Source organism: Melospiza georgiana, chromosome 3 (genome assembly GCF_028018845.1).
Source record: "Melospiza georgiana isolate bMelGeo1 chromosome 3, bMelGeo1.pri, whole genome shotgun sequence".
NCBI lineage: Eukaryota > Metazoa > Chordata > Aves > Passeriformes > Passerellidae > Melospiza > Melospiza georgiana.
The window spans coordinates 38,322,659-38,394,747 of NC_080432.1; the positions used below are offsets into that span (position 1 = coordinate 38,322,659).

At 39.9% G+C, this 72,089-nt stretch overlaps 1 protein-coding gene across 1 annotated transcript; it reads left to right on the forward strand.

Annotated features, from left to right (window-relative positions):
- The first annotated feature begins 15,703 nt into the window (after nucleotides 1-15,703).
- LOC131081053 (proline-rich protein HaeIII subfamily 1-like) lies at nucleotides 15,704-54,482 on the forward strand. The gene is made up of 3 exons (XM_058019913.1): nucleotides 15,704-15,781; nucleotides 16,410-16,452; nucleotides 53,995-54,482. Exons 1-3 carry the CDS (start codon nucleotides 15,704-15,706, stop codon nucleotides 54,480-54,482), a joined length of 609 nt encoding a protein of 202 aa, XP_057875896.1.
- Nucleotides 54,483-72,089: the final 17,607 nt, after the last annotated feature.

Genomic DNA, 72,089 nt, shown 5'->3' on the forward strand with positions numbered 1-72,089 from the left:
AAGAACACAGTCAAAATTAAGTGCAGTTAATGAATGCTTAGTTAATTCTTAGAAAGCTCTTCTTCATGCCCTTTACAGCACAGTGAAATGCAAGTTTTTTAGACAGATACACAGAGAGAGACAAGCTTATACACACATACATGCCCCACACATAGGTAACCTATATACACATAAACACATTTAGATAAATTCCAAATAGGCAAGCTCTAGGAAGCTTTGTAAGAGAAACAAGAAAAAAAATTACCTACTGGTCTCTATAACACCAAGTCTCTGGAAAAACTTCAGAATTGCCTGTTCAAATATTTTCTAAGATTATGTTAGCAATCATTTTCACCAAAATGTTTTTCTGACCCAAAAAAAAGATGACTTGACAGAACCTAAAAATTGTTAACAGTGGAAAATGCCTGCTTCAAGTTTCTTGTAAGAAAACAAATACTGAAATTAGCAACTTCTGTGCAGTTTTAGCTCCGAAGAAATTATGACAGGCTTTTGCTTTTCCCACTTTTCTCACTTATCTCAGGGCAGCCCATCAGATTAAGAAGAAGAAATAAAAAAGTACTAAAACTTAGTGAGTTACTGGAATCTTCTGGAACTGAAAACTATACAGATGGTCTGCAACATATTTGTATAGAAGATGCTCAATTGTTGACGGGTTCCCAACTATTATAGTGGCATGGTAAGGAGGCAGATACTGGGCACTGAGCACTGAGCAACTGTTGTCACTGAGCCTTCCCCTCTTGGCTGCATCCCCACTGGCCCAATGAGCAGTTTTGGTCTCCCAGAGCAGAGACAAAGGTTGCTTTGGAGAAGCTGGGAAGCCTAAGAACACCATGTAGATTTAGGACTGGATAGGAGGTATTGTGCGGAGGCCATGCCCATTACTCATCCGCTGGCAACGGGCTCTCTTCCTTTTGTCTGGAGAGACGGTAAACTTTCAATGCCATCTGAAAACAGAAGGCCTTTCACAGAGTGCAAGAACTCTGCCATCTCAATCATGTGAAAATATTGTAAACACTTTCCCAGCCCCCATTCAGCTGTCCAAAAAGCAGAGTTAGAAAACACCAAACAAAACAGGAAGGAAAGAAAAGGGTGTGCATTGCGTACTTTGGTTTAATTTATATTTTTTACTCTGAATAGGAATTTTTCTTGGAATTTTCCTTTCTTTTCCTTAATGTTAGTGAGCAGGTTAAGTAGCTATTATGGAGAAAAGGCAGCTAAAAGCCTATTCTGTGTTTTATTTAGAGGAGAAAAAAGGGTCCAGTGCCCAGCAGTTTCTCTCCAGCATAGCAGCTCTCATATTTCCTTACAGCCCTGCAAGAATAGATTTCAAATGTGCTACAGGACTTGAATTTCTCTTTCAGTACTTAGGTTGACCCACTCCTGTGAACTTTTTCCAGGAGGGTCTTCTCCCCAAACATTTAAACATCACAAGTGTTGTATTTCTGATATACCACAACATGTACAGAGTGGGAAGGGGTTCACATTCACAAAGAAGAATACGTTCAGAATGTGTGTACATGTATTTGTTTACATGTATATCAAACATACAACATAAGCAAAAATATACCTGTCATTTGCACAACAAAACTTCTGGTTTGCCTTTGCCTGATGACACCTTTTATGTACATTGTGCTCTTGCACTGTACCCTTAACTCTGGACAGTTTTTTTCACAGATGCTTTTTAGTTATGTGAAAGTGATGTAGTTCCTTGCTCAAAAAAGGTTGTGTTAATTCTGCTAAAGCCAGGGACTACTTCAAATTTCACAGTAACTTTGAACCATGGTAACACATTAGCACCACAATTCTTCACTATTTGAAGTATGAGGCTTTCATTTAGATTGGTCAACTTAACACCAGAGGGGCAAAGAAAAACAGCTCTGCTGGTGGGAAATACACTTTGTTCCTTTTTGTTCAGTTTGGTCCTGAGTCAAATCTGAACAGAGCACAAGTAGGTGAGCCTGGATGTATTCCTGCTCCCTCAAAGGCAAACGCTCTGCTCCTAACCTAGGAAAGGGTCAGCTGTCATCCAGGACTTCCAGAGGGATATATCACTCCTATCTTATTTCTTATGAGTATTTAGCAAATAGTGCACACTGATGGAAATGAGTCCCCAACAGGACAGTGAGAACTGACAGCTGTAGGAGCACATCATGTACTGGGCAGGCTCTTTTACCTGATTTCCCTTCACTCTCTGCAAATGCAGACAGTTTGCATAACTAAGAAAGAAGGCTTTCTTGCTTAAATAGACTGATATGAAATGTCTTACACCCACACCATGAGAACACAGGCTCATAGGCTGGGGAGTTAGGAAAAGTAGTTGCCAATAACTGAAGCAGGGGTTGATAAACTGCTACACATTATAAATTCTCAAATGCATTCCTTGGGACTGCCTTGCACATGCTATCTCAATACTCCCCTCCTCCCCTCTGCATTTTATAAAAAGAAGCTGCAATAAATTAGAATTTTATGAGACTCCAAATAAAAAGCTTCACTAAAATTGAAAACAAGACATGGATGTAGAAGCATATGGAAGGTTTATGAAAGCAGAGGAGAAAAAAAATTATCCCAAGGCAATAAAAAACTTGTCTGACTCTTGGTGTTCACAAACCAAGAATTACTAGAGACAGATGAAGAAGTTTTGAACAATACAGTACTGGTACATCTTCCAGAAAGAGACATTCTAGTTTTTATTTATTCTTCTGATGCAAGGCAGCCTGGTAAGAACTACTCTAAGGCACATTTTCTGAAATTCTTTATAAAACACTTCAAAGTTATACATGGAAATGAGATACCTTTCTGCTTTGATCCTTGGTATAAGGCTAACCAAGCAGAAGTGGCTTCCTGGCCTTTCATACAGTTTTTTTGGGAACTAAACACTGCACACTCTGAATTCTTGCACTAGGATTCTAAGTATTTTATGGATTAAAGGCAGTTTTGTTTAATTTATATTTTCATCTTTGTTCCAAACCTCAGAGTGATTCATTCTGGCCACTGTATATACAGTTTTACTCCTAATGCTTTTTCTTTCCACTACTTCTCCCATCCTCACTACTCCCTGCTCCCAGAATGGTGTGGGTATGGGATGTTGTTTTAACTAAATTATAGAGTGGCTATTAAGGATTGCTTTGCTTTATTTTTAAATACAATATTCCACATTCCAGACATTTCTACCAAACACAGTGGTTTGAAAATGAATAATTGTGCAAGCAATGAAATTTGGATCTGGTTCTAAATTGACAAAAATACTCTTAAGAATTTTTAGATTTTTCTTCTCTAAAATGACTGAAAGCTAGGGGCTAAGTTATAGGGATATGGTTCAGCATCTTATGTTGAAAGTGAAAATCCTGTAGTACACTTTGTTCTTTGAAAATAAATGTAGGTTGGACTCAGTACCCAAATAAAGCCTCTGAATTTCTAATTTTCATTTATACAGGATGCAAATGATACTGACCCATAACAAATGATATTATATTGTCTTAGAAGTATAGTGATTTTATACTCCTGCTAAACTGATCAGTTGTAAAGTGGTTAAAAGTTATAGCCAATAAATTATCTTTGTTTCTCATACCCAGTTAAAAATTAATTCAAAGTGTGCTCAAGTGTGTGCAATGGATGGCAAGGATTGCTCATCATGTCACATCCATCATCTGCCAAAGGCAAATAAGTTCTGGAAAGTAGATGAGAAAACAAAGTCGAGGACATCCCATATCAGAGTGGGAGAAGTGTTTTTACAGCACAGACAAGCCCATGGTCTGGGGAGGTGGTGTTTCTACAGAGAAACTGTAGAAGCTGCCCAGGGCTCTGTGCTCAGAAGATTCACTCTCTCTTGGAAACAAGAATGTACCTAAGCATCATAGAAACAAATATCTGAGGCCACCTGGGGTTTTGCACCTTCCTTTCGATACAATCTTACTGAAACTCAGGAATCCTTTCCTCAGTGCTATGACTTAAGCAAACACCATTGAAATATCATTCTCTCAAAAGAAAACCAAACAATACTGTGACAAACAATTATTAAGAGCCTTTGTTTGCATGATACCTCACAGAAGTTGAGAATTAAGAATCTTTGGTCTTCTACATTAGTCAGGAGAGGCGATGGGAGGAGAGATGAGATATTCAGAACTTGAATAGGATTGTCCTGATTTCTATTTTATTCATTTTGAATACCCTTCTTTTTTTTTTATTTCAGCCCAGTCCCTGGTTTCCTGTGTGCAATCCCACTAACTCATTCAAGACATTGTCCTGTGGTATCTGTAGAGATGGCAGAATACCACAATTTTCAGATATTGAACAAGATATCCATAATTATTCAAAGATGGGCCTATAAACTCAGCTACTGAATAAAACCAAACTATACACTTGTCTTTATGCTGTAGAGGATGAACTTACACAATTCTACAAGAACTGATGTTAGTGATTCGAGCCTAATGACAAAGTTTGTTTCCTTTTAATTTATTACAATAGCTGTAACAACTTCTGACTTTTTCTTTTTTTAGAGACCGTTCCTAATAATGACTCTTTCCCTCTAATTATTTTGCCACACAAAATACTCATACCTAAACACTGCAAAAATTAAGAGCACTACAAGGAAAATCAAGCAGTCCTGTGAGTCTTGCGGATGCCAATCCCAAGCAAAGGCAGGGACCCCTCTGAAGCATGGTGCCTAGCTGGAGCTCACACCTTTCAGCAATGGTGACAAGTGGCCATGAGTCCCTCCCTGAGGCACACAGCTCTGGGAGGGACAGCACAAGGGAGCAGCACCCCCTTCACCTCTAAGGAGTCTCCCAAAAGGAGGGTGGCCTGAAGTTCATCACTCTGGATCAATTCCACAGTTTCCCAAGGCAAATCTTGACTCTGTTCCCTCCACAAAGTTCACGTTGCCTGCTGCCCCAAACATCTCTATTTCCCCATCTCTCTAAGAGAAGTCTAAACACAGCTGTCAAGTTCTAAAATCAGCATCAAAGCTCAGTAAAAGTGGGAGGGGAAAACAATATGCTTTGTTAAACAATCCTGCCTCAGATCTCAAAGGGTTATACAATGAAAGTAATACCCACTTGGAGTTCTGTCTGTGGCAAGCATTACCTAACATCCTCAGTCAGAACCCCACTGTTTATGAGGTGATGAGAAAAGAATACAGCTCCCTCTTGTCAGTAGGACATCTCCAATGCCCTGCAGGACATTTTCTTGCTATATTTCACATGTATTGGATCTTCTAGAGATTAGCAAAGTAAAACATGCACTGTGCACTCTGGAGCCATCACCTCTCTTGGTCAGTTCATAGGTTTGGCAAGGTCACAGCAAACACTCTTTTACATCATATGTCTTACCTTTAGGCTGTTTTACTCCTCCCCAGGAACTCAAAAGGATTAAAACAGGTTTAACAAACCAGAAATAGAAATATTTATGTTTGGTAACATTGGAATTTCTAAACATTTCTCATTTCTTCCCTTTCCCACTGATACCGATTCCCAGTCTTTGAGCCATGTGAAGTGGCTTAAAAGTTACTTCTCAGAGAAAAAAAAAAAAAAGGTTTGTTTGCTAAATCACCCCACATACATAATTAAGGCTTTCTGTTGCACTAAAGGTATTACAATTACACTGTGTATGTCTATATATAAGATACATTTATGTATGTGTGTGTTACATATTCATTTTGTCCTATACAAGTCAGCTTTCCTCTTTTGTAGTTTTATAGACATCCATTTTTATGCTTAGTATGAATCCTTATGGTGGTCTAACAGGAACATGTGCTTAATAATAATAATAATAATATACTGATCTCAGTATATTCCTTTAAACTCCAGTAAAGATGCAGTAACTCACCTGAACAGCTTTATTGGCAAAATCCATTTTTCCTCTCAGCTGAGCAGGGAGAGAAGCTTAGAGCTGATATCAGAGACATTCAGTGCCTGCTTTTCAGGAATCTGAGGTGATCATGGTCCTCTCCACAGCCTCCCCAGTGTTTTTCTGGAAGGGTCCTGAGCCACTGTGTTGGCTCAGAGGAAACAAGTTCAAGAAGAAAAAATAAGTATATTGAATGGCACAAGAGTTTTCTAACACCCAAAGGAACAGGTGAGTTGCACAATCTTTGGCCTAAAGGGTCTCTCAGTGGGCAAATCAACCTCAATACTTGCCTGTGCAGCAGGATGGAGGTAGCCACGGGAGGAGTGAGAGACATTTTAGGGTCCAGACAGGAGAATGTTAGGATTTTAGCTGGTCTGCAACAAAACAAAAGTGGATGAATGAGGGGAAAGGGATCACTTTTCTCTTGGTACAAAATAGCTACTGCAAGGTGCCACATTTCAAAGTCTACCCTAAATGAGCATCCCAGGCCATCACCCAAATAAATATGTGATTTGTGTATTCCTGAAATACATACACTTTCACCAAAATAATTCTTTCCATTCCTTCCATTTCCAGTTTCTTCACCAGAGAAGGGTTGTGAAACAACGAGCTCCCTGGGGCTATTTACCCATCTGTGACATCATATACAAAGCACCTTATCTCTGCAAAATGCCTGGGGGTCTGCAGGAGAAAAAAGCAAACACACACCCCACCTCATCTCCTCCTCCCAGGGCTCAGGCAGGCCTCTAGCTCTCAGCCTGGTCTTTGCTGTTATGCCCAGTTTGAGCCCAAGGAAATTCCAATGCACTCCTCTTCCTGAGGCTCTCGTTTATTTAAACAGGTGGGGACCAGGATCTCTGTGCTTCCCAAAGTGCTGCTGCAGCTGAACCAGCAGCCACAGGCATCAATTAAGAATGTGCACTGGGACAGGAGAAACACAGCAGCCCTTTCTAGAGCTTAAGTGCTGGCAAAGTCAAAAACATTGCTCAGATACTCTGTAGCTTTCTTAACTCAGAAAACCATTAGCTGGCATTGTTGCATAAACTCAATACAATCATTTCTTTAAGGCTGTCCCACCACTCTATTATCTGTCATTAATTTTCCATATGTTCCCCTCACCACTGCTCTTAGGCTGGGTTTGGTTTACAGGGTTGGATCAGATTTCTTTACAAGCCAGGACATTTGCTGGCTTGCTTACTAGCTTGAGGCCAGTTATGTTTGAGTGAGGCCCAAGCAAAACAAGTGAGATTTGGTGATGTTCCAGTGAGTAGGCACCAAATCCACATGATCCAAAGTTGTTGTTTTTTAAAAGTTTTAAATTTTTAAATTAGAAGCTTTACCATTATTTCAGGAGTTTTTAAATTATTTTTTGTTTTTAGGGGTTTTTTTGTCAGCTCCTAGCTGATACTTGCTCAAATGTTGCAGTATCCCTCTTCTTATAATAAAGCAGAACTTTATGTTCTGTTTTCTTTGCACTAACCATAAGGCAAAAGTTTATCAGTTATCTGTACTTTCAATCACAGATGGGCAAATGCATCAATATATTTGGAAAAGAGTAGCTGATGAGATGAAGATGAATAAACCATTTTGTTTCTAGTCTTTCTGCAGGATAATGAAGTCTAGTGTTTGCAACTCTTTCTTTCAAAAACAGTCAGAGTTCATGTGAAACCCTCTAATTCAAATCTGATTTCTAGAAACATTCCTTATGCTCTCACAATGTAAGTCAATAAAAAATAATTAAAAGTGAATTGTCCTTCCATCCAAGCCTTAAAAATAAATTAAACTGTACCCATATAATCACTGATATGCTAACTATATCCTGGATTATTTCATTCCTTTTTTCTCCCTTCTTCCAGATTTATTATTCTCAGCACATCTGAAATGTATTTTAAATGCTTTGGGACAAGGACTATTATAAACTGCCAAGAATACTTGAGGCCCTATGGAAGAGCTGAAGTAGAATTCCAAAAGTAATTTTACACTGAAGAACCCTCAGACCTTTGAAAATCCCCAATTTCATGTTCCCCACTGCATAGGCACAGAAATTTACGGTAGCAGAACCAGAGTACACTCCAAACATGAGACAAAATGAAAATGCCAGTATTATATACTGTGTTTCAGGCTGAGTCAAACACAAGGTATCACACTACGCAGCAGCAGTTCAAAAGTATCCTGAATGCAAAGGGGTTCTTTCAAAAGTATATGTCTTGTCTGCTCCTAGCTGGTGCAAAGACATTCCCCATGGTTTTGCTCCATGAATTCCAGCATGGTGTTATGGATGTTGCAACAGATGTTATATGAATGCTGCACATAAATGTCACAATGCCCCATATTGTTATTTTTAGCAGCACTTATCAAGGTAAGCAAGCACAGCCCGTGTAAAGCTAAGCATTTACATAAATACAGACAAATATTTTGTTCTGGACACAAGCAATGTTTAGGCCCTGCATGGCTGAAAACCACAGCTCCTGACTTCCAGGAGTGTGCTTGCATGCTGGGATCCAGAGGTTTGGGAAGCAGAGAATTCAGACATCTCAAACAAAGACTGAGCAGGAGCTGCTCAAATTAGGAAATGCAGAAGGCATTAGAATTAGCTTAAACCTCTCTGGAATTTGGTCACCTATCTCAAGGCAGGGATTACCATCCTTCTCCACTGCTAGCCAGACTTCCTCCACCAAAAGAGGAGGTTTTGCCAGATTTGCTTTCAGCAATTGAGTTACAACCAGAGCACTCCCTCAGACTGCAGGAGAGCTGGGCTCCCTTCCCTCCAGCCATCTGAATCTGTATTTTCCCCACCTGTGCTGAAAACTGTCATGCTATAGGCTATCCTGCTCTAGAGAGTTCCACCTTTTCCTTCTCTTTTGGTATGCTTAGAAAATGAACCCATGCAAAACTGAACATCAATCAAACCTTTTTTGTTTTTCTCCTTCACATTTAATATTCTTAGAGGGACACTTTATTAACTATCTGAGGTTATTTACAAAATAACAGCAAGTACTTCTTTAAATACCAATATCCCACAAAGCAAATTACCGTTTGATGAAGGAAAGGTTAAATAAATAATCCAGCATAGAAATGAGAGAGTAACTACCACTGTCAGCCTTCTCAGGGACTGGAAATGTTCTGCCCAGCCCAGTAGCTTGTCCCACCACACCACAGAGACATCCCCTTTTTTTTATGTTTACTTTATGACTTTTACATATAAAAATGTATACACACATGTTACATGGGGAAGAAGGGAAGGAGACTGGAAGAAAAGAGCCTCAGTGATGAAATAAAACAGATCATCTAGGAAAAGGCAAGTATGCAAGTCACTGGCAAAAGTGCAGTTTTTTGGTTATTATAGAGAGAATAAAGGGAGGAGAGATGAGTCCACACACTGATGTCACTGAAATCCTTGCAGAGATCAGGACTACTGTGGAACCACCAAAAACACCATCCACAATTAAACATGGAGTTGAACAAGAAAAGAGAAAATTAGAGGAGATAGCTGGGAAAGAACAGTCACAGAAGCCAAGAAAGGGCAAAAATTCAAGGAGCTGGTAGGGTGAACAGAGAGAGCAAGTGATAGGTAAAGAAAGATGAGGTTGCAGAATAGACCTGTGACTGGATCAGGAAAATCCCAGTGGGGGATTAACTACACACTAGGGGTTTCTGTGCTTAGGTACAAAAAGCTTTACAAGCCAGATTTTTGGCAAAACCTCATGAGTTCCACACTGGAATAATTAAAATAAAAGCTGTTCACTGAAGTTATTTTTGGTGGGCATGTTTGGATCAGAGAGTGGAGTTGTTGAGCACAGTATAATACATGCCAAAAGCCCTATTATGTGCCTGCCACTGAACCCTGCCATACTTGGAAATGTGTTCAAAAACTGTGGTAGAGAGTCCTTATTGGCTTCACACTTGAAGGACAAACCAGTGCTGCACATTTAGTTGGAGGTCGGGGCACGGGTCCCGGGACATTTCTGCTGGATGTGGGGCCCTCTCGGGGTTGAGTCTGAGCAGGGAGACATTTGCTGTGCAGCAGACCTCAGACAGGGCAAGAGAGTAATCTAAATTGGCTATTCCTACTTAAAATTCATATACATATATATATATTCTAGAGTGACAGGGGCATAGAAGTCAATGAAAGGATATACATACCATGTGTTTTTATACCATGTGGTGACCCTCCAAGGTGATGAAATGGGTGCTCATGCCAAACATCCTTTCACAGCTGAAATAGGCAGGCAAACCAGATGGTAAAGCATTAAGAACCATCAGAAAAATATCACTCCATTCAGGTATAACATTTTTGTTTTCTTGCAGTGGAGTTCCTCAAAGGATCCCCACAGAGAAGCTTGGTGCTCTTCTGAGTGTTCCTTCACCATAGGCTTTTTTCCTTGAAAAACCACATAATACTGAAGTTCCTGTCACTGGAGACCAACAGGACACAAAATAATTCCCGAGAAAACAGCCATGAACCAGAAATTTCAGAGGAGTTCACAGAAGGCACCTTTGGATTAGGGATGTACCTGGCCCAGAACCTAACCATTGTCTGTAGGGAAAAGTTGTAGACTTTTAAGCAAATTCAAACTTCTTTAAACCCACACACCAGGTATAGGGCTTGAAGTGGCTAGAGCAACCTGAAACATTGCAACAAACTGTCACTATTAATCCACTAGGGAGCACAGGCTCCTGAGAACACACAAACAAGGCATATACCCAATTTCCTAGTGGAACCATACCCACAGTACAGTACTGCTTCTCCTCATGCCAGAAACTTTTTCCTCAAGAATGTCTCCTTCCTTCAGCACCCAGCTCCTGATGACTCACAAGAGCAAACTGCCTTCCTTTTCTGTGAAGGATTTTTTTCCCTCTACACTGGACAATGCAGGTTGACACTACTTGCTTTATGCAAACACAGCGTCCAGACAATAACTTTCCAAATCAGGCTATTACTGAAAAAGAAATAATCTGAGAAGTTTCTTAAAAAAACAAAAGAGAAGAGTAACATATATTTATCTCTTCAGTTTGGGGGGTGGTGTATGGTAGTGGTTGCAATTTACCAAATTCTTATTTAAGCGACTCAGAGTCTCCCAGCATTTAATGCAGCCATGAATGTGTTAACTAGCATGTGTGAGGCCTGAGTTCTTGTGAACTGTTGTATTTCTGTCATCTGAAAGCTAAACACTGCATTAAGAAAGTCCAAATGGTGGCTTCACCCTTAAAATGACAGCAGAAAGAAAAATGTTTGCACTTTTCCCCTGCTAAGGAGAGGATTGGAAGGGAGAAGTTCTCTCTAGACACTCCTTTATTCTTGTGATAGCAAGAGCTGTGCTGCTGAGACTGCCTCCAGTCACATGTTACTAATACACCAGCTTCTCCTGTCTGGAGCCCACGCTGCAAATATTGTTGTTCCCAGAAATCACAATGTTCATTGGCTTTATTTTATGAACACCAGACTCCCTCTGCTCCATACCCCAGAAAAATCTCAGGTTGCTCTGTTCAAAGCTCAGAAGCTGTACAGCAAAGTTGTCAAAGCTGGGATTTGTCAAGAGTCTGCAAACCAGAGCCAAAGTCTTCCTCCAGCTGCACCATATAGCTCTGATACACCCTCCGTCGTCATGGAGGTTATTTTGTGGATCAGAAAAAACAATCATCTCAAGCACTGATCTTTTTTTCTGTCCAACAACTGAATCTGAGGCTTCTGGGGGCAATTACGCCTTCCTAAAAATGCAGTCTGGATTCAGACAAACTGTTTCCTCTGACACTGTTTCTCACTAGCTTTAAAAAGTAGAAAAACATCAATACAAATAAACTTATTGCTCTCTTTCAAACCTTGCCTTGAAATACTCATTTTCTGTAACAATCACTTGAAATGTTAACTGCTGGCTTAGGCTGTGCTGATCCACAGTGCTCTGTTGGTACTCCTGCCTCTTGTCTGTGTTCATCTCCTGACTCCTTTTGCACTGTGAATTCTTTAGCACAGAGATTGCTTTTACCTTTTTTCTCACTTTGGACAGGAACTGCCACCATCAAACTGAACTCTAAGCTGATATAAAGGATGAAGAGGGCAGACAGTTTTGCTTTGTTTATGAATGGCTGCTCTCTTCATCACATATTGAAGTTCATTGTGCACAGAAGAATATTATTTGTACAATAGCCATTAAACATCAATCTCAGTTTTAATCTCCAATGTTCAAAATTAGAAATTAGTGTGAATTATTTGACCTCTTGCTAAAATTCGGGACACCTAAAGAAAAATCTTCTTTAAATGCTTTGGCATAGGGCAAGTCATAAATACCACTTCCAAATAGATCTTTTCAATTTCTCTCTTTTCAGTTTCTCCTGTCTGGAAAGAAGTATTGATTTTAAAAGACTCAGAGGCCTCAGACTCTGGCCAGATTCTGTTCTCTTTGGCAGGCCTGTAAACCCATAGCAAGTCCACTGACCAAAGCTGAGCCCCAGGAGGAGAAAACAGCATTTAAAGCTTCTGCTGGTCTCATGCTTTGCCATATTGTCACCTCTCCCCATAAGCTCTTGAAAACACAGCCCCAGAGTACCTGGCAGTGTCTGCTGTCCTGAGCACTGTGAACAGCAGGTGCTTCCATCAGCTCCCTGGCACTTCCAAGGGGCTGTCAGCAGGAATGGCACAGCAGCTCCGACACTGGGCCTCTCTGATTTGGCAAAGTCACCACAGATAGACTCCCTGCTGCCTTACTTATTTTCATGGTGCAGGAATATGGTTACTGTGGTAAAACTTTCCACTGAGTGGGAGACTCCCAAGCTGGGTCTTAATAGGTTTTCATTTCTTGCTATCCAGACCTGGGTGCAGTTTACACAGACTGGCTGATGGGCTCCAACACTGAAACCAGCCAGCCAGTTTGCACAAGTCTCTCCTCCTAAAATATGTGTAATTTATTTGAGCTGATAGAGAGGATAAGAATCAACTGTCTGTTTCCCAGTTAATAAAAAACATACAATGAGAGCAGAACTCTGCCAGCATATCTTGTTTACCCAAAAATGTTTGGCATTAAATGTGAAATCGGAAATGAACTCATTATCTGATTATTTTCATTTTGAAGAATTAACTGCTTTGGGGGAAAGGCTTGTCTTAAACAAGTCCCCTTGTATGGATGACTAATTGCAAATACATATCTCTGAAGAACACAGCAAATGCTCATGACTCCCAGGGCAGGACACAGCACTATCAATTTGGCCAACAACATTAGGAGTATCCTCTCATGTGGCTTATTTCAAAACAGAAGGAAATACATTTAAGCTAGCAGCATCATGCCCAAGCAGGTGAGAAGAGTTTCAAAAGAGGCCGTGCTCTGGAATTCTCATCCAGGAAATACAGATAAGAAGTGCTTAACAATTACTTGCAGTGGATTTGCCCTTTCCCTGCCAAAAATAAAATTACGCAGCAGTATGGATAGTTATAACTTCTGAGAGGTAAAATTGTGTTGAAAACAAGTTCTCTCAGTAATACAAATGAACATACATCAGTAAAAATTGAGAAAATGGAATCAAACACCCATTCAGGGCTAATAATGTTTTGGGAAAACTTCCCATTCTAGGATAAAATCCAGGTCACTATGGATTAAGAGAGAACTGAGTTCAAGGCAGTGCATTGGGCTACATCCCCTTGTTTGTCTCCTGCTGTTTCTTTGATTCATTCTCATTTGTTTGATCTCAGTATTAAGTGTTTTTTGGTTTGCCCTCTCTGTAGCTGGTTCAACAGCTGCTGCTCCTTCTAGAGTTGCTGAGTGCCTCCTCTGTACTCAAAATCTGTACTTTTCTTACTGAGGACTGGAGTGAATTTTAGAAAGGGTACTGTGGAGCCCTCCACTGTGTGTCAGCACAGTGCAAGTTAAACAAGCATGTGTTCCCCATTGAACATTTGTCTCTTCTTTTCTTATTCCAACTGAAATATTCCCATCCTCACATGCCCTGTGAACCTATCTGCAATAACACCATGTGAACATCTTAAACTTCCCATTCTTCTTAGCTACATCTGTTTGATTTTTGGGTTGTTTGTTTGATTTTTTTCTTTTTCTTTTTTTGTTTGTTTTTTTCTTTTTTTTTTTTTTTTTTTTTTGCCAGCCCAGCTATCCAGAGGCAAAACTAGAGGAAAGCAACAGAAGTCCCAAGATGATTCTGGGCTGCCCAGCAAGCCAACACATCCCTTCACAGGCTTCATGCAGCCCATGCACTGTGTGTAGTGCTGGCAGGGACAGCTCTGGTGCCTTCCCTTCAGCTCAGCCAGTACAAAAAGCAGGGATCCAACAATTAGACAGTGAAATCACTACACACTTGGTTCCTATCACTCAGGTCAGATCTCTTTACTGATCAGGTTCAGTTAGGAATGAGAAGTTACCCTATCTGGGTGACTAAAATGCTACAAATCCCATTTGTGATTTTTTCTTAGTCTGTGTTCTTCACTAGTTGAAGTGGAAAGGGAGAAACCATCTCTCCAGAGCACATCTTTAAACTTCTTAAGGAATTTTGAAGGACAGATCCCACCAACCACAATACTCACTCTCTGTGATCACATGACACAGGAAAATGCACAAATATGGGTAGACTTCTAAAGGAGAAATAATGTATCATTGCAGATATAGACTATAAAACAACATTATGGAAAAAAATTAACTCTGGAAACATTGCATTCCAGCAAAGACACACATCCATAGCCTAACGCTGATCTGACAATTTTCATGTACTCTTGCTCCTTTTTCATGTGGCAGTCCGCACTCCAGTACCTGCCTCCTCCTCTCCAGCTGGTCTAAGGCAGCAAAGGGTCACCAGCACTGTTACCTTTCAGTTCCTGGAGGCTCCCTGCTGTGGCAAAATGCCACACTTCCTGAGCAACTCTGTCTTTCCCCAGAAGCTGAAGAAATATTCCCTAGTTGAACTGTTAAACTTTCATTTCCTATTTGATGTTGTATCAGCATGAGCAGCACTTTAAAGTCTATTTTGGTGTTTGCTCTTTTTTTTCTTTAAATCTCTGAAAGATCCTACTTTGGATTGAAAGCTAGAAGTGATCATGAATTTGATGAGTTCTTTGGTATAGCAAATATAAGCTTTTTAAAACAAAGAATTTGAGATTTTCTTTCCATTAAACTGTAGGAGATAATGAGCAGGGAAGTGCAAACAGTTAGCAAATGTGAACAGAACAGAAAAGGCTGCTTGACTCTCTTTTATTCCAAATGAAATGGAACAGAGGAAGAGTAATAACTATCTTAAAAGAATTTGTCACATGTTGTTTGCACTTATCTTTCCATCTTGTTCTTTCACAGCCTATTAGATGCTGGAAGAAAAGCTGCCTTCTTCAACTTCCTGGAGTAGTTCAGACCCAATCATGTCACCCAGAGCTGTAGTTTTATCTCCTTGAATACTGAAGTTTTCACTGGTTTGGCTGTTTTGGAGTTTTTTAACTGTTTTTAGTATGAGTTCTAAAACAATTTCTAAAAAGTTGAAAGTCATATCTGCTCCCCACATTACCAGAAAATATACAATGGGACTGGTTTCCTTCACTCTTGATGTTGCTGTTACTGACACCTTTCATCACCTCTAATTGTCTAAGGACTTGTCTCATTGAAGAAATGCAATCAGAATATAATGGCAATCACCACTGCTGGTTAAAAAAAGCAGCCTATTGATCAATATTCATGGACAGAGAAGAGCAAATGTACCCTACATTTCCCTGGACACAGTGCCACCGGTAGTGTTTTCCTGGAGTTTTTGAATTTTCAATTGTTTGATCTCTCAAACTAATTTGCTTTAATCCAATTTTGTATTGAGACTGCTACACTGAGGTGGCCCTGTCACCTGCTCCTTCCACCCATGGAGAACCTGCAGCTGAAGACCCAGCATGGCTTTGGTCGGCGTTGCTCAGAGGCCCTTGGTAACTTCAGTGCTCGGCAAAGCCATTGATTTATTCCTGACACACGTACTGGGTCACGTAGGCACACGCAGTGCGAGACCATTTCCTTCCCCTGCCTAACCCTGGAGCTGAATGGGTGGGGATGTAAACAGCAGGTGGGAGGAGGCTGTGGTCTCCCTGAGGAGTAGCTGCTTGGTTGGTCCTGCAGCAGCTGCCATAAAAGACAGACACACAGCCAGCCACGGGGAACTGGGGACTCACTCACTGATGGTTTCAGCTATAATGAAAAAACTGAGTTTGACAAGTTGAATGACTCAAAACCAAACTGGTCTGTCTACAGGAGGTGTATATTTTCATCTGTAAGTTTTGTACGTCTCTGCAAGGGCTTTGGCTTTTCCTAAGTGGTAATGCCAACAATATATTCTATTTCACACAAGCTGGAGTCATTGAGAAAACTTACCTTCCTGTGCTGCTTCATTGTTAAAAGTTGTGAATCACAATGCTTCTATGTGAACACAGTTTCCCCCTTACCAAAAGTTGGGTCTTCAGAAATACAGACACCTATATAACAAAACAAAACAAAAAATCCATTGAAGGCAGTAGGAATTCAACTTTTAGCATGAAAGAGCTTTGACTTGGGTGCTTTGGGCTGCATCCCAACCTCATTTTCACAGTGTTCTCCCTTCTTATACAGGTCACAAGTGGCATGGTGGACATACATCTCCAGGTGGATCCTGGTCAGTAATAACTGGAACTGTTGGCATCACAGCCTGAATAAAAAAGCAGATCTAGCAAGTCACTAAGTTGCACATCTACTGCTGCTCCTGTCTTTCTTCAAGGAGTCATGAAGAGGAGGGTTAGAAGTTGTCAATCCTCTTTGTTAAAGGGCTGATCTATTCTTTTGCCCCACAGTGTTGTTTTTCATGAAGCTTTGTTCTCAAATATTTGATTTTGCTCTCCTGATAAAAATATCAATGCCATGGTCAATGGCATTGTCTGTTAGCACCTGGCATAGTCAGTGGTTTTGTTTGTCAAATTTTTGGGCTAGGGAGAATTGTATGAATCAGCTTTTCCATCAATATAATTTGCCATATCTTCTGGAACCACTTAGTGAGTGTGGGTACATGGGCTGATTTCCACATTGCTGCTATTGTTTTTCAGGTTTTCTCTGATTCTTTACTTGTAACTGAATGCCACATGCCTAGAGAACAGGGAGGAGACATTGATCCAAAGATCAGGCACACAAACCATCTCTCATAAGATTTTTCAGTTTTTTTCTTCTGATTTTTCCCTCTCTAGTCCAAAGTATACCATAAATTTTTTTTTTTTTTTTTTTTTTTTTGCACATAGAGTATTCTCTGGTCTTAGTTAACCAGATCCTTAGGGAGCCAGTTTTATACAAAATACAAAGCAGACACTACTATGACAGCCAAATATATTGTCTCAGAGAAGTAGCAAATAAATAGATCCCATTTGTCTTAAGGTTAATTTGGAAGATGAGGATATGTAGCAGAAGACACATCAAGTCCTATTGCAGGCTCTTGGGAAAGTTATATTATATTAACCCAACTCCATCTGCAGCTCTGGAGCTTGAGAGCAGCAGCAGAAATGGCCAAGCAGCTTCCAGCTGAGTAAGCACACATTTTATATAGCAGCTTGTTTTAATAAAGCATTGTTCTCTCTTATGCTGAGGGTCCTAGGGCTGTAAGCAGCACAAAATCAAAAAAGCCTGTGGAAAGTTTAAGACTCAAGCAGAATAATCATATTTATTACTGTTAGAATTTACCAACAATGTTTGCAAAGACACTTAAAATGGAAATCTGCCTGTCTCATGCTGAAGCATCACAAATTAAGCAAAATACCAAGCAACTTTTCAGTCTGACTAGGACATCTGCTCATTCTACCTCCCAGTCCATCTCTGAGGATAGCATTAAATCGTGAATGAGTTGAACTTTAGTCTGCTGCTGAGGTGCATGGTTAAGGACATATGAAAAAGATTTAAGTATTATTAAGAGAAAAGACCATACACATATTTTTTTTGTATTTCCACAAGAAACATAAATGAAAAGTTTAAAAACAACTTCTGGAAATATCCACATGCAAGGAATATTGAAACCATATGAGATGTGGGCATTGCCATAAGTCAAGGACACCTCTGAACACATGTAATGGCTATTCTCTTTAGCCTTGATGAGATTAATTGCATCAGAGAAGTTAACGAAAGCAAGCCCTATCAGTGGCATTTTTGTAGCACAGGTGACATCTGTCATAAACAGTTCAGGTCTGTGAAAGTCTTCTTTTATGGACCTTTAGTATTAGACCAAATTACAAGAGGTTCCAGCCTAGGTGGCTGTGGTGACTCAGGCACATTTACAACATTGGCCTGGTCTGTACTTCATGTGTTCATTTTTCCATTCTCCATATCCTTGTGCTACAGGACATAAGAGGTTGAAACTCTCAGCTCCTTCCAGTCCCATCCAGTCTGAATTTAGAGCTGCAGTAGAGCAATCTGGTTGGCTTCTTGTTCCCAAGATACACCATCTTCTTTTTCTATCTGTACTTTTTTAAATAGAAAAGATTCTCCCCGCGCTTTGAGCGGATTTTTGTACATTGGTAATTCTTAACATTTTTAAGCCTATCTGCCAGCTTTTTTCCCCCCAAGTGAACTCCTGAAATGACAGCACGACTATTCTGCAGAGAAGCCACAGGGAGCTGCACCATGCTGCTTGCAGGAGCCCTCCCACCCAAGGCCTGTCTCTGGCAGAGCAGAGCAGCCCGCGCTGTCTCGCAATGACTGTTCTCTCACCGCTGCCTGCCATGGAAATCAATAACCAGCATTGCTCCTGCAGGGCAGATGCAACGCTAGAACTGCCTGAAGAGCACCTCACAGCCAACCCAGCCCAATGTGGGGCCTCCCACCAGATTTTATGAACAGAAGAGGGTTGGGTCTGGCTGATAATTTGGGAAAAAGATGAGAGGGGAAACCCCCAGCACAGCAGGAACTGATGTTAGTGAAACAATAGCTGGAACTCTGACTCATTGCTGAAGCAATGTCCAAACATGAGCATCAGAGGACACACTGTTCTGTAGAAAAAGCCAGCTTCTGTATAAGCTGCACACCAGGAGACCTAAAAAAATCTTAATTTTGAAAAAGTTAAAAATCCCTCTTCACATTTTTAAAGAGTGAGATCATTATTCCCCCAGTGGTTTTAGATTTGATAAATACATTTTGCCAGACTCCAGAAATTTTAACTGGATTTTAGCCTGTTCCTTGCTTTTCTGTTTTCTACAGTGGTAGAATACTTCTCCATAAGCAATATTAACAAGTCTCTGTATTCACTTACCATACAGTAAATTAGTGATTTAAAAGTATTTCCTGACTTAAGCTATTTGATCATGCAGAAAGTTTGAAAAGTCTGCTGAGTTCAAGAGCTCTTAGATTTGTTGAAATGCCATAAAGGAATGCTCTGTTTGGGGCAGGCAGACAGTCTGATCATGTGTGCAGTATGATCACAAAGCCAGGGGGAAAACAGAACAAACTGAGCTCACCTGCCTGCCTAAGGCCAATATTTTTGTTTCTTAATCCAGCTCTTGCTCTCACTACCTGAATGAAATCATACTTGGAGAAAGCTTGTCCTTTAGGTCAGAGGTGCAATCACAAGACTGCCTTTTCTCCACGGGTTTTGCACTTCAGGAGTTGATGAAATAATTTCTGCCTAAGGTAAACAGGACTCAGTTCAGCTGAATAGAGGAGATTTATCCAAGATTTCAAGTGAACACTAAGAAATGCAAAGCAGTTTAGGCAACAAGCTCAGTTTCAGAGGAAGATATTCACTGCAGAGTCCTAAAAATGAAAACACTGAGTCAAACGATTTCAAAGCCGGAATATTTTATATATGATCAGCTTAATAAATGGAAAAATGTGTAAATCTGCTCCTTCTGGAGCATTATAAAATGGCATTACATAGGAGATTGATTTCCAGAGCTCCCAGGAGTATGCACTCCTTTCCCGATTCACATGTCTAAGCACCATTAACACAGTTACCAGGGGGACAATATACATGTCAGTATAAAGTACATGATCAGAACCTTCTGAATTACAACTCCCTAATTAGTGTCCCTGTGTCAATTATCCCATTCAGGATGTCAAATATTTCATGAGGATTAAATTTCAAAACACACAGTCTCTCTGATATATAAAATCCCAAAAGGCTGCTCAAACATATATCAATGTTATTATATCACATACAGCAGGTGAAAGATTAAACAGCCTGCCACATAGATCTACAATTTTAAAGCTACCATACTTTTGATACTGTCTAATTTGGCTCTGCAGTTGCATCCACAGACTTTAACTTGTGGAGATACACACTGTGCCAAACAGGAGGGAAAAAAAAAAGATTCAGGTTTTCAGTCAACATTTTCTTTTCCAAAATAGTGCCAGCATTGCGAATTCAATACCTAAACTGAACCTCTCTGACCCCTCAATGCAAAAAAGAAAGGACAGAGGAGAGAAGGAGAGGAAGAAGAAAGGGGCTCCACAATGCCAACGTCTGAGAAATCTTTGCTTCATCGCATTCTCTTCACTGCCAGGAATGTGTGCAGCTAGGATGTGGGCATATCCAATTAGAAGCATTTAGGCTTTCAGATTAAATCAAACTTCCTCGAAGAAATATGGTAACACATTAACATTCAAGTTTTAAAACAAATTTGGCTTCCATCTGTTAGAGGAAGTAGATCTCCAGGTGAGCAGAATAACACTGGGCTGATTCTGCAGGGCAGAGGAACACATCTAAATTAAAATCTCCCTGTAGTTCCCAAACTGAAGTGTTTCCAGAATGAAGATGAACTGCTGAATTAAGACCTAAAATATTTCACACCAAGGACCTCAAAATCTGACATTTTTTAAAGTTTAGTGCTTGGTTTAACTTAACCTTTCCCTGTCACTTTTCCACAGATGTCTCAATCAAAAAGTGGTTACATAAAAACGCTCTAATGAGCAAATTTACTGACTGAAACCAGAACAAAGAATCCTAATTGACTATTCAAGCAAATGCACAGAAAGCAACTTTTGAGGTTATAATTGTAAATATTGTGTCAGAAACTCAGCCCTTACAATGACACTCATCTATTTGAGAGAGAAGCAAGTATCAGCAAGCCTAATCTGCTCATTGTCATTAGAGCACACAATATGGACAAGCAACAACCCAAATATTAGTTCCAGAAAAAACTAAGGAAATCATCTAAAATATCAAAGGAAAGACAATCGTGTTTGGCTACAAAGAAGCAAAATATAGCAAATAAGTTGTCTATTACAAATAAATACCCAGTCAAGGGTTTCTTGCACTCCATTTGTGCTGTAGTACCATATTGAGATATGTTAAAATAAGAGATTAGAAAGAGCCAAATGTGAAAATTCAATGTTCTAAACTGTAGCATCTTTTAAGATCACTGGTCAGACTTTAGAAGAGGAGAAATTAAAAAAAAAAAAAAAAAAAAAAGTAAATGAAACCAGAATGCCTCAAAATGCCTAGAAGAGCTTTATGCATCCATGAGCTACATTTTACCAAGCAATTTCAAGGATATTTCAAAGCCCTGAAGTAAAGCTCCTGCCCTCAATGCCCTCTGTAATCAGGAAGTTCCTTTATCCCACCACTGTGGGAGCTGTGAACCACTGAAGACAAGGACTCTTATTAGACACATGCAGAGCAAAAAGTGCAAGTGTGGCTCCTCCCTGTGCTCTCATCTCAAAGCAGACCCTGAACAAAATTCCAACACAAATAACACCAACAACCACTGACAACAAAGTATTTTCCCATTCAAATGGATCCCTTTTCCAAATTACATTTTTCTTACATTTGCTATTTCATACCAACTCTTTTAATAAAGGCAGACATCACTTTCATCCTGCATTATCCTTTGCAGCAGTGCCTAAATTCACCAGCTCATCAGTGTATACTGCGCTTTAATAAGCTGGGGTCAACCTAATTTCCTCCTCCTAGTGCTCCCTCCCCACAACTTCTTCACGTGTTTCAGCTTTACTTTGAAGTGACTTCCTTGCCTGGCATGCTAAAATCCAGAAACAGAGTGCCTATCATTATGACTGCAGTTCATGCCCTGACTAGTCACAGCAGAAGGAGAATTAGACTATAATCTCCTAAAAAATGTAGAATCTGTAAATCAAAACCAACCAGATTTTTGGCATGTAGATCAATGAACCCATGTGGGGGTATGAAAATCCAAGAAACTCTTCTAAGGTAAAGTCAGCCTCAGTGTATGAATTTGTTCAGCTTGGATTTTTTCCTCTCCTCTGCCCCTTTATGCCTCAAAATAAGCGTTCAGAAAAGTTTTTATCGCATCCTACAAAACAGCAGCTTTTGCTGGATCAGAGGACAAAACAGGCACAAACAAGTTTAGAATACAAGCAGTACAGAAGTTCACAACAACCTACCTTCAGTGCTACCCCACCTAGTCTTGATGGTAAGGATGTTTGCATTTCTTTGCTCTAAATATAAAAACAAACAACAGTGGCGGCTCTCTAATCAAAGGAGTATTAACATGTTGCCAAGAAAATTTACAATGCATTAAAACATTGACACAAACCCTAGAGTTATTTCACTGAAGTTATTCACACACTACCATAGCCATGTACAAAATATATTTGGACAGAGTCAAAGGAATGGACTTGAGCCTGATAGAGTAACATAAAGGTTTTTGGCATAGAATAATAGTTTCCATAACACAGTGGCGGTTTCTACTTGCAGAAGTAAAGCCCTATCATGCTGACTGATATGTCATCATGCACAGAACTTAACTGGGATAGCCCAAGTCTCACTGACACTTTACAATCTAAGTTACTTAAAACCTCACAGGTGTACAGGGAGCTCACTTCCAGTAGCACAAGGGAGCCTAAACATAATCCTCCAAATAAGTGTCCATAAAGACCAAATTTTTCCTTATCCACCCTAATCAAAGATGCTGAATCAAAGGCTTATGGAAAAGAGATTTAAAGTAAAAATTTTTCTCTGTAGTCCTCTTTGGTTTCTCAGCTTTGATGCCTGCCAGGTTCCTCAGAGTTTCTGGGGTTTTCCCTAATGGCTGGAATGCTCTGGGAGGGGAGAAGGTGACAGAGGCCGATCTGCTGACCACATACACCCAATATGTGCTTCCTAAGTCTTCCTCTTAGTGACATTTCCAAAATGGAAAATTAACAACTACCATAAACAAAAAAATCTGTAATCCTAACTGCTCTTTCGACTCAATTTTTCATGCCAGTGTGGACCAGTGTGGAAAGAGAGGGCCTCCAGAGTATCAGCTTCAGTAGATGGGGACGCACAGGATAGCATGAAACAGTTGGAAGGCCAGGTTTAAACATGTAACCTGAAACACTGGAAACTAGAACTCACAGCGGGTCTTAGCAACAAAATCAACAATATAGGCAGCCCATGACATGTGATCACCAAAGCAGAAGCAAGGTTGCTTAAATATAGCCTCTGTAGGTACTGGAATATTTCTGAGAAGTACACATCAAGTGCGAGACAGATGCTACCAATAAGTAGAGCTTTAGACATTTATTTTTGTATTAAAACATCCAGCTATATTTATCTGAAAGACTTAACCATACCATTCTTGTCAGAAAGGTATGCAAGTTACTTACTGCTGTCTAGACAAAAAGATTTAAAACTGGAAAAGATAAAACCTTTGTAAAGGAACATGGAAAAGTGCTTTATGAATCCATGAGAAGAGCAGTATCTATGCACTTGAGTCCCCAGAGCTCTGGTTTTAAGAGCTTTCTCTGTTGGGGAATTTAGTATATTCACTATTTCATAAACAGTTTCCTAATGCTTGTTCTTGAACCTAAATTGTTTGGTTTTAGGGGCAGAGGTTAGTAAGTTATGAAAACTCTAGAAAGCTGGGAAAATCAATCAGTCTTACAGGCAGGAGTGTTGTCTGATGATCATCTGACACTTTTGAAGTTGTGGCCACGGTGTGGTGAACCACTTCAAACTAGGATATAAAGATATGAATCATCTACAGTGAGTAAGCTGTCCCACTTCCAAATTTCCTGAAAAAAAAAATCCAGACTACCTGGACACTCACCATAAGTGTTTGGACAGCTTTAAATGATCCTGTGATCTCAGTGAAGAAAATGTTCTTGAAATGAGTTACATGTTTCACCTCTATTTATAGCATAACCATAAACCAGACCTGCTAAACAGAGGTTTCCCAATCTCTGCTACAGATATTTGGTACCATGTGGTGCATAAAGCTGGAAGGAAGCAGCATACAAAAGAGTTACCACAGACTTCAAGGAGCAGAAAGGTATGAAGAATTTCACAAGCTTCCCTAAATATTCAGAAACCAATATTTTTTTTGGATGGTGCAAATATTTCTCCACCACTACGCCCTTTAAGCATTTAATCACCAGCCTAAACAAACAGACTGAGAGCAGCGTTCAAGTAACACTTCAGAACATCAAACCCCTGCCAAGAGAGAGAGCTCTGGATAGGCACAGGAATGAAATTGATAGAGTTGGTTCCTTGATCAGCCCACGGGCATTGCACAGAGGGAATAACCAAAGAGAAGGCCCAGGTGAGGAGAAGTCAGTGTGCTGGCTTTATACAGCTCCTGTCTCCCATGGTGCAGGGAGCAGGGCTGAAGCTCAGGTCATGGACACAGGGCTCAGCAGTGCCCAGAACACAGTGCTCCTCTGGGTCCCTTCCAGCCACGAGCTGGGCAGCTGCACTCCAAACAGCAGGACTGTCTATAAAGGTGGCATGATTCAGTCATCTCTCTTTTCCAAAAACTTTCCATGGGCAATTGAGTAAGAACTAGCTTTGCTGAATACTCACCCTTATTCTCTGAGTAGATCAAATCACTTCAGAAGCTACAATTTATATTATTGTACTCAAACTAACTTGAAAGAGGAGTCTTAAAATAATTCCTAGTATAAGTCAATATAAGTTCAACCAAATTCACACAGCACGAATGCTCAGCAAAAACTTCATAAAATTGAGTTCTTTTACCCAAGTAAGTACTGCTGTCATTGACTAGGAATTTTTCCTGTGATTCACTAAATCTCTTAATGGAGAAGAGAATTTGAATTTGAGTTAAGCAAATTTGAGATAAACAAAGGTGCAAAGCTTATTCCTGTCTTGATACAAAATTATAGTTGAGCTGCAAAGTACTTTAAAAGGTCATTTTTTTTGTCCTTAAGGCAGAATCAATCTTTGTGTCACTTTTTACAAATGTATGTTCTCAATGATTGGGATTTCATCACCTCTCCAGGCTTGGCTATGTTTATATTTACAAAGGTTTTCCTCACTATTATTCTGACTCTCCCCTGGTGTAATTTAGCTTGTTCTTTCTTATTATATCTGCCATGAAAACAAAAAGAACATATTACTCCTTTCTTCCTTACAACAGTATGGTTCTTTTACATCTTAATTATCGCCCTGACCCTTCCATCTTTTTTTTGTGTGTGCTTAACAACTACGATTTTTCAAGTTCTCCTTGGCTACAGTGCTCCAGAGTCCTTACCAGTATAAATTCCTAGAAGATTACTTCTGCAGGCTGCATTCTGGTTTTCATATACATACTAGCTGGCCACTTAGCTTTTTAATAATTCATCAACTCATGTTTAATTTGATTCACATTCCCAGATCTTTTCCAGAGAACTGCTGTCTATTGTATTACCCAATCCTGTATCTGTGCAGATTATTTCTGCCTAACACTTTGCTTTTGTTCCTATTGAACTTAATCCTATTTTTTTCAGATGATGTCTCCAATTTGTCAAAATCATTTGGGATTCTAATTCTGCTTTCCACATGTTCAGAACCACCCCCATCTCCTGTCATATGCAAATTTACTGCATAGAATATTATTCCTTTATTCAGATAATTCATGAGAATATTTAACAATATTTAATTGAGAACAATCCCCTGTAGAATCTCCTCAGTGTATTTCAATTAAACAATATAATGAGGTCACTATCATCTAGTTTCTCTTTTAATCCAATTTTGCATTTACTCATAAGACTTAATTTCCTTAACTTTCTGGTGAGAGAATCATTTAAAAGAGTTCCAAAATTTAAGTAACATAGGAGCTGGAGTCTTAGTCTTTCCTGTGGACCTGTGGACCTCATCAGAGCAGGAAGCTAGTTTACTTTTCATAATTTAACAAGTTATTAGATATTCCCCCTGTCCATGCTGTATTGTATTTTCTTAGAAATGTTTAGAACATTTGGAAATTTTTCAGAGGGATTTTGATGATTTTCTCATTGAGTATAAACCAACAATCAGATATTGCCATGGCATAGCATACAAATTAATTTTATCAAAAACACTTTTGAATTCCTCGTCAGCAAAAAAAATTCTTCAAATATTCACTATTATGGGGGCAGCATCTGTAAGAGGTCTTGAGTAGGCATTGAACCATACATCTCAAATAAGTGATGTATCTCATAGATCAGCATAGTAGAAACATCCCCGTGTGCTGATTTATGTCTCAATGCCTCAGTGTGGGCTAAAGGCCCCCACAAAGTGTATGGATACCATGTGGTAGTGAATCAGTTATGCTCATTCGGATCACACTCAAAGCACTTATATTGTTGACTCTTCAGCCACCTGCTCTTGACAAGGAGGTCTGGCACACAGTCTTTGGAGCATACTTGATTTGCTCCAGTCATGCCCTGTTCTGACTATAAAGTATATTGTCATCGTTTTCATATTAATATCTTTTGAATAGCCAGCCCTATCTGTACATATGCATAAAGGAGATGGAAAAGGTGAAGAAGACACATGGTTTCTTTGGAGGAATAAGTTTTGTGCATCAGTCAGATGGTATAGGCTACCTAAATACACATCTGTCAAATGAAAATTGAGTTAAAAACAAAGTGGCACAACATCCCTGATCAGATTTACTACTAAAATAGATGATGTACTTTTTAATCCTATGACAAGTCATGTGGAAGACCAAGAAGCATTCAGATGTAAGAATCTGATAGAATTACCCTTGAAAATAAAGAGGTTGAATTATTATATTTTATGAAAAATAAAATACAAATGCACAATATACATAACTCCTGCTTCCACTACACACATAACAATTAAAACAAAATCCTCACTAACCCTAACAATGGTTACTATAGTCATTCTATGTCTAGGTATGGGGGGTTTCTGCATTAATAAGAGAGGAAAAAAACATAAACAGTAATTGTTTTAATGAGCCACATGAGAAAATAAATCAAACTGATCAGTATTTACAGGATCTATTGTACTTGGTCAAGAATATTACTGAAGTTTTCTGCTGGCAGATGATTTTGTGCAAAATGTGTTGCTAGAAGAGCATCTTCACTTTTGAAATGATGCTTGAAAAACAGAAAATATAATTTCACAAGTTGTTTGGGTAAAGATTTTCTTTCAAGTAATCTAATTTAAAATTAAGTTATTCCAGATTTATAATAAATAGCTCAAGTAAAAAAAATATTGGCTTTCATACATAGCACATGAGGCCCTTGCTGGCCGTTCACTGCTGGTGTCATTTATAATGTCTCTGCAAAGAATTAGATATTTATGGGGTTCTCTACTTGCAAATTTATCCAGAGTTTCAATTGTTAGATATCTATCACCCCATAATCTCATTCACTCAGGATTAAAACTACTTCCTTTAAAAGTATAATATATTCGTTATGGATTTTCAGTAATGGAGGGGGGGAAAAAAGGGAAAAAGAGTAATTGTACTTGGGACTGGAATTGAGACCAAACACATTTATCTGCAGAACTGTTTTGTTGAAGATGTATGAATTTCAAAATTCAATAAATATAAACCTGGAGACAGAAACATCTCGAATCACAAATCAAAACTACTGAGGTCTTTAAGAAATATTCATGTTAGGCATGGCCTACAGGACTATCAGTTGCTTCATTTTTGAGAGAAGTTTGGAGAAGAATCAGGAGAAGTTTGCCTGTCAGGAGCAATGACAGCACAAAAGGAAAATAATCTCAGTACAATTACCAGTCCTGGGGATTAAAGTCAAACATATTTTCATGTAGCTATGATTAATGAATATTAGCACAGCTAATATTCTGGTCTTTGTCTAATAAAATTTAGCAACTAGCAAAACTAGAAAATTGTAATGAGATCATTTGGTACTATACCTTCCCTCTTTTTACTCTTTTACTGTCTACCTGTAAAAGGTTTAGATGCAGTGGTCTGTGTGAACTTCTTGAAGATGACATCCTACTGAACAATAAATGGACAAGAACTGACTGATAAAAAAGCTGCATACCTGCTTCTTAGTGACTGTCTAGAGCTACAGTGGAACAGGGCAACTGTGTTTTTCCCTCACAGTCCCCCCGCCCCATCCTGAAATCAAACCAAGCCTTAAGGCAATTTCCTGAAATGGCACTTTTAGCTAATGGGAAAGTATATTATAGGATGCAGAGAGAACCTATAAATGGTAACAAGGCTGAAATTCTCACTCTGAACCCCCATAACCTGTTGTTAATCTAGACACTGAGGAAATGGTGGTATGATGATAATTACTCCTCTGTTCCTCCAAAGGAAGTGCTGCATGGTACACTTTAAATGGAAGGAAAGAATATTGTCTTTTTAGTATTTTTATCATGCATTGTTAAGCCACTGTATTCCTGTGGTGCATCCAACTGTGGTGAAGCCAAGGGCTCTGTCTACCTGATGAATCTTAAGTGGGCAGCAATTTACAGTACATGGGACTGATGAAATTTCTTCCAGTGTAGGTACCACTGGTTCCTGTATTCCAAATACTTGCAGCAAGAAAAAATATATCCTTCAGAAAAATATCAGAGCTGCAAAAAATTTTCCATGCGACTGGCTTTCCACTGATTTCAGCAGGCAATGGGAAAAGATCTAGATGATGTTATTAAACAGCAAAATTTCACTTCTGTGTACTTTTGGGGAAAAAAAAACCCTCATCAACAGCTGAAAATTCCTGAGGTTCACCAAGACCAGAAAAGGAAGGCTCACATAAAATGGGGTTAGAGAGGACTTCAGATCATGACCCATGCTGCGTGAAATGACATTGAAACTCGCGGTTTGCAGCCCCCCTCATGTTGTTGCTTTTCTCAATAGGATTTGAAAAAAAATAACATGTATTTTCAGTGTACATCTACTGAAAGTTTTCAGCCACACAGCATTCTAAGTATCTTTCTTTTAAAATTAATTAAAGTATTCAGTACATAGACAAAGGGACTATTAATGTAGGTCAGGGTAGGCCTATATTAACTAGGGTGCGCATGCCAAATACAGCCAGTAGTGAGAGTGTCAGAAATGCACTAAAGTCAAGTCTTGTGTGGTTTATAATTATGTTTGTCCACTATAGAAAGCACTCATGCTGTGAGAAGGTCACACAAGTCTAAGCCAACAACAAGTCACAGTGCAATAAGGAGTCTGCTCTGCTTTGGTTCTGCCCTGAGCTGTTCAAATCTGTCTGCAGTGAGAGCATGGTGTGGTGTGTCAGAAGACTGGAGAAGCTTTACTTCACAGCAGATTTTACTGTCTGAAGCACATATGTGGTTTGTAAGCACAAATGCCTTTCCCCACTTTTCTATGAAGACACCTGCAAACAGTGAGGTGAAAACAATCCAAGGATCCTCAGGTCACAAAGCACACACAGGTGCCTACTCTCCACTTCCAGTAGGGTGACCCAAGTCCCCTCCAAGATGAGTCTTAAGCCATGAGTAGAATCTTTCCTTCATTTTGGAAGATTATCCCTTACCCTTAGCCAGACTTCTATAGGCATCTTTGATCCAGAGGGTGAACTGCAAATCCTGGAAGATCAAAGTTATTCTTAAGATTTGAGTTACTCTTGTTTCTTCCTCTGAATCAAAACACTGGAAAGTAGTTCATTCCTCTTTTTGCTCCTGTAAATTTGTTTCTTCCCATGGAGACAGATGAGGTGGCTGCAGACAGAATTAGACAGTCAAATGTTTTGAATGTGATTTGTGCAGCCAACTCTGCTCTCAGGAATCCAGGGCAGCTAATCTTGAAACGAAAATGAGCACATCCTTCAGAATCAAATACCTGGCATGAGTTATGCAGTTTAAGCTATCTGCCATTGGTTCCAGTCTTAATAAACTAATCTAGAAAACAGCTTGCTTTCCCAAACTTGATGCTTCTCAGTCTTTTTGGCTGAATAGCTGTAACACGTAGCGGGGACATAATTGCAGAATCATCATAGATTTAGGAGATAGGAATTCCTAAAACTAAAATTTTAATCATGGTAATTGACACTTTATGTATTTTTCTACAAAGCATTTAGTCTCATTATGTTTTACAGTTTTACAAATACCACATACACTATTATAAATAACAGAGAAAGACTATGCTTAAGAGACTGCCTGCAGGTGGCTATCATGTGAGCAACAGACACATTATTGAAGCAAATCCTCTTTTGCACATCTATGTCAGAACAAGAAACATTAGAATATTTAGATTCTTTTGTTGGCTAAAACCCTCTAAGGTATCCAGCTCCCCAGTTTCTGGCCTGTAGTGAAGACAAGTTACTGTCTTCTAAAATTTTTATGGGCTACAATCTGTCTCTCAGGACAAACAGTTCCTTTTGCAGGTCAGAATCAAAACCTGTTGCATTAAATTCTACTTGCTGTTGCCATGCCAACATGCTCTCTTTGCTCACACTTCATTTTGCACTCTGAATGGCATGCCTAATAAAAAATCAGGACTTTCCATTTTAGCCATCTCAAATGTACATCTGGACTCCATCCCAGACTGTAGGTTCCTTTAGGAAATATTCTAACTCCAGTTAAAAATATAGTTCTTAACTATTTAAAGGTGGCTAGGCAAAATCTCACAGCAGGACTGAATTTTAACAGAAAACACTTTGATAGGAAACTAATATTCATATTTGCTGTCATTGTGGAGTTTGGTAAATCACTAGGGCAGAACATGAAGTTGTTTTCCATCATGAAGGTTGCCTATATAAACTTTAGGCAAACTGTGGGAAAACAAGAAAGAATCCTGCATCTAGCAAATAATCTATAGGAAAAGATGAGCTATGCAGACAGCATGGGTGCACTGGAGAGCAATACAATTGCTGAAATGTGAAAATGTCTGAAGTTTGCCTTGGTTGATGGTGTAAAATCTTATTCAGCTAATTCCACCATGGGCAGCCTGTGATAGTGTCTTACTGCAGACACAGGCTGAGCTTTTCTGTTCCCAGCTCATGCTTGGTGTTAGGGAGCAGGGCTGAGGCACAGGAATGCTGCCCAGAGCATTCCAGTGGGCAGGGAGGCACTTTGCTTTGTCCCTCACCAAGCTTTACCCCAACCAAAGAAAACAAAGAGCAGGTTTTGAAGACACTGTAAACTTTGCCCTCACAGCTGGAGGCAGAGTGAAGCAGTGGCAGCCAGCAATAAGGGACAGGCAAGAAGAAAACAAAAAGTGATGGAGAGAGACAGCCGCAGCACAAAGGGTTCATTCTGCGCCTCTATTAAGAAGTCTGAAAGTCCCCTGCTGGGGAAAAGAAACCATTAAAATGTTCATTAGAAAGAATATTACCTTGGGCATTTAATATTTATTGCAAGTCTTTATAAGCCATTACTCTTGGGATGTATTCCAGTAAGTCCCCATGTACTCCCTGTCCTGCTCCAGTCTGTCAGCAGACCAAGCATCCCACAGCAAGTGCCAGTGAAGCTCTGTGGCAGTGGGATGCTCAGTTTACCAGGAGGTTTCTTTTACATACACAGCTATTTGAGCTTTTGTAGCTGAATCCGCAGAGTATTTAATTTTAGATTATCTGAAGGAAAAAGTTACAACAACTAAAAATAAAAGTGAATGTACACCACACAGTTTTTTCAGCAATGCCCGTGGTTTTAAGAAGAATAAAATAACATTGGAAGTGCTGGTCATGTACACAGCACCCAACCCACAGCTCCAGCTATGTGCCTGCAGTAGCTTCTCAGCCCCAGAATATGAAATCCACTATCTGTCTCCCCCCTAGTGCTTGCTTGTCTTGTTTTTATCTTCTCCAGAATTTGCCTGTAACACAGCTCTTCATTCACCATTTGAAATACAGAGCAGGTTGAAAACACAAATTACATATTAAGGTTATATATTTCTACCTGCACAGCATGAAAGGCAAACACAAAAGACTGCCAGGAGGCTGCACACGTATCCCTACTTTCTCATTTCTTACTGGACATGGATATCAACTGACAGCATACAAGGTTTCCTTTTGTATATTGATTTATGTATTTCTTAAGGCTGACACACCACCAAGCATTCTCCCCACATCCTCTCAGATCCTACTCTAGGGAGCATGGCCTGCTGGAGCATGACTTTTCCAAAGGTTCTCCAGTTCCAGTATATAACCACGGGTCTGCCACACTGCTCCAGCTGAGTCTGCCATTAGCTGATGAAGACTCCCTTATACAGCAAATGCTGCCAGAGTGCCCATCTGAAATGGAACAGGAACAGCTTTAGAAATTTCACTCTGCAATTACAGAAATATTCCTATCAGCTGGTGCTCATTTGAATGAACACTTAGACTCAAGATAATTCAGAGGTGAAAAATAACTTTATACTCTCTAAAGAGAACCTTCAATTGGTCATACTATCACTTGTGACCTGCATATTTTGAGAAAGTTAGGTTTAACCACTTACTAGACGCTACAAATAGACTAACCCAACTCTAAAGATATTAGAAGGGCAGCAAACTGCTTAGAGAAATTAAATCCACAGTGCACCCAAATCTAAAGCATTTGATACAAAATCTCTATGCATTTGATATCCTGATCTTCCTAAATTAGGAAGATTGGAGACATCCAGTATCAGAGAGACAAAAGTTCACACAAATCAAATCTCCTCTAACTGATCTAATTCTGTTGCTTTCCCATAAGAATTCCTGCACTCAGGAATTCTTTAGTTATGAGAATGAGAACTAGGCTGTCCAAACACATCATGTAGCCTTGATGATATACAATGAATGAGCAATATATAAAATGTTAAACTTTGCTTTCATTCTGGGCCAGCCAACAGAGCATTAAACCTTGCAGTGAATTCCTTTGCCAAGCCATTGTTAGACACAGTTAACATCAAGTAAATACTGATAGAGTAAGGTGTATTTCCATGTCTTCAGTCACTTATAACATTAATATAGGGAATAAAGAAAAGACAGGCTAGAGTATAGTGTGATAAGACACACGCATAGTAAGTCGTAGGTATGTTTCTCTTTTACTCATTTGCTACAGGGTAGATTCTGAGGAAACTTTTTCTCAAGGTACTTTGGGAAAAAAATGCAGTGGTTTTCAACCAATACCATTTTATTCAGTTTTTCTTGTACTTAGGCCCACTTAGTCATAACTGTTGATTTGACAAAATTCATTATTTTCCTTGAAATAAGAAGAACTACTTTTGCTATTGCAAAATAGATTTTTTACTGGATTTTCTTTCACTGCACTGAGCCTGAACACAATGTCCTAGGCATACAAACAAAAAGGATTGCAATTACCTGGCAATATGGCATCAACAAAGGAGTAAAATTTATTTTCACATTAATTATAGAATTGTGTTGTTACGGTTTAGCTTGTGGAGTTGGGGGGAACAAGTTGGTTTTTTCATCTCTCTGTCATAGAAGGAATTACTCTAAACATTTTCTATCTTCCTTCTTAATGAATGTGTATATTATAAAAGACAGAATTTTTTTTTTTCATTTTAAAATGTATGAAAATTTAGTCAAGGTTAAGATTTATAAAAACATCAAACTCAACAGACTGGGGAGAAAGAGAATACTTTCCATTATTTCATCTTCATCATCAGACAGGACACAATTCCTAAATTCTGGTGTTCTGTTCTCTCCATACATTAGCTGCTGTCAGTCGGCCAAGTGCAGCTGGAGTGTAAGAACTTCCCTTGACGTATGTTAATTGATCTCTTTGCCTAAGAACCTAGGGATATGATACATGCTTCTGGTACATGGAAACCAGAGTCAATGCAATATAATACTGTAATGAGGAAAGAAACAAGGAATTTCTGTCTAGGGTGAGATTCTGTAAGTTACTATTTGCAACTTGCCCACTGTTAGACTCTGGCCCTCCCATGTTTTTTAAAAGAAGGAGTGGCTGCACAAAGATCTCTCACTCTCTGCAATAATCCCACAGTATTCACAGGTATCATCAGTTGTAAAATACTAGTTATATAGTAGATATCTATCCCTTCTGTGTGCCATAGGAATCCTTGGCTAGAGACAGATGTCTACTCTGTGTGTTTTCAATAGATTTCCTCTATTACACCTCCCGAAGTTACTTGAAAGAATTTAATATTCTCACTTCCTCCTAGGTAAATCAATCCTGTGTTTTTCCTCCTGGAGTTTATTGTCTTTTTCTGTATTCTGTTGAGACTGAGGTCAATGGTTCTGGTCTCTGTTTCCTCCCCAGCTACCCCAACCCAGTGCCACCTTTCCAGGCAGGAAAACCCCAAGTGACGGTCAGCGCAAAGTGAAGGTCAGAGATTTCCCTGGCTGTCCTTCAACGCCTTCCCGCAGCAGCCTGAGTCAGCAGGCAGCTCCTCACAGATTAGATCTGCCTGCTCTCCGGAGAGCACGCACAAAACATAAAACTTCATGACTGATGACTCCTCCTTCATGTGGATTCCAGTCATTTCTAATCCAGTCCTTCACCCTAGCACAATCCTTTTCTTCATAAAGTGTTAAATTATTTTCTCTTCAAGCTGGTTCATGTCCTATACTAGGTAGGATAGGATGTGAACCAGCTGAAGTAGGTCTGAACAGAAATTTATATCCATTTCACTTCAGTTAATTCCTATTTGAATAGCAAACAATTAAAATTTTATTCACTTTTAACAGTTGGTCGTTCTCTTCAATCTTTTAGCCCATCTGTAAAAATTCTGAGTCAATTCACATTTCACAACAGTTTATGTTGTTCTTAAGCACAATTTTCTGTTCAGACTCCTCCCACATAAAATATTTTTCTGGAAGTGAGAAGATTTGTTTTAAAACTGTAAATTTCAACCTTTGAAACTGAGTATTGATTCTCATTTCCAATTATCTAACACAAGTCAGTTTACAGCCTTCAAAAAGTGTGTCTTCAGCATTCCCTGATATTCAGTGGTATTGCTGGTGACAACAGGATATAAGCTTTGACCAAGAGAGCAGTCTTAGTCTAAAGGCAGTTTTGAAGCAGATGGTTACCCAGTAATAAATATGAGATGCAAACAGAGCTCAATTATAAGGAGAAGGCTGGCTGACAAAATAAGTAAAATGCAGAGTTTTGCTGCAAGGCTTGGGTGATTCTCATGCAAGGTCAATAGATGAAGAACATGAAGGTCTCTGCAGCATTTTTCTGGAATTTCCTTGTTTGCTAGCACAAGTTCAACTGAGACAGACAAAACCACTGTCACTTCAAAGCACCATTTTTTATCTACAGCCACATGATGTACCCTGGAGCATACAGCCTCATGATCCAGGCACTCCTGAGGACACCAGACACCTGCCCTCAATTTCCCTGGGTCAGTGCTGCCTGCACTTCAGTGGGACTCATGGTGATGTTATGTTCACTTCTGCTGCCAGGCCCAGCTGCCAGGGCAGGCTGGCAAATTTCAGCCCAGGTGGCCATGCCTGTGTGACCACACAGGTGCCATGAGGATGGGGTTCCCAGCAGCCAGGGGCTGCCTCAGCTGGCCAAGCTGCTGGAGGAAACACTAAGTGGAGGAGTGTGTCAGGAAATCATCATTTCTCCCAGCCACAAATAGTCTTTAAACTCACTGCTCATCACAGGAAATACTCATTAACCCTTTCTGTGTTCAGGGCTTTCTCACATCCTTTTGGGTGAGGATGTTCAGTTCAATTTCACTTCTTTGTTCCAAGAAGCCAGTGTCACCATTGACTTTAAAGTTTAGCACAGAGGACAGAAGACTTCTGAAGGAAACAGGCAATCAGAACCTTACACCCACAGTGCTCTTAGGATCTCAAATCCATATATACCTTACTCAGCAGAAAACCCCAGAGCTCTCCCAGGTAAGCCTCAGTTGTTGTCTGAGGTGAAAGATACATCTCTGAACATTTGGGTGGCAGCTCTCAGTGTTGCACCACCAGCACTATCCACATCCCTAAATGGAGGCAGCCACAGCTGCTCATTTCTGTGCTCAAACCACCTCTATCACCATGAATAGAACTACCAAACCCAAACTTTCAGGAGATGTCAAATCAGGAAAGCCCATTTGTGACTTCTGATGGTGCTTTCACCATGTCAGGACATTCAATCTTGCCAAAATACTATTACTTCTGAGTACTTAAGTATACTTTGAATACTACTTAAAAAGAAATTATTTACAAACTTGTGTCTCTGGGCTTTCAGAAGCCATGATGACTACAGATAGCCTTGCAAACTTTCAACTTGAACTGAAATTTAGGCATCTGAGTCTCACTTAAGGGGCTTGAGTCTCTCCCTAAACCAGTACAGATGAGCTTGTTTATGGCTAAGAACTCTACATGGCCTTGTAGGTTAAGCAATGTCAAATGTCTTTCCTATCAAAGGGGTGGAGCAGCCCTGACACAGATGTAGTGTGGGTCAGCTAGCATTTGGGAGAGTGCCAGGTTGCATATAATTCCTAGACACAGCTCAGAAGTTAGTTAGCATAGGCCAGAGACTGCTTCCAAAAGTCAATTTGGTAATTTTAAGTGTGGAAGGGTTCAACAGTATGGATAACAGATCCTGCCAGTTGCAAATATATTTAGAGTTAAACCCTCTAACATGGCAGTGAGGGCCAGACACAGAAATCCTTTTGTGTCTCAGCAACTATGTCCCACAGTCCAAGTCAGCAAAGCAAAGAGAAAAAAGTATATGTGTATTTGTTACACAAAGAAGGTTTGTCCTATGCTGGGAACTTTCTGTTCTTGGAGACAAAAAAAAAAAAAAATTAAAATTCTGCTAACGACTGGACATACCATACTCTTAAGGTATAGAGTTGCACTTGTAAAATGGAAACACAGGCTCACAGCTGATAAATAGCCAGAGAGAGCATTCACCAAGCTGATTATAAATATGTGCTCAGATAGCTCAGGGACTCTGAGGATTGAAATCATGAGATACTCTACATGGCAACACGGTTATTTAAATACCTCCTTTTCCACAGGGAGTTCAACCATTATTCAAAGAGAGGAAGCATATTCACTCCTGAGTGCTCCAGACATGGGACAGTTAAGAAAAGTTTTCTGAACAAATGAAGCATTTGGTATCCTACAGGGGACATGCAACACCAGCTTCTGTCCCAGCCTCAAAACTGACTGTACCTGAATGAACAGGGGCTGAAAGGTAACTGGGTTCATAGACAGCAGCATTTATTGAAGCCTGTCACTCCCTCTCAAGGGTTACTTATGAAGGTTAACAACTTTATATTATGGCAATAAATACAGCTGACAGCAAGAAAACAATTAGATTAACATATAAACAGTGGAGGCTATAATGCTATTAAAAGGGACGTTCAAGGAAACTGCAACCATTGCTACAGCTGTTTTGGAAAGTCTCTCTTTGGCAAAACCTGGTGGATTGTCATTCTAAATGTCTGTGCTTCCCATGCTGGTTTCCTGAGGAAGGGTTTGTGGACAGACTTGTTTATTTATGACATTTTTTTTACCCCTCTTAGCTGTAGCTGTGGATTCCCCTGCCTTGTGAAAGCAGTTATTAGTTGCCTTTTTTGGCTAGGAGAAATCAGTAAAGAAACTGGCTCTTGTCCAAACGGTTCCTGGAATTTTCTACCAACCTTGTGTAAGAGATTCATAAAGTCAAATTCAATTTTATGTAAGATTTGTTCGAAGGCCATAGGTGTTTTGTGAGAACAAAGAGCAAAAGGGCTGAAATTATGTCTGCTGTTCTGGAGTAAATCATATCATATGAAATTCACATGGAACTTACTAAGGTCATCATCCTCCAACTGGAGCAAGACCACAGGTATCAGACCCCGTCATTTTAAATATGAACCAAAGGAAATCAGCATCACCTACATACACATACCCTGACGCTATTTCGAAGGCAAGTTCCTTGGCTGTGCCAGCCTAAAGCAGCAATAAACTCCCACAAAAACAATGGACAGTCACAGCACTTATGACCTTCTGTCCCTCTAGTGTTGACCTTTTTTTCTCTGGGAAACAGAAAGCAACCTTTTCTTTAATCTTTTAAAAACAAACACTTCATCACAAATGCCTCCCCCTCCGGAGGAAGGCATACAGAGCAAACACCTAATGGACTTTAGTCACGTTATTTAATATGCCACTAGAAGAAGAACAGATGCTACAGCAAAAAGTGCATTCTGAACCCAGCATAAAAGCATAAAACATAGTAAAATATTACCCCTTCAGAAGATATTTATGCACTTGGCACTGAATGCACGAAGCTTAACAAAATACTGCCTAACACAGAGTGCAAGTCCTATTTATAGAAGTTTTGTCCCTGACAAAATTATCCATCATTTTCTTAAGTCTGCATTTCTGTGCTGATTTTCAGTCACATCCATAATGTCAACAGTTGGTCACCCACACGTGCTGTACACAGCACAACCACCTGAATGCTGTTGTTCTGATCCCTAATTATGGAGTTTGGCCTCTATCATTACACACTCATTGGGTGAGAGCCATGCAAAGTGCTTATTTCTCATTTCAGCTGGCTGGAAGGACTTGCCCATTCCTGACAATCATCTGCTCTGACTAAATTACAACCCCTCCTCATGCTTCAGGATATCAGGAGCTGCGCAAAGGTTAGAAAAGCACCTACAGCTTGCCCACCTCCTCAGGAACCAGAACAACAAGTTGACATCAGCCCAGCGCTTCTTGCTGTGGTGTGTTCACATGCTGGCTGATACCAGATTCAATTTAAGATCTTGTTCTTCAGATCAAGGACTGGGCCTCATATATCTCATGTACTACCTTGCTTGACAGCTTACCATGACCTAGCATGACAGCTGTGGTCATCAGTAATCACTGCCAAAAGGGAGGATCATAGGAGTGGGTGGAAAGGAAATCAGACATTCCTGGCAGCTGGCCTGCAGCTCTGAAGCTTCCTTTCACCAAACATCAGACTGAAAACAGATCTCCGCTTGCTGAAGAGAAAACTATGGGCTTCCACTTTTCAATCACTTTTCCTTAGCACAACATAAAAATGGTTTCCTTCCTCTGAAAGGAGAAGAGAGGAAAGGTAAAAAGGGGGAAAAAATACATGTGTTCACCTGGCAGAATGAAACAAAGGGCCAGGGAAGGCTGTTCATCTCTGGTCTGGTACTGTCATTCTTGTTAGCAACAGTAGATTAGGCAGGCAGGGAGTGATGGCCCTTGGAAAGCAAAACAGAGAAGTGTTTATCATATAAACAGGGAATTAGAGTTACACAACACAGAAAAGTTTAAACTTGTTTTTTGATGAGCATACTACACAGAAAATTATATATTAGAGCAGAACTTAATAGGTGATTTTACTGTTAAATTTTCACAGATTCAGTAAATACCTACAATGCGGTTCCCCTCAAGGGCTCAACAGAATTGCCTCTACCTCCAAGGAAAATAACCAAAGATTTTTCTTATAAATAAACCACCTGAACCCAAGGAAATTCTATGGCGTTTAGTCCCATAAACATCTCTCTTAGAAATGTGGAAGAGTTTCTGCTTGTTTGGCTAAAATTTCTTCTTTTTTGGGGGCAGATTGAAGAGAAAGTAAGAAAGAGGAACAACCTCTGACAGCAATTGTGAAATCACACGGTCTACAAACCCACTGATTTGAAAACAAATAAGATTTAGTGGCTATGTCCACCATGGTAAAACCCCAAAATTCAAGAATTTCCCCAGCTGCTGAGCCTGCCAATAATTTCAGAACAGTATTGTGAAATCCTACAGCTATTTGTTCCAGCTGAGCCTGCTTAATTGGAATTCCTCAGCATTTAGACTTATTTCCTTAACAGCATATGATACAAATAATCACTTCTGGAGACAGTTGAATATATAACACAGGCTCTTTTTTAAAAAATTATTGTTATTATAAAACACAATAAGCAAGACAGTTCAACAGATTCTTGTCAAACCAAATGTGATCAAAACCATCCCAAAGTTTTTGAGGTTATAGGCACTGATGGATTAAAAGCCTTTCTCTAATCCTATCGCCACAACTCTTTCAAGTGCACAAACATGCAAAGACATTTCAAGCACTGTGGCAATGTTGACTTGGAGCATTGTTAACTCCTACCAAAAGGCTGTGGGAAGCAGAGAAAAATGATGGAAGGTTTTGTTTATTAATCTGTGATGAAAACCAGACTTCTGTTGATGAAGGGGGCAGGGGGAGGGGTAAAGATAGGCTTGTCTGTTTAATGCTTGGCCCAGATATAGGTGATTTTTTTTTTTAAAGCAAGCAGCTGAGCACATTGCTTCTGGCTGTGTCTTTCTGTAAGTTGCCAGTTGCCAGCACTCACAAAGCACAAGTTATGTAATGAGCTCCTATCAGGAATCCGAGTTCAAAAACATTTCATGAACTCCCATGCTGCTCTTGCTGGAGCAATTGTTTCTGATAATGAAAAGTCTGTATCACCCTGATTCAGCTGTCTTGGCCCTCTCCAATGGTAGCACGTTGTGCTTTCCCTCAATCTCTTCTCCCTCCCTCACAACAATCTCTGCTTTTTTCTTAAGGGGACTCTTCCCTAAGCCCCTTCACTGGCTTTTGCTAGAGGAAAAGAAAAATAGAGGAGGAAACATAGTTTTGTCCCTCCCATACCTCTGAAACAAGCTGGTTTTCCTTGCTTATCATTTGGAAAACCTTATTTCTTTGGCAAATCCAAAAGAAACACTGGGTTTACAATCAAAATATAGTAATCACAATGCAGTATTGACAGAATAGCTTTTCTGACTTAATTTCCTGAGTGAGGAATTTCATTTGCAGCCACTCTGCCACTTTTATATCATTAAAATCAATCAGGCATATGGATAAGAGCATGTAAGTATTTAAGGGATCTAAATTAGAGTGCATAACGAGGAAATAATGCAGGACAGCTCTTTCATTCTGGATTCATTGGGAGTTTTATGCCAGTACATGAATATATTCATATTAGTCAATATATTTCATCAGGTAAATAACAAAAATCTACTTTCTTGGTCAAATTTAAATAGAAGAAATAAATTTAAATAAAATTGCAATTGAGTTAGAATTAGTGTAAAATATCTGTACCAAATACCTTGTCAAAGTGGAGGCTTGAAGTCAAAACACTATTAAATTGTGCTTCCTTATGATTCTGTTTCAAGTGTAGTGGCTAATATACTTAAAAAACAGCTCATTCTTTAAGAAAGAATGAAAATTTATTTATATCATTGTGTCTAAGTAAATACAAAATTTAGGCCAAAGTATATTTGGGATGTTTGATACCAAAGTAAAAGATTCCTATGTCCTTCATCAGACTTCAACACAGACACTTGGAATCAGGATATCTGGGCAAAATGTATTTAATTTTAAAGTGAAGATTTGTAAGATACTGGAAAAGTATACTGATAGGAAATTTCAAATCACAATTAGATTGACTGATAAAATATCCATACATAAATCTCAATGCATTTCATCACATACATTGAAATAAAGAAGCTGAAAATTGAAGAATTTAAAAGCTATTTCTAATACAGGAACAGAAAGTTTAATTGTTCTATCAGAATAATTCTATCAGACACAGTTAATTTTCAAATAATTATCTTACATGTACAAAGAATTTTTTTCTTTGTTTTACCTTAAATTTCAGGGATTTTGTTGATTTGTCAATTCTATTTTCCTCAGGTTGAAGTGATAAATTCTGGAAAGAAGGGAATAAAAGTTATCAGGAACATTTTGTTTTTAAAAATTCATTCCTCAGTTCTGTTAGCCAAAGATCAAAAGTACTTCTGCTCCATTAATTTGTAGTCTAACAAATCTCAATCTGTATGTGTGGAGGAAGATTACCCTTTGTTTCAGTAGAAAGAACACTTAAAAGTTACTAATATCAAACATGGATGGATAAATTATAATCAAGGTTCTTTTCACTTTAGTAGCTCCAAACATCAGTTAATTCTTGTTGTGAAGCTAACATCAATTAATTTATACCACTTTGAGCCACAGAAACATTGACCATCTTTCCAAATCAATGAGAGAATCAGCAACAGCAGTCAAGTGCTACAGGTTTAAGAACTAGTTATAAGAATACCTTAGAAATTAAACAGAAAACAAGAACTGCCTATTATGATTCAGACCTCAAATCACACAACCACTTCAAAAACCTCACAAGTCCTGTTTCCATGAGTTCCCAGTGAAAACCAGGCAATGCTGTTTAACTAACTGCAGGTCACAAGGCTATACAAGACCTACTTAAGTTTTTATATCTGTAAAATAGGCACCAAACTCTCTTAAAAATGCTTTGCATTTTTTTAGATCAAAACAACACAGAGTTATACTGATTTTGGACCAATGCCTACAGAAATCAAACATAGCTCACAGATTTAAACACTCCTCATAGCCTATGTCATTCCAATCTAGAGCTCTGAGAAAACTGGCAAGTTTGAATTGAAAACGTGGCAAGTGTCAGCTTGCTGCTTCATGAAAAACATTGTGAATGAAACATGTAAAAGCAGCAGCTGCATATGAATAGGAATGGTTTTGCAATTTACAGTCATTGAACATCACAGCATAAGGAAAATAAAATAGTTATTGCTCCAAGTTCTTATATAATTTAGCTAATTTTCTCCCTCCAGTGTATTAAACTTTGAAATCTTAATGACTCATTATGTTGCATAGGCTTTGCAAAATAATGCCAATTAATCTACATAAAACAGCAATTTGCTAAAGATTTTGTTGTCTTTGTAAAGCAAAAGAAAACACAAAACACAGTTATTGAGTATGACCAACAAATTTTTCAAGTCCCAAATGCAAGTTCTGGAGTACATTTTGAACAAACTTTTGATTAGCTGCAAGAGTTATAATATAATGTTAACTAATACTTGAAATCTTGCCTGGTATGCTTGAATTTGCCTGAATTTGAACAAAGCCTATGATGATATTCCTGGGCCTAGTGGCATTGGCACTACTTCCAAACAGAAATTATGTCAACATTGCTCTGAAGTGAGAAGAGAATGAGACCATTTGTGCTTTTAAAATACTCCTATGGAAGAAATTAACCAATTTAGATGTTCACATGAGCAAGAAAGCAAGTTATGACCTTATAAAGCAGGGTGAAAAACAATGTTCTGAAATAAACCCTTTGCAAGAAACAACTTTCTGACTGGTACCATTGACTTCAGCAGCAGTCATAGAGAGACAGGAACCTGGACACTTGTAAAATTGTTACTGAAGGAAGATAATTTATTTCAGTACCTAATCATCAAAACATGATTAGAACATGCTCATAAAGTCTAACTTCAGTTTCAGAAAACATCGCCCTACAGCCAAAAAGGATAATTGATTTCAGAAAGCTGGATGACTGGTGGAAAGCACTGTTGTGCAAGCAGTGAATGTAGCTATTTTCACCAGTTTGCTCCACTCGGTTCTTCAGCACCATCCATTAAGGTTGGCTGCACGGATTATCATCAGGATAGATGCATAGCTCAGCATTCCCCCATTGCCTGGTAAAGTTTCAGTCTTGTTTTCTAAACCAGCAATTTTCCCTAAAATGTCTTCTAAACAAAAGTTTCTGCACATTCTGCAAGTAGCAGTACAAGAACTATCACCAGACTTGCGGCCCTATGTTATTCTACATTCCAAGTCAATCACATTCATTTTGTGCAACTAGTCAATGAGTTATAAGGCATAGTTGTGTTTGTACTTCTGTTGAATCGAGACTTCTTTTTCATTCAGAGCCATATATTTAATTAAATCCTTCTACACTCCTCAGAAATATGTGCTAAAAAGCATGCTAAAAAGTGGTATATGTCAGTTCATTCCTCTTTAAGTCTCACTCTATGAGTCAGAGTAGTAGAAGGTATTTGAGCAGTAGAGTTGATATTTGTTTGAATGCTACAGCTGTCTTTGTTGGCAGATTCGTCCCATCTGCTTTTACCTATGTAAAATCTGGGTATAACCTCTAAATCTCATCTAGGATTCCTGCACCCTATTCATCAGAAAAAGATTAGGGGCTTCCAGAGATGAATTATTCCATCTTAATTTAGGTAGCTTACACAGTTCAGACGAATCGCTCTCTGGACACAGGTTTTTTTCTATTAATTAAAAAAGAAAGCTAAAAAAGAAAATTACTCATAGGCATCTAAAGTCAAATTTAGACCATTAACTGTAGGTGAAATGCATTTTACCTTCACTACTTAGCACTCCACTTATGATTGAGCTATCTTACACTTACCTCACAAACCTTCCTAGGCCATGATAAGAAAACCTGCACTAAATTTCAACCCATAAGTGAGAAAAAAAATTATGGATGCCAGCGACTTCTATTAAAGATTATACTGGTCCCTATGGCATAGTGATTCACGATACTGCATTGTTTATAGCATCTAAAATAAAGAAAAATCTGTATTATCCAAAATAAACACTGCAGAAGTGCAATATTAGGGAAGACTATAAGATTCCAAGTAGTTAATAATAAACAGGACAAAAAAACATGTCCGTATGCTGGCAGAACACCACCTCATGAATCATGCACCTACTGTGAACAAATATTTGTTGGACAGCTTCACTGGGTGTTTTTGATGTGTCATACTGCATTCATAGGATGACATCTGAGAAGAGAGGATGAGCAATGAAAGAATAAATGTTTTGGGTTATAGTAATAGCCATTTTTATAACTTTGGCTAGATCTTCTCCAAAGTATGACTTCCAGTAGTACTCCAGTGCAATACTCTGGCCACTAGTACTCCAAGACACAGAAAGTACCAGTCCCATCCACAAAGACACCCAAGAAATAAGAGAATTATCTTAAACCAGAATAATTATGCATCCCAATGAACTGGCAATTTAAACTCATTATGTAGCAATTGACAAATGCACAGTAATCTCAACATGTGGCAGAAAATTTTGTAACTAGTATCAGCCTCATTAACTGTCTTCCTAGACAATCTAATGATCTTGTGATCAGCACAGGAGAGGCACAAGCACTGTCAGATGAAAGACCTGAGGCAACTTTCTGACTGTTGGCCAAAATCTCCCCCTCCTCTTTCCCTCCTAGTAGCATCAAAGTATTCTAGCTCTCTGCAATGAGGGTATGTGATCTCCAAGAGACCTGACAGAAATGAAACAGCCATATCAGAAGATGGACTCATCAGATCTCCTAAATACATATTTTGCCCCCTCCATTCTATGTTACTACCGGTAACAAAATGCTACAGTAGACACATGAATTGTTAATTAAAATAAAGTAAAATTTAAATGCAATATGTGTTTAAATATTTAATGGAAACAATAAAACATAAAAACAACTTTTAACACAGTGGTGCTGCAAATGTTATCTCAACATGGTCTGAAAAGGTTGGAAATGTTATAACAAAATCTGTAGCAAAAGAAATCTTTCACTTAACACCAAGTCTGAAACAGGAATTATTGTTATAACAATGTCAATTGGGGAAGAAAAGGCTACTACAGATTAGGCCTGAGAAGACCATGCACACCCAACACTAGGAAAGGATCTTTCCCTCAGGATTCTTTCTGGCCCTTCCTCACAGTGCTCCTCTCCAAACACAGCATTAGCTGCCTGTAAAGCCAGTGACCAGGCACAGTATTTCAGAGAAATAGAGAGGACAGCACAAAGCTCAATCAGACTGCATTCTGAGTAGGAATTATTTTATCTTTGAGATGGAGAAAGGAAATAATTACTCCAGGGGCTGAGAAACTCACAAACACTGCAAGAGTAGCTCCAGCTAAGACAAAGGCTATGAAGTCCCTACTGGTGTTGTGGACTCTGTGCCTTCCAGAATGGGCCTACATGGAGGCACCCAGTTCTGGCATCCAGGGGAAAGATACTTTGAGCAGCATGATCTGAATTTCTTCACTAGATATTCTGCTAAAACCTCATTGAAAATATGGAGAGGAGGAAAGCCAAGTTTGTTCTGTGTTATAGTTCTTCCTAAAGGACGTGGGGAAGTGGAAACATTCTTTCCACAAATACTAATGAACAAAAAAGAGGCACAGCCACTAGAAGACTGCAGAAAGGTTGACTCCATTTGGAAGAATGTCCTCATGTATGCCCAAAATCAGATGAAAAACTCAAGGAATGAAGAACAAAGGACACCTAGGAGGGATTGCAGACAGGCAATAAACAACAGCTTGCAACACAGCTGCAAAGATCAATACAACTCTGTGTTGAATGCACATATGCATCTGGAGATAGTGCAGACTGGACATTTTAACAGCTAATACAGTTCCCATATGATCCTACATGGAATACTACAGTCAGCTGAGCATCAAATTACCAGAACCATATGAAGAAAACTAGTGCAGTTTCTGAGCCAAGCAATGCTTTGTAATAGATTACTATTTAATTTGCTGTATAAACATACTTCTAGCACATCTAAGAGGTCTCAGAGAAAGGACTGTAAATAGCAGCCTGGTAGTATTTGAAATGTAAACACTAAGAATGAAGAGAGCAAATTACAACTCTAGGCAAAGAAAAGTAACGCATCTATAGAGGAAAAAAACTATTGAACAAAAAGTATCAGGCTTTGGGAAAATGTCTTAAAATTATGCAGGAATTTTCATTGCATGAAAACTAGCAGAACAGAAGACCAGATGACTTAATAAGTCATTTCAAAAATATGCTTTTCAGATTCTACTCTGTACTAGTTTTCTAACTATTGATTGGAATGACGTGAAACCTAAAGAAATTAAGGGCACTCACAAACACATTCAAAAGAGTAATGAGGAACATGTCTGCAATTTTCTGTGTGGACTCCTTTGAGGATCTGCTTGCCAGAAGAGTGCAGAGACACTGAACTCATGGTAAGACATGTGGGGCTAACTCAAGGGCTCCAAAACAAAGCCTCATTAAAAAGTTATTCTGCAGTTTCTTCAGGCAATAACAGCACTTCCCAGCTTTAGAATTTATTTTTTTTCAAGTTTTGAATTAAAATTTTTCATTGTTTTGCATCTTGTGGGTAAGAATTTCTCCAAGGTCTGTTTCTTTTCCTATCTTAGGAGGACATAGCCTTAAGAAACACAGCGAGTCCCACAGAGATGTCAAAAGCAGGCGGTAGAAATCAGTCACGCAGTCCTTGCCTTCAGCACATCAGCTGACTGACTGTACCTGAAGTGATTTACCCAGCACAAAGATTTATAGATTCCATGTCAAGATTTAACTGTTGGCACAGCAAAATATGTTGCATTATTCACTTCATCCTCTGCAAAGGCATTCATCGTCCATCTTCAAGACTCTACTGTTTGCAGCAATTGCTGCTTGCCTGCAGACTTCTCTAATCACTGAGCAGAGAAAAGAATTCTACTAATTGCTGAGAGCTTTTGGTTTCCTAAAATAGTTGACCTTCTTCCTTTTTGAAGAAAAAACTTTCCTCTGCCTTTCTGCCTGCCTCCCCACCCCCTTCCTGCTGGCAGACATGAGAAGAGAGCTGTGTTTGTTTTCACGGTAAATGGGAGGCCGGAGCAGTGACAAGGCTGATCTCACAGTTTCCAGCTGTAATATTTGATTTCTTTACAACTGCACATATGCAGAACTCAGAAACTAAACTATTCCAGTAAGAGCAAAACGCATAAAAGTCTCTCAGCTCAAAAAAAAAAAACCAAAAAAAAAAAAAAACAAAAAACAAACAAAAAAAAAAAAAACCAAAAAACAAAAAAAAAAAAAAAAAAAAAAAAAAAAAACCAAACAAAAAAAAAAAAAAAAAAAAAAAAAAACAAACCTAAAAAATCCTGAAAGGTTTGAGTGGCAGCAGCATGGCTCTTGACATGAAAGCAAATACTCCAGCTAAGATACAAGGATTATTTGGGCCAAAACTGCTGAACTGCAGCTGAGCCTCTACTTCCACAAATAGGGATATGTCAGCTTTTCAAGTGCTGAAGATCCCAGATTTTACAGTTAAACTGGACAAAATATGGCATTTTTAGATCACCTGAAACTGCCCTGGCAGGGCTCAGGGAAATAATTTCAAGTTCCACTTAGAAAGAGGAGGAAAAAACCAACTATTATTATAAACTTTCCTTATCTCCCACTAACACAGACAACTGTGTATCAGTCATCATGACAATACTGGTCTGCTTTTAATTTTGTGTAATTTTAATGTACAGAATTCTTATCTTTAATATTACTGATGTTAAGGATTTACATTGGTCACTTTCAGACATTAAAAAGTTTTTTCTACTTAATTTTCATTTTCATTGGCCAACAAGAAGAATGACAGAAAAACATCTGAACAGAAGTTCAAACTAGATAAACAGGGTTTTCAAAATAAACAGTTGATTTTTTTTAAGTAATGTTTTTATGAACCCTAAAACAGGTCTGATCTTCTACTGGAAAAACTCAACATTTCTCCAAACGTGTAAGAGCTGAAGTCTGAGGAGGAAAGGAATTAAATAAATTAAATGTAGTCACTTGAGTGTTTTTGACAGAATTGTTCAGAATGTTTAGATAATGAGGATCCAAAATTGAAAATCTGACACTGTACACCTAGCTGGCATTAACTCCATCATCTTTGCAGTTTTTATTAATGCTAAGTTCAAGGCAGAATGATTAATGCATTTATTTTTATTTTAATGAAAATTCTTCTTTCATGCACAGACTTTCAAATTGAGATTCACCAAGCAACACACTCTTCTGGAAGACTGTGAAATCCTTTCTTTTGCTCTCAGCCCAGCAGCTGGCAGCCAACAATCCTGTGGCCTCAGGAAGTTAAGGCCAAGCCTGCAGACTCACCAGCAGAGACACGGAAGCCCTGAGACCTCCTGGCTCCAAGTGAGGCTCCCAGGCTCCTCACTACAGCAGCTCCCAAGCAGACTGGCATGAGGCAGGCTGCGTTGCAGACCTTTAGAAGGGTCTCCTTAAAAAGGGGCCCATTTCCTCAGCAAGCCTTTCTCACCTCTATCAGATCAAAGCTGACCCTTTGTCCTACATTTTGTTTCATTCTGATCAGCTTTAGAGAAGAAGGTGTTTTGTTGGGAAAAGCTCTGGACAGCTCTAGATGTCCATATATTCTTACCTTTGAAAGAACTTTTGGTTTTGTTGCAAGATCAGTGACATGGAAAAGACTTCCTGCAGACAGCGTTGTAATTAGTGTGGTGAGCCCTACTCTTACTCTGTAAGTTACCAGGAAAAACTGACTTTTCTTCTTATTTCCTAGAGACCACCTGGACAGAGTTGGTGTATGATCTGCAACCTGAAATGAGACGGCTCAAATAGCATATATTAAGAGCTAGAACACTTATGCAGATCTGGTTTTTTCCAGCCTTCCCAGGACTTTCTCTGGAGCATTTTTTCATCAAGCACTTCAAGTCCATGGGAGCTATTTTCATTCTTCCTTGGTATAGATGCTTGCAAATGAAATTATAGGAAACATTCACATTTCTTTCAAATCACAGAAACCTTTTGGAAAAAAACTTGGGAAGTACTAATTACTCCAGCTAGTTCATTCCAGGACAAGCAAAGAGAAGAGAAAAACAAGGCTCTTCAGCTTTTGTTGCAAAAGAGCAAAGCAGACCCAAAGCAGAGGCACAGAGAAGCAGAGGTATGAGGTAAACTCCTTGGATGTGCCTTCACCAGACATTACAGCGCACTTCTCACTCTCTCTGTCTCTCAAGCAGCCCCATTCTGGCATGATGGGATAAAGCAGAGCAACTTGAGTTGACCCTGGGTTGGGCCAGCCGCAGGCAGCTCCTCCATAGCTGCACACCAGCTGGGAACTGCTCTCACACGGCCATGTCCACTCTGCCCCGGTCAAGGCAAACTCTCGGAGGCCACTGCCAGAGGCGCCCATTCCTCCCCTCCCTGCCAGCAGCAATTGCTGTGGGTCAACACAGCTCTCAATTAACCCTTGAACATCCAGAGAAGCAACATGGAGACAATCTGGGATGAGCCATGTGCCTCAGATACTGACCAAATACATTATTAATTTTTTTAATGTGCGCTTGTTCTGTAAAAATGTTTCTCCTGCATAATATGTGGATCAAGTTACTTCCACACTAAGCTTCTACTTATAGATTTTCTAGTGTGATTCAGTAAATTATTTACTCAGTCCCAAAACACTGCTATATTTCTAAGTATGCATTTGGCTATCTTTTTGGATATTTACAGTTTGTAATCTTTGAATAAAAGAATTGAACTGCAGAGTTCATTATGGTACAGCTATTTTGCAGCATGCTATTCCAAACATGGGATTTCAAGGATATGATAAAAAGGAAAACAATCAGTTCATTTTGCTCACACTCCATCCATCCCATTTTGCTCCTATCTAGAAGCACTAAGATTTTCTAGAGTAAGAGGTTTCATAGCTAACCTTTTCCTTATCCCTCTTTGGCCCCAGTCCCCTATGAAAACACAATCTCCCACACTGACAGAAAGAACTCTTATGAATACAAATGCCTGTGGACAACTTTTTATTTGGCAGCTGTATAGCATTATGGACTTATTATCCACGAAAGAGTTTTACTTTCCTCAAACTGGAATTAAAGTGCATTAGAAAACCAAGAAAAATGTTGTTATTGCACATCACACTGGGTCAGGCAGCTTTAGAAAATCCCCAGCAGTAAAGGAGAAAACCATTCCCTTTTTTCCTGTACCATCAGTATCATCTGACCAACTGCTAATTGTACTGCTGAGGTTTTAAAGACCTCTATTCAGGTAAGTGCTGGCCAAAAAAAAAAACCCTCTCATTCATCAAAGCACAAGTACTTTCAAGAGTAGCCTAGTAACACAGAAAAGACTTGAAAATCCTCAAAGTCCAGCCACCTATGGAGTGATCATGTGAAAAAATGTCAAAGAATCACTTTTGTAAACGCTTAAGACAACTGCTACTGAGTGGTAAATACAAAATACTGTTTAATTGCAATTTTCAAAAATTCTTCCTGCTTTCAGTCATTATATGTCTGTCCCTGTGATAGAAATGGGAATTCTTTCAGTTTTCAAGCCTGTGCTCTCCTTTCATTGCAATGAGGACCTAATTCAGAGCTTTAAACTGTGTTCTGCAATGCATAATTAATCTGGCTTCATAGAGACCTGGACAAAAGACCCCATTCAATCTTCAGCTCCTTCCCCCTGAGATATTGTTATTTCTAAAAACTCCTGCCAGCTGGGCTGGAGGGAAATCTCAGCACTGTGGGAGAATGAACAAACTACAGGCCTCCAAGGGATTTGAAGTAACTATCTGACTAAATTGGATTAGAAAGTAAGGAAGGGGAGGGGAAGAAGGGCTTATTCTGAAGTCTACAAAAGCTCATAAAAAATTCTTAGAAGATTTTCATATGGTGAAGGGGAGAGAAATATGCAAGTTTTTATAACAAAACTGAGAAAGAATTTTAAAACATGCGTGAGCCAATACACTTGGGGATATTTGAAGGGATTACTGCTGGTATTATTTCAGGAAAACTGTTGTGTCTGCCTTGGAGCTTTGAAATGGCATTTCTATGCAAAATCTGGGCTTCCCTGCAACCCAAAATAGTCATACTTTCCTTCCAGGTATTTGATACATATCCTGTTTGAACCTATAATGTAACCTAACTATCAGTTGTTTTAAAGTTTCCTCCAAAGCGTATTGCAATTAAAAGCCTCTGCCTAGAAGGATTTCAAAGGGCTATGGAAAAACAACTTCAGTCTTGTTTAGAGAGCCAGCACCCTGCTTTCATTCCCCTCAAGCTCATCCTCCAAAGTGTGTCAGTGACTCTGCCCAGATCACCTGGCCATCTCTCACACTTTTCACAATATTTTTAGCAGGCACATGCTCAGGAATATTGCCCCATTTCCCAGCAGACCTTTTAGAAGACAAGGTGGAAAAAGCTCACAGCCCTGCTGGGAGAGTGGGTGCCTGGAGGAAAAGATGCTTTGCTCTCTGTCTCCTCTGGCTGGCTCTGCTGTCCCCCTGACAGGGACCAGCTGCTTGCAGGCTCTCTGCTCCTGCTGCTGTGAAGTTATGTGGGCTTAGCCAGGACAAAACTTGGCTCACTACCTGCAGAAATATTTTCAGAAGTCGGATCTTTTAGCCACCCTACCAACACTCACCATATTTAAATGGGCAGCCCTTACTAACAGCAGCAGTGACTTCTCCGTGGTCAAAAGGAACAAAAATATTCCCTAAAAGTTGATCTACTTAGAACTCACATGTTGTTATAAAGTGAAAACTGTGGTACTTTCCAGAGGTCTGGCAGGCACTGAAGAGATTAACATGCACAATGAAAAATGCACCCTGCTGGATGATGCTGATGACGTTTGTGTTTTTTCATTATCATCATTTGCTATTTCTAGACTTATTGTCACAGAATCATTTTCTATGATCTCCCTTTGCCCTGGGGAGGAAGTGCAGGGAGGAAAGAAGGGAGCAGGATTAAATAAATTTTTTGAAAAGGAGAAAACAAGATTCAGCAAAATCTTTCAAAGCAGTGGAGGCTTTTTTAAGGGTGTCACTTCATAAAGAAACACTTGTATGTAACTTAGCAACAGCAACAACAAAAGTACTGGTAGGTCATATTCCAGACAAACAGAGATATGTTTAAAACTTTAAGTTGTTATATAAAATCCATACAGCCCCTTTCCAGTTTCTTTAATTCCTGGGGTGCAGGAAAAGCAAGACAACATCACCACTCTTTCTTTCCCAGCCAACATAATGAGCCACTTTGGATTGTGTGCAACTGTTTTATCACAAGAGGTTGGATATTGTCAAATCCATATTGAGGCATTGCATCAAAAATCCTTACTCACAAACTTAATCTAACAACTCTGAATAACACTGTGGCATTTCTTGAAAGGGACAGTGAAAGGTTTCACATCTGTGAAAGTGAAAGCCTGGTGGAGGTAAAAAAATAAAATAAAAAAAGTTAAAAATCATCATTTGGATAAGCACATCCTGAGTAGTGCTACCACTTAAAGTAAAAGATCTACCCTAAATTAGCTCTGACTTTTCTCAACTGACAAAAAATCTCAAGGTCTCAAAATTGGCAGTGAAGACTGCAAAGAGCAAAGGACAGACAGTCCAAGCCAGGGTAGAAAAAGTCAGTGTTGAATCCCATCCCCACACGCTGGACTCTGCATTGCACTTCTCTGAGCTTGATTTCACACTGAGCATCTGCTGGCAGATTCTCCACAGGGGCTTGCCCACCACGGTCAGGACCTTTCCTAGCACTGCACAAGCAGCCTGCCTCACTCCCACACTGACCCATCTTCTACAGGCCACCCATGGAGCTGGCAGCACATGGGGAGCCTGCAGAAATTCTGAAGTGCACCCAGGACAGAAGCAGAGCCAGAGAAACCATTATGAGTGTGCAGGCAAGACCCAAATCTGCTGCTTCAGTGAAAAAAATAACTTGTTCCCTCTGCAAGGATGACAGAAGTTTGGCAGCAACACTGGGCAGGTGATGGAGGGGAAAAGGGGAGTCTGGCTGCAGATTTCTGCAGAGGGGCTGAGGCTTACACCTCCTGCAAGAAAGGGAAGAGGGTGTGGCTGGAAAGGAAAGCAGAAGAGACTGGGATTTGCTATTCCTACTCCTGTGCTAAAGGTGGAGAGGGCATGGAGCAGAGCTTCTCTGCCTCCTGAGGAAGAAGGCCCTTGCCCCCAGCCACACCACAGAGGAGTGCAGCATGGGTCAAGGCTTTCATTCATGCACCTCCAAGAGCATTTCCTCCTTAGAGAAGAAAACCAAGGCTTGACAAGAAGCAGGATTTCAGAATCCTGCATCTGACAGAAAGGGTCAAAGAGGAACCTGAAAGTTTTGGACAACACATCTTCATCTCTATGCATTTGTGCAATGCTAGGAAGCTAACCAGACATGCTGCCGCTCTCCCTGCTCCCACACCCGGGTGATGCTCTGCCCAGCCCCTGCCTCACCCTGCATCTGCCAGCCGAGCCACTCTGCAGTTCTCCCTGGCTTGATCCACTCACTCACACACACACTCATCTGCGGATAAATATTCCAGCCAGCAGCTGAAGCAGATCAGCCACGGAACACGGCGGCAATCTGACTCACTCTGAGCCCCGCGAGGGAAGCAGCCGGGCCCAGCCCAGCCCAGCCCAACCCCGCGGGCACTGCGGGGTCCCCACAGCCCCGGCCGGCCCTTCCCGAGGGTGGCACCCAGCCACCTCTGCCCCAGAGCCCCTTCCCGAGGGTGGCACCCAGCCCCCTCTGCCCCCTCAGCCCCTCAGCCCCTTCCCGAGGGTGGCACCCAGCCACCTCTGCCCCCTCAGCCCCATCCCGAGGATGGCACCCAGCCACCTCTGCCCCCTCAGCCCCTTCCCGAGGGTGGCACCCAGCCCCCTCTGCCCCCACAGTCTCGGCTGTCCCTTCCCGAGGGTGGCACCCAGCCACCTCAGACCCCTCAGCCCCGGCTGTCCCTTCCCGAGGGTGGCACCCAGCCACCTCTGCCCCCACAGTCCCGGCTGCCCCTTCCCGAGGGTGGCACCCAGCCACCTCTGCCCCCTCAGCCCCTTCCCGAGGGTGGCACCCAGCCCCCTCTGCCCCCTCAGCCCCTTCCCGAGGGTGACAACCACCCCCCTCAGACCCCACAGCCCCGGCTGTCCCTTCCCGAGGGTGGCACCGAGACACCGCTGCCCCCTCAGCCCCGGCTGCCCCTCAGCCACCTCTGCCCTCTCAGCCCCAACACGCTGCATTCCCATCCACCATAAACACCAGGGGAAATTTTAGCTCGGTTTTGTTAACTCTGCATCAGCTGCCGCATTGAAATTCCACCCAAAAAACACTCTTAAAATGGGATAAGTTAATATCAAAAGAGGAAGCAGCAGTAACTTTGTCTTGCTATGGGGCACTTCAGCTCCACTCCTCAAAATCTACTGTCTGCCTCATCTCGCAAAAATAGGTCATTAACTTCCTTTCTCTTAGTGCTTACTACATGTTTTAAAACTGTACTGAAATAACTCAGAGATAATTTAGTTCCTTCTTTCCCTCCACCCCTCTTCTTCCAAACCTTGGCTTTAATTGGCAGTAATCTCCAGTACAAAATAAGAGCACAATTCAAAAGGGCCTGAGCACAATTCAAAAGGGCCTGAAAAAATTGAGGAATGAAAGGCCAAATTTTCCCAGCACTTACTCTGATATCACCTTGGGTTTAAAAAAAAAATTTTAAAAACAAATTCGAGAAATTTTACTGTTACATTCTCAAGAGGAGGCAGGAGTCTGTCTTCTATATGAATTCCAGATCTAAATAGCTCAAGAAATTTCAATGGAGGGACTGCCACAGCATGATGAACAGAAATATTCCAGAGCACACCTGGTTATAATCCCATGGACATCCTTGGGACCACAGTACTGAGCATGCACTCTATGTAACCCCTCTTGTTTTCAGCTGCCTCCTTCATAATTTACAGAGTGCAGTGACCCACCTATGCCACCTTGTCCTAATGTCCCTGTTGAAATGTAATCTTTCAAAAGTTTGAGTCTAGTAAATGCAGTTACTTAATGTCATCCAAAGGGTTTAAACTGGGCATCAAAACTTCAAAATCGTGCTTAAATGGACTACAAAAATGAAAAAAAAAAAAAAAAAAAACTTTCTTAGCTATAACAATTAGTTGTGAATAGGAAATAACTTGGGATATAAATTTCTAACTTTAAAGTTCAACAGATCCTGCTGAAATATGCAATAGATAGAGCCATGAATTTTAAGCATAAAAAAAAAAAAAGTTCTTTAGAAAACAAACCAGGAAGACAGTGGTGTAAATGTAATGCTGGCTTAAATTTTGGGCAAAAGCATTCTTAAAATGTGTCCATTTTGCAAGTGTCCAGTATTATAGTAAGAGCAATAATATCCAGAATAAATATTTTGGCTTGTCAGCTCTAATAAGGGGGACATTGCAGAGGCTCAGGAGAACAGAGATCCAGGCCCAGAGATCCCAGCCCAGTCTCAGACACACCATGCTTAGGTTAGAAGATTTCCATTTGCTTGGCTCTATTAGCCTAGGTAGAACAATCTGTTGTGTTACTGCTTTGTGCCCAGTCTAGGATGTCCCATGCAACTCTTGCTGCACCAAGATTGAAGTGAAATAAAAACTCTGTTATCAGAAATGTAGATAATAAACCCTTTAAAAACTTTACAGGCAGCATTTTAAATATAAGAGGGAGAAGAGGTGGGTCCAAAGGCAAACTAATCTGTTTGATCAAACATTGCAAAATATTATCAACACCCAAATTCCTTTTTATCCCAGGACATGTTCTTCAGATTGCATAAAGGCATTACATATCCCTATATTTCAGCGTGGGTTATTGACAGTTCACAGCCCTAAAATGCAGCATAGACCTCTTCTGCTTATGCTGTAAAAATACTCTGTGGTCTTGCTTAATAGCAGTTGTGGAGAGCACAAAAATAGTCGGGGGAAAGAGCTGGGAGCAGGATGTACTGTCTCCTGGCGTGGTGCTCGGTACACGTTCCACCAAACTGCAGCCCCGGGAGCTAATGGGCGATGACACAAACACACACGTGTGCTCTGCCTCCCACCCAGGTGGTATTTTTATTTCTAACCTCCCTTTCCCTGGGTTGCAGGGAAGTTAGACACAGCCAGCGAGTGTCACATGGGATGCTTAGGAGCTGGCAGGCTCTGGTCTGAATTTTACCCACTGACCACAAAGTACAAAGCAGTTTAAAGCTTAGGTTGAAGTTTTTGTTAACGAGATGTCATTATAGATGGGGGACATGGGACTGGGAGCATGTGATGAAGCCAAGCCTTGGTTCCTCTGACGTGACAAATCTAAGTCAGACCCGCCAGCAATGACACTCTGCAAGAGGAAGGTTTGAGGGGGCCATGTGGGCCCGGGTCCCAGGGCTCTGTGTCCCAGCAGACACATACCCTGCCCTGCTGCCATCCAAGCAGGCTGCAGTCACTACAGCACTCTTGGTGATCAGTTGGTTCAGAGACCACCCCAGCTAGAGCAGCCTTGCGTGGGCTGCTCAGTGCACTAAAGCTCTGTATGAACCTGTGGTTTAATGACTGCAGCTCTGCAGGCATCAACCTTTGTCCAGGCAATTCATGGTGCCTACAACATCCAAAACATTTAAAGAAAAGCTGTAATGTAAGTTGTGCCATTGTGTATCATTCCAGATACATATAAACTGATTAAATGGCAACTTTTAAAATGCCTTTTTCTAGTAAATATTTGTTTCATCCAGATAATGGGTTTTATCTCAAAAATCAGTGCTAAAGGCATTCATGTTTCCCATTCCTTCACCAAATTGTAGAAGTACTAGCACCAGAAGACACCCCACCAAAACAGAACCTATTTTCTCCTCTGGAACTCTGAAGCCACAGCATGAGACTCCTCCTGTACCAGGACCAACTTCATGGATGCCATACTCATGTAAATCACACTGAAAAAGAACTGAAGAAAAAAAACCTACTAATGAAACTCTTACATGTTTTAAGGAAAAAAAAAAAATAAAAAGCCCAAACCAAACCAAAAAAGGGGGGGGAAAGGGGAGGGGGGAGAAAGAAAATAGCCCTTCCTATGCCAAAGTTTCTGATTACTGGGATCACAAAGTTCGATAATGAATGACACTTTAAAATGAAAAGCCATCTACATGATATTTTGTGTGCCCTGGTAGATTTAATTCCCTTTTCAAGCACCCTTAAAAAGTGAATTAGGAAATGGAGGTTAGATCAAAGTTGGCACGGGAAGAAACAAGAAAACAAAACAAAATCAACCACTCATCTGCTATTGAAACCTTTAATCTAAACTTTCTTCTGGTTTAAAAATAGAAACTATTTATAAGACAATGCGTGCTTTAATCAGAATGCAAGAAACAAGCCAATAATTAAAAGTTCAAAATAAAGGTTTAAACTCAAACATAATTTTGCAACTACAGTTACAGCCAGATTACAAAATTCCTTTCACACAATGCACATAGCACCCTTTGAGACTTAATGACATTCTGCAGCTGGGGTAGTATGAATCTGAGTTCTTTCTGTTCTGACTTATTTACTTCTGCAAGAAAATTCCCCATGGCAACTGGCCAAAGGGGCTTGTCTCCTTAGTGTGTGAAATGTGAGCAGATACAAACTTGACACCATATTTCATCCCCTCGCCTTCCCTCGTGTCTGCATTCCTAACTGTAAATTAGGGGGTGGCACTGGCTGTTCTGGGGTAGCAGGAAGCAGCTTATTCAGAAAGATAGGAAGTGACAAAGGAGGAAAAAAAAAAAAAAACACATTGCAATGCTTCAAGGCAGTTTCTGAAACTACAGTGAGATTCTTCTCACCCATAATCAGGAGAAGCTGAAATTGTGCAACAGCTGATTCTCTTAAAATGGGACAGCTTTTTCCTTTTATTGACCTTTTAGATATGCATTTATCTCCCCATCTAAACAGAAATCAGTAGAAGTTTGTCAATACTTGACAATGCACATCTGTACTTGCTGTAGCACCCCTCTCAATTGCGGTCTCTTTTCAGGAATGCAAGTTGGTTTTTCCTGTGTGGAGGGTCCACTAAAACACAGAATACTTCTGCAGCACAGTCTGCCAAAGCTGATTATGAAAGAGGCAACTTGGAACATGGAGCTTTCTAAAGCTGGACTTTAGAAAACAAGAGGCACCTGGGAAATGATGTGCAACTCTCAGAGACTAAATACACTCTGGCAAAACCAAAATTCCCCTAAGGACCTCAGTCAGCCAAGGGTGAAACCGTGACCTTGGACACATGTTTACCCTTCTTGGAGCTGATATGCATAATACATCTGCTATTTCAGCTAAGGGATACCATCATCCTGGTTTTCCCTCCAATTCCTGACTCTACAGCTATGTTTAGCAGTGACACCAGTAGAACTTACTTAAAAAGCAATTCGTTAACAAGGTACATTTTCTGAGAAAGCCTGGAAGAGTCTCAAAATACTGCTATCAACTTCTAAACACACTCTAAAATACACCATAGTTATGGGTCTACGTCTAGCTGTTGTGTCCTACATGCTAAAGATTTTCAAGCTACAAGCTACCCTGGAGAGAATCATGGGATTCCTTCCAGCATATGGAGACATCCTTCCAATTCTTTGTAGCCTCCAAAAATGTCAGTGCTGTGGGTGTGACAATATTTTAATTCATTTCAGTTGAAATGAGGATGTCTTACTAAAAGTTTTAAGGAACAAGACCAAAACCAAAAATTCTGACAGTCCAACCATGTTTTGCTTGTTGCTATTTTAAATTTAGAAACAAACAAGATCAGAAAGTTTTGTTCAGTCGTGTGTGCTCCCCTGGACTGCAGAGAGCCCAGCCAGTGGTGTCAAGAGCAGCTCACAGTAACTGTGCTTACACTTCAGTTGCCTACAGGGGCTGGGATCTTGTTCAGACTGGCTGCAGTGAAGAGGCATTCCAGGGCAGGAAAGCTGAGCCAGGTAAGTGCAATCTGCATCCACTTATCCCAGCCTGCACAGCACTCCCCCATGCTAGCCCAAGCAAGTGAGAACAGATAAATCGGTGCAAAAATTATGCCAAAAACACTATCAGTGTAATTAACTCCACTCAAAAAGTTTAGTGATTTAATTCTCATTTAAAGAAATGGAAAACGAGATTGGAAGTTTTGAAGAAAAGCCCAGGAAGCTGTTACAAACAGAAGGAATCAACAGGCCAGATGCTGAAGATTTTCCTCTGCCTGTGTGAAGGCCTACTGCAGAAAGTCTACCATTAACATCTGTGTAACAGCTACTGGATCTGTGAGATGTAGCAATCAAACATGAATGTGATTAAAGCCTGGTTGGCCAGGGTTTATAACAGAAACAGAAATGTCAAATAGTGAATAGCAAATTAGAGCACCCAGATTATTTTTATTGTTTCAGTAGTTCTCTGCAGAACACAAAAACAAGTGATGTAAGCATTTTAAGAGGCTCAAACTGTAAATTCTTTTGGTACAGCCAAAGAAGTATTAGATGCAGTCCCTTATGCTTCTAGGAGAATACTCCTGAAGCAACTGTTCACTACTAAGAAATGTTAACAGCTAGCTAATGAAAGGAAGAGAGAAAATAGCCAGCTCAGAAAAGCAAGCAAGCTTTAAGTGCAGTTTTATTCCTGAGAGGGAATGGAGGCAGGTGAAAGAGAGGGTTTTTACAACACTCTCCAAAATAGGTGACAAGGGGGAAGGGGAGGGGGAAAATTATTTTTTCTTTTCTCTGGGAGGCAGAGCAGCAATGCCAAGATTTGAGATCCTAGGAACAAAATGAAAGAGGACATGTAGTTTAGGGTATTTGTAGTTCTACCTTGCCATACACAGCAGTATGGCAAAAGTCATCACACACAGTTTTGGTATTTCCATCAGTGCTGTAAGGGTGTGACACCAGATTTGTTTTTGCTGAGGGGAGAGAAAGGACTGCTACATTACTCCTTCAGCTGTTTAAGCTCCTGCCATGAAAGAACTTGTGCATCTCCAGAACTGCACACCAGCTGACAACTGGCAGAAAACTATATAACTGCTGTTGTCTCTGAAACATTTCCAAAGCAGACCCTCCTGCTTCCTTGGCTGTGAGGAAAGAGAGAGATTGTAGTCCTTACTCCACTACTTTACACCTAAGGAGGTGTAAGTGGCCAAACTGTAACCCAGTTCTGCTCCTTTACAATAGCAAAAGGGTCAGAAGAGAATAAAAAGTATTGGCTGGGAGGCAGAGGGGGAACAGCAGAGAGGTGCATGCTCAGAGAAGTCCTGCATCAGGGTCTAAGCAGCATCTCTTGAAGGAACAGCATATCCAGGAAAGGACAGGCTTATAGGAATTTACATGTTCTCATAGGTTGCAATAGTAAAAGAACATTTTGAAAGAAATTATTAAAAAAGAAGGAATTAGGGACAGACAAATGTTTTATCAGCCCTAAAACAAGAATTTGGCAATACTAAGTCAGCTGTTTCATATCATTTCAAAATAGATGGGCTTGGGTTACTTTCCTCTTTTCAAAAGTTTTTTTCCCCCTCCACAGCACCATTACTCAAGTTCACATAAGAGGTCAAAACAACTAACAAATGGAAAAAAAATCACAACTATTAGCTGAGGTTCAAAAGGCAATTACTCTATTAGAACATGATTTTTACTTCTATTAAAGGGATCTGCTTTACACAAACCCTAAGACAGCAGAAGCTGGCACTACTACATTTCTGTCAGGAGAGCCACTTTGAGTCACAGTACTTGAAGATCTGTTCCAACTACTCTTAAGTTCAGGCTCTGTATACCTGGGAAGAGCCAGATACTTTTTAAATGCTTTTGAGAAAACATATCAGTAGTCAACTTTTTCAAAACAGCTTTCATATTTTAAAGAGTTATCTGTTTGGGGATGTGGGCTGTTGCTTTTTGGCTTTTTTTTTTTTTTTTTTTTTTTTTTTTTTTAATAGAGAAAATTTTCTAAAGGAATTAGCACTTGGAGTGTGGGTGACATGGGCTGGCTGAAAAGCACTCCCTGTAGATCCAGAGTCTGAAGGAAGTATCAGGCACCATACTACACATTCTCAAATTTACTTAAGATACAAGTTAATTTTTTGTCCTACAAAGGTCTTCAAATATACTGTGCTGCAACTAGGATTCCACAAATGACTTAAACTACCCAACTCAATGTACTAAATGAATGCTAGTTGTCCCATGGATTTATACACAAGCCTCCCTAATTTCACAACAGTTTCTTTTACAGTTTGTGCACCATCCTCCCAGAGCAGCTTTCTCTCCCCTCACATTCACCACTTCAGTGCACCCTTTGATTTCATGTTCCTGAGGGCCAGTGTTTCACATTCACTCCCGTACTTAGGCACGTGATGATGGAGGACAAAGCTGCTAGCAGTCTCCAGAACAGGGGAGCCTCTGTCCCTTCCCAAGCAACACAAGGAAAGTGCTGATCCAGAGTGGTGAAGATGCAAATTTTAGGCCAACTTTTACAATTCTACAACAGCAGTTGTCAGATTTTTCTAACCTGGGAAAGATCAGCCCATAGGGCATTACTCTCCCTAGAATTTCTTTTTCAAAGGGGTTGAGACACTGAAACCTCCACAGCTGTTCACTGAGGTTAGCCCAGCCCCTCAGTTATCAATAGATGTCCCCATCTTCTGATAACTCCACTCAAGTTCACTGGGATTTTGCCCTCAGACCCCCACTTCAGCACGAGTTAAGCCCATCTAGACAAACAGATTCATTGAAGTTCTTGGGACCTCCATGCCTAATAGAGTCAGCAAAGATATAAAGCTGAAAGTCCTTTGAGGAGCTTCCCCTTCAATTCATTAACCACAAGGATCATACTAAGTAAGGAATCTTGCCTGCGTTAGACTTTATTTTTAAATTATAAGATAAAGAACAAATCTCAGATCTTTTGCTTCTGAAGAAAAGAGGATGGAAAAAATTTTGTGCAATTTTCACTCTTCTTGTTATTTTCAGCTGGCATTTATACCATTGAGACCATATAATCATCCATGAGCTTGGCATCTCAGCAATGCATCACAGCTCAGCAAGCAGTTAAATCAAAGCTGAGGCTCTTATCTCAGCAACATCCCACCAGAGTTCTCAGATGGCAGAAATTTACACAGGCAAAAGAGTGAGATCAATGCCACCCTCTGAAACTGATCTTGAGAAATGCACTGGAGTTTAGGCATTCCCCCATCTCACTGTCCTCTGGTGGACTTTTTCAAATCAGTCTGCCACATTTTACCCTAAGAAGGACACTGTTATTGACAGGAGATCCCAAGCAACATCAAGTTGCTGAGAAATCAGTAGAGGTGTGCCTGCAGAGTGAGAGCTTCCTTTCTCACTCGTGGTGTTATAATCTCAGCTGTAGTAGGATTTCAGAGGATTTCAATTTCCATTCTGACATGCAGCACAAGAATGCCTATGGAGTCAAAAGAATTTGGGCCAAGCCACTAAGAGTTTTCATCTTTACTAACATGCACTTGACCACACACTGTTGGGCAAGGCATGTAGTCAGCATTGCTTATATCAACTTACTGTAAAGACCACAGACTTGTAAATTGTGAAGTTTAGTCCCACACAGAATGGGGAAGGAAAGGGACTTCTGCTGATGTTGTGCTGAGTAGCATTATTTTTCCCAAAAAAGGAAGTGTCCTCATAATAGTAACATTGTTGGATGTATTTACTATCAAGATCACCAAGGCACTTGCTTTTCCTTTTTTACGTTATTTGTATCTTTCACCACAATCACACTAGCAGCTGAGCAAACATCATTCCAGTTTGGAGGGAGCAGGTTAAAAATACTGTCTCCTACTCAAAAAAATGTTCTGCCCGTTTGGAGCAAGTCTATGCTACAGCTCCTCAGCACTTTACACCCACTGATCTCAAAGGACCTCACTCTCAGGGTGAGAGTATATGTAATTTCACAATTCCCCTTCTGAATAGATAACCAGTATTGGAAGTGAAGAAATATGTATCAATTCTTTTTAAAACTGGTAGCCTAGAGTTGGACTTCTAGGCTTATTGTTTGCTTTTCTAGAGACAGAAAACTTCCATTATGCATTTTCAAAAATGGATATTCAACATCTCTGAATTTCAGCACTTTTTTCAGTATTAAGGTTAATTTTTAAAATATTAACACTCATATCTTTTTCAGAGAGTCATCCAGTTAAATGAAAAGATAATTTCTGATACAAGTTATTTATTTAGGCATAAACATTAACTAAGTATTTTTTCATGTCTGCAAATAGAGATGTAGTGATTTGCACTGATAATAGGGAGACTAATTACCACTCTCTACAACTGAATCTTAAATCTATATAAACAAAGGCACCCCAAAAGAAGCAAGATGATCTACAGACACAAAGATACACTTGTGCACACACATTTTTAGGAAAGGCACCAAGGACAACTACTCCTATCTAGCTAATTCCAAAGATTGCTCTCCCTACCAAAGCCTTTTAATTAAGCTAGTAAATTGCAAAGGAATTTCATCCAAATAAAGTGTGGTTTAAAGTTCTCTTATCCGAGAAGATTTCAAATGATTTATCAGAATTCTGCTTCAGGTATCAGAGCAGTAACAGCACTGTTACAATCCCAATCCCACAAATTATAAATATCAGTTTCATCTGTAAACCCAACCTTTCATTTTATTGTTCCAATAAAGCTTGATCCAGCAGCTTTGGCTGCTTCCTGAGCTTCCAGGCTTGGAAGAATTAAAGGGTTGAAACCCAGCCTGAGCATATGCAGTGTTCTTCATTTTACCTCATAAACACTGTGCTCCTAGACATTAGTGGAATTGCATTTGAATGCAATACTCTGGGGTAAGGCAAATGCAATGAAACGTTCCCATATGTAATGATCACTCTAACAGTGATATTAAAACACCTATCTCCCAGCACCATGACAAGGCAGAGCTATAGCCCATGCCAGACCAGCTGGACTTGGTAATCTAATACTGCCTTGGTGGACATAGCTGGATCTAGAACTCAGCTCAATATACAGCAAAATGAACAGGATAGGGAAATTGTTTGCAAAAATGCAAATCAATTTTTTCCCAAGACCCCAACAATATCTAATTCAAGTTTTGATATAAGCCAATATCCACAGCAAATAGAACAAATTAATTTTTTTTCATGTTAAAAAGATCAGAAATTGCTGTCTTTGTAGAAGCATTCCCTTGGAAAGATCAAAAAGTACAGGAACTGCCAAATCTTGAGAAAAAGTTCAGCCTTCTGTCATGATTCTCCTACAACACACGTCTATACTTGCCATATGCAAGGAGTCCATGTCTAAATGCATCAGTCCACTTGACTTTTGTGAGCACAATGAACAGTTTTCCTTTGTCTACATGCTTTTTAAAATTCTATTATAAAAATTTCAAAAAACAACCACTAAGAATTCCAGAATTACACTTGCTTTCTCCTCTCAAAGGAAAATTCTTAAATAATTTGCAATCTTAGTTAGTACACAAGACTATAGTAAAGTACAGGGAAATAAAAATTCCAGCATAAAAAACGCAGGATGTGTGGAAAATATAAACAACTTGATTCAGTAAGCATGCAAGGGATTGAGGCCTGTTTGTCACCAGATCTGCCCGAGCTTCCCCCTGGAGTGAAACTCAAGAAGCATACATGGACAAAAGCATGTCAGGGCTTGGTGGGGAAGCCAATACAAGAATAGCTGCAGTAGTAACAGTGTTCCACATTCATGAAGATCTTGGGTTACCAAGATAAATTCAGCTACAAGACTCACCCTTGTGCATTCTTAACCCTTTCACTGCAGGATGCCTTCACACGTGGCAGTGGGGGGAGTGCAGAGAGTGAATGCTATGGAATCTCAGGAAGGGCTGTTTCTTCTGGCTGACAGTGATACATCTGCTATCACTCAGGTTTAATCTTTCTAGAAATTTAAAGTCTTATTTAATGGATACTGCTGTGGTTACAAAGTACTTTGCCATTAAACCATACTGATGTGATCAAGTTGGTTATTTTCCTCACATACTGAGGCATAAGACCTGCTTATCCCAGTCTCCACAAATTAAAGTAATAATTTTTAAATGTTTGTTTATACTTCTTCCAGGCCATTTTTTGAAAGATTCCACTTCCTCCAACTAATAAAGGACATCATTTGAGGTAATGGCTTTCTTTTCCAGTTTCCAGATGCCCTGCTATCTACAGTATTAACAGGCAGCAGCTACTATTTTCTTATCTTTCTGAATTATAATATTACAAAACAATTATTTCAAATTTTCGGGTTTATGCTAGCTGGAACCTCTAATCTTTGCTTTCAACAGTACATTAGCGAAGACAATACAGAGGAAAGAACATTCCATCACCAAGACATCTCATTTAATTTCCTATTTCAAAAAGACATTAAATAAGATCTGTTAAGAAATGCTTTATTGTGTGCTTGACTGTGGGTTTTTAATAAATTCCTTTTTGTATTTGTACAAAATAGATATAGTGTAATATTTGAAAAAAAAACTTGTATGTTTTTTTCTCCTGAAATTGATCACAAGAAATGGAGGAAATATTGCAACAATGCCTACTGATACAGTAATCAGGTCCAAAATCTATCAATGGGTCAAATGTCAGCTATATTTCTATCAACAGAGGCTGGCTGTATTCTTGCTCTTCCAGAATTTTATTTTGTGACCACTCTGTCAGCGTCACTGCCTCATGTGTAACATGGAGATCCATAAATAGTTCCCTCCATGACAAGAGGACTGTAGGAATAGAGCCATGAATTTTGGGATAAGTGAAAAACAAGCATGGAAAGACAACATGCAATTATCAAGACAGAAAAACTCATGGTAAGTATCAGGACTTGTGGTCCACTGAGAAAGATACAGAATTAAGTCAGGTTTATGCCAGATAACTTGCAAGAATTGACAACACTGAAAGCTCCCTGTGGCTTCTCAACAAAAGAGTGGGTGTTCGTGTACCTTTCTCCTTCCAAACAGCTTTTCTAAGGCTGCAGTGGAAAAAGCCCTGATAACAGACTGAAATCAGCACTATGTACAAGAGCTTACTGCTAGCAGGGAAGGCCAGCTCACTGCTAGCAGCAGCCAGTCCTTCCTCACTCAGATCCAAGCAGTCAGGTTGAATCCCACCCTGAACTCTTCACCTCCTCTCCAGCACGCTTCCCCTCTAAATATAAACTGCACTGCTGACATGATTGCAGCTGGCACTAATCTTTTCAGATGTTTTCCATGTTGTCCTTGGTTTTGTTTGCTGTGTTGAATCAGGCAAAATTCTGGTTTAAGCAACAAAGAATAGCAAAAATGTATGTAGATGAAACAAAAAATACAGATAAAAAAACATAGGAATCAACAGACGGGTGTAGGAAGGGAGGAACAGATTCATAGAAAGCAAGTGATTTGATGAGCCTGAATTAAGCTGAGCTAATAAGATTCATCTGAAACACTAAATATCTTGCAAGTGTTAGAATCTCTTTCATCTGTAATTCTAATAGAAACAAAGCTGTATACTGTGAACAAACATGTTTGCACCAGAGATATTTGAACTCATTAACAAACGAGTCAGAGCTGAGGTTCCCCTCGTACTTGAGCAGCTAGAAGGAAAACCTAGAAGGAAAAAAAGAAAAACTACAGACAGCAATTGCCTGCAGCTTGTGTCATTCAGTGGAAGTACACAAACTTCAGCTAAATTCTGTGTACACAGCTGTGGGAGTACATAAAAATTTAAAAATTACAAGTCTTTCTAAGAAGTCAAAGCAAAATGCAAACCAGGATGAATAAAAGCAGGAAAGAGTTATGTACCCTAACAGAAGAAGTCTCTCATGCTCTTGGTTCTCTAGCTTCTTCATGAAACCCCCTCTAAAGTGATAGCAATGAAAGGCTGCTGCTTTCTCTGTTGCGGAGTGGTGAACACTGCCATGGAATGCAGACAATTCAGGGGTGGTTCAGCAATCATCCAGAATTGCTCTGTGTCACTCCTGATTTTTCCATTGCCATAAAAATAGTGGAGGTGTGAGTTTTGGAAGTGAGGCAGCAGGAACAGGGTTCAGAGTTCTGAGCCAAAGAAAGGGAATGGGGAAAGACCTGCTAAAAAATTATACCAACCAAAAACACACATGTGAAAATGTGTCAATATTAGCTGAGCAACAAGAGAGGTGAAAAATGGCAGAGCCCTGTTTTCCCAATATAACCAGCTGTCACTAACTGCAAGCTAACAGAGAGAACAAGGTTCTGTACTGAAGGGAAGTTTGGGAGACAGCGTGCCTGCAGTGGCATCCACTGCCTGTTACAGTTCCTCCCACACAGCGCCTGCGTGGCCACACCAGAGGGCAAATGGTTAAAGGCATAATCAATTTTCATTAAATAGCTGAAGCCCAAGTACCTACATGCTCTAGATGTATTTAATTGTCATACTCTGGGCTGCTGTGCTTTTCATCATGACTACCAATAAGCAAGCTTTTCCATTAATATTTACACTATTTTCTTACATTTCCCTCTTCTTTTTACATTTCATGCCACTTAATTCACCCAAACACTTGCACAAACATACAAAGAGAGGAGGGAAGGGGTGTGTTGCTGTTTGAACTAGTGTGCTGTTCATCATAAAATGTTTGGGCAGAAGCTAGTGTACAAAGTCATCAAGTTGTAATAAGCATAAATTTATGCATTTGAATGTGTTTACACATTTGTTGCCCACTCAAAAGGAACTTCAAACTTGTTGCTTTATTACTGTGATACCTTCTGTTTCTCTTTCTTTAGATGGACATTTATCTCAAAGACTGACCCTATGCACATGAAAGGTCATTCAGCTGTAAAGACAAGTGAGGAAGAGGGATGAGGTAACAAAACAATTTTAGCAAAACAAGAGGATTTGGTTGTTTGGAAAACTATAATAATGTTCCTACATTTGTAAAGGACCATGCCCTGTGAGCTTTGTTTTTCTCCCAGTCCAAGCAGCCTTCTTTCTGCCTCCTGGAGCATAAGGATAACCAACAAAATCCCTGCTGAGGGCTGCTGTGCACATGCTTGGAGGAATGAGAACTCTTTAATGCATTTAAGAGTTAGTAACACTATGTACATTATAAATGAAGAGAATAGGAAAGTTTTGTGCCTAAAAAGTCTCTAAATACTGTTTCAGGACACTAACAGATTCCCATCAGTAGTCAGTCTAATTTATATCCTCCATACCACATTATGCAATGACCAGTTGCTCATACAGAGCCTCTCTTGCTGCAAAGCACTAGATATCCATTGCCACTTGGGTACTAGGACACAAATTGCTGGATTTGGAAAACCACAGCTCCTGTGTTTCTGTGATGTGTCCTTAGCTAGCAAAGGATAAAAGAATTCAGAGACAAATATCCTATTAACTGTCCTGTTAGATAACTAGTACTACACCAGTAATTTCAGTTAACTCTTTTTAATGGGGCCCAGAAAGAAACCCCATCCTCCCAGCATATCCCCCTGCACAAGGTTACTCCCTTACCACAGATCTGTAAAAGAAAACTGCCTGCAGCTCTCCTATTTCATTGCAAATGCCAGTGTTTGGCTGCAAATGCACCACTTCCACTGGAAATTTAAGCTAACAGATCTGACTGTCTGGAAATCACTGAGGGCACACACTGCTTTCCTCAAACCCTGCTGAGAGGGGAAAGCATAAGGCAGGAAGAGTCACAGCTTCTGCAGCTTCAGGACTGCTGCAAACTTTTCTGCTCTCTTTTCTGTTCAAAAATGTGACATCTGGGGTTGCAAACTAGCACCAACAAGAATTTCTAATTTGTCTCTAATCACATACAGGCAAAGGTATCTGAGCTCAATAAATCAAGATTACTGACTCATGCACAAGCTTAGAAGTATTCCTTTTTGAGCTTATAAAGGGAGGGAAGGAGGAAAGGAGGGAGGGAAGGGGGGGAAAGGTGCAAGATTTCCCGTAGGCTGTTAATATGCATAAGCAATTAATTTTTCCTAACTGGCTGAAAAACGAACTGAAGTGGAGCAGAAAACCAAAACCTATTAAAAACAAACGAAAAAGCCTAAAGAACCTAGACCTTGCATGTTATGTACGTGGTACAACTGGGGGATTTTAGGTATAAGTGTAGATAATTGTTGCTGATGGCAGAAGTTCTGTTAGCACGGCTCAGAGCTGGCACGGCTCCTGCTCCCCTCCAAGGGCAGATTCCATGCACTGAGAAGCACGGTGCTAGACACTCCCAGTGTGCCGTGAGGGGGTGGGAGGGCTCTGTGTAATTACACTTCTTGCCAGCCTGCAAAAACAACAGCCATCCACCACTCCAGCCCAAATATAAAATCTGGCAGAAGGGGACTAGACATTCACACTAATCTGCCAGCCTTCTGTTTCAAATGACATGTGCTTGTAAACAAACAAACAAAAGTACATTTGGGGTTTCTGACTACAAAAAGAAGAAAAAGGAGGCTTTTTTTTTTTAATGCATGGGCTAAAATCTTAGTACGCAAACCATCAGTCAAACTGTAATTGGCTAAATTACTAAAAATGCCTTGCAAAATTACGGCAAACACTCTACCTAATGGCTAACATGAAAATATTAAACTGCAAATTAATGACAACTCTGCTATGACATTAACAAAGGAGACTTCAGAAAAATGAAAAATTAGATCATTCTGGAGAGCAGACAGGAAAATGCACAGCTTTCATGCATTGCCTACATGTTTGCAATGAAAACCACACAAAATTTGCCTGAGTTCAGATTTCATTGCAAACATGAAACTTAGCTCAAGGGAAAATTTGCTAATGTTTGCATAACTATTCAGTCAACTGGGGCCCAGCCTCAAGTAAAGCTTTATGATCTAAAGAACTAAAAGAAATGTACAGTTTCACATCAAAACTAGGTGAAATGGGAAAAAAAAATTTGACAGTTTCATTTTGAATTTTGATGAGATTTTAAGTAAAACTTCAGAGGCAAATGTAATAGCAACACAGACTGCACAAGCACAGGTGAAGACTAATGACTATGTGCTGCCTAAAATCATAACAATTTTTAAAAGGTTAATCTTGCTCTAAGGAAGCCAGTCAGAATAAAAGCTGTTCTCATGCTCACAACTCATGTTGAGGGACAGGGCAGGGGGCACCCCCAGTTCTGTGTTGTAGGTAAGAAAATGAGGCACAATGGTTACATGTGAGCAATAAAGCTTGACTGTGAAGTTAATTCTCATCTAAACATCCTTCCTCTCACTCAGATCTGCTTCTGCATGCAGAGCCAATCACATGCACACACACACACCCCTGTTTCAAGCAGCCCATTTAACTCCAAAGCCAAATGGAGTCTCACCAGTCTCACTTTGCACATCCTCTGAGCATATCACTCAGATAGGCTCCACATGCAGTTAGTCAATCATTTGGATATCCTCACATCTCCCTATCAGCATCTGGTGCCATCTATTTGATGCAGTATTTTCTAAAGCAGTTTGCTTCCATGTTTATGCTTCTGCCTTATTGAGTCATTCTGGGCTTTGACATCACTGAGTTGAATTCAGCCTGCCGGGGATAATCAGTGATGGAAACTCTAATGCACAATCAGACTAGCCTACAAATTATCTAGCAACCCTATAGCTGCCCAAAAAATTGTATTGAGTGTGTTCCTTTATACAGAGTCACCAAAACACCCTCCCACATATTGTACAACCAGAGGCTCCCCTTAAGTGAAGAGAAAAATAACAGTAAAATGTATGCTTTTTATGTCAAAGTAGGATTTTACATTGAGATAAGTAACAGAAGAAGCATGGTTTATTTTTATCTCTGTATGCATAATTACAGTCAGATGTATAAACTGTCAACACACTACTGGCGAGGAGGGGGGGAGCAGAAGGGGATTTTTTTTTTGACAGAATGAAAGGAATTATTTTCTAGTTTGCTTTGGTTTTACAATCAGTAGTTATCTCAAGATCCGTAGTCTTATGTCAGAAAAAAAAAATTCTCCATTTTATAGTGAAAACATGGCTTTTAACCTCCACCATGTGAAGTAACGATGGAAACATTAAGAGTCACTCTCCTTTGAGAGTAATTTATTCCTGGAATAGAGTAGGCTCTGCCAGCAAGATTACATTCAAAAGTGGACAATATTAGAAAATCCCAGTGACAAGGACTATTTAGAAAATTACACAGCTAAGAAGTATTTTCTGACTAATTTTGGTCCCTAAGTTAAAAAACGTTAAAAGGTTGAATTCCCCAAATGGAAAGATCACTTGGCCCAGATTATAAAATACACAACAGTTTCTTCTGACACTATTTAAACCAGCACAAAGGTCTAAACCAGTTAAGAGAGGGACATTATTGTCCAGAAGCATTTTGGAAAACCAGAGCAATAGCCACATTGCAGATCTAAAGTCTGGGGTAGCGTGAGCTCAAAGTGGGCCTCCCCACACTCTGCTTCTGCAGAGAGTCACACCAAGAACATCTCTTCAGCTGCTTAGCAGGTCCTGTGAGATCCCCTATAGCACCTTTTTAATCCAGCAACATATTTTCCATGTTGAGCCCCATCTCTGGTAACACAAGCATCTTGTAGCCCCCCCAGCCCTGTCCCCTTCAGCATGGTGTGGACGTGTGCTCTGCACTCAGTATAAATCAGCTCCAAAAGCAGACAGACCCTGCAGTCACTTGGGTGTCACAACTTTAAATGATGCCTAAATTTCATTTTAAACCTGAGCCAGGGTCACCGCCTGTCCTGATTCACTTCTCCATTGTATCACCCCAGCAACAGCTGGTAGATATGCTCCAAGCAGTTTGTCTCTTGGCACCTCGTGGAAAACTCTCTGTCCTTGTATGAGGAATTGCTTTAATTCTTCCCCTTGCTTTATTCTGTGCAGGATATTAGGTGAGCCTCACAGATATCACCTGAACTGAGGAGGACGTTGTTA

What these genes read in the sequence shown, in the direction of transcription:
- LOC131081053 (XM_058019913.1), top strand. Translation starts at nt 15,704, where the DNA reads ATGGCTTTGGTCGGCGTTGCTCAGAGGCCCTTGGTAACTTCAGTGCTC. An exon ending in TTGATTTATTCCTGACACAC is followed by an intron (nt 15,782 to 16,409) that starts GTACTGGGTCAC and finishes CTTCTTATACAG; the next exon opens with GTCACAAGTGGCATGGTGGA. An exon ending in ACATCTCCAGGTGGATCCTG is followed by an intron (nt 16,453 to 53,994) that starts GTCAGTAATAAC and finishes CTGCCCCCTCAG; the next exon opens with CCCCTCAGCCCCTTCCCGAG.